General features: G+C 45.0%; 1 protein-coding gene across 4 annotated transcripts; it reads right to left on the bottom strand.

The window, feature by feature from the left end:
• Positions 1-9,464: 9,464 nt before the first annotated feature.
• Positions 9,465-52,089, bottom strand: LOC126525111 (techylectin-5A-like). 4 transcript variants are annotated; one of them, XM_055067541.2, is made up of 7 exons: positions 30,932-31,016; positions 29,970-30,078; positions 18,852-19,058; positions 17,361-17,503; positions 16,646-16,751; positions 11,568-11,735; positions 9,465-9,830 (listed from the first exon to the last, which is right to left on the bottom strand). In XM_055067541.2, the coding sequence occupies exons 1-7, from the start codon at positions 30,941-30,943 to the stop codon at positions 9,520-9,522; spliced, it is 1,056 nt and encodes a 351-aa protein (XP_054923516.2). In that variant the 5' UTR covers positions 30,944-31,016; the 3' UTR covers positions 9,465-9,519. The 4 variants fall into 4 exon arrangements, with proteins under 4 accessions (XP_054923516.2, XP_050029127.2, XP_072143420.1 ...); XM_072287320.1 differs by having other exon boundaries at positions 9,690-9,830; positions 11,516-11,735; positions 30,932-31,038; XM_050173170.3 differs by lacking the exons at positions 29,970-30,078; positions 30,932-31,016 and adding an exon at positions 51,970-52,089.
• Positions 52,090-67,282: the final 15,193 nt, after the last annotated feature.

Here is a 67,282-nt window from a genome sequence, read left to right as displayed (position 1 = left end):
ATATATATATATGTGTGTGTGTGTGTGTGTGTGTGTGCTTTACACCTGTCGATCAGCTCAGACAGGGCACCGCGAAGTACAGAGTGACAGTACAAAGTAATCGTTGCCATGCTTATGTTGAACGGCCGCGAGATGCTCACTCGAACAAAGCAGGGGTTACTCGCAGCGAAATTTATTGCCCTGCTGCCTACATTACCGCCAGCAGAAGCAATACTGTTCTGCTGAAATTCATAAACAGTATCTGTTAGTGAGCAATACACGTAGCGCGTTTTGTTGATGAACAATTTGTTGTACCCGAGATGATACAATTGACTTCCCAAAGGACTTCCCAAATTCAATTAAATCGTTTCTAGTTATTTTAGCTGCCCGACAGAAGTCTTCTTCAAGGGATATCCCGGATCCTTTCAGTTTCTTTATTTGTGTTAGTAATTTTCCGTTACTTTACATTTTATTTACGACAAATAATTACGATACAACTTGGTAAAACTCGACATAGCGCGTTGGAGGCTACTGAAGACTTTCTATCAAACACAGGGCTTGAACTCTCCCACGCTAAATCAGAGCTACTGTTATACCGCCAGTCCAGACAAGGGGTCTGAAACCTGGCGTCTCTGGAAACTCTGCCGATAGAAATTCGAGCTAAATATGGGCATCCCATACCGAGGATGGACTCGGTCAAGTTTCTAAGTCTCCTCATGGATGCCAAGGGCTGTAAGTCGACGGCCCTCAACAGGCCCACTGGACAGGCTAGTAATGTCCGAAGACTTATAGCCCGCGTCTCAAATCGATGAGGCGGTCTCAAAGAGGACAATTTGCTCACAGCTTATCAGGCTCACAGGCTAATTTGCTCACAGCTTATCTACATCGCGCTATACCTTAATTGGGGTAAAGCGGAAAAGGTCAAGCTCGACACCCTAATCAGAACCGGCCTCAAGCTCGTGCTCGGCCTTCCGCATTCCACTAGCACTGAGAAGCTGCTGGAGCTAGAACTCCTTAACACCATCGATGAGCTAATAGAAGCTCACACTGTGGCTCAAATAATGAGACTTTCATGCACAAAGCCAGGGATCAAGATTTTAGAAGAAGCGGGAATCCAACCCAGACATGAACCGGCGACCAAAGTTAGCTTCACCCGGGAAACCAGAACTCGCATCATTGTTGACCCCGTCCCCCGAACATCTACCCAGTGCATAACGAGGGTAGAAGATTTGCGAGAGCCAAGTCCATACTTAAAATGATCAATCAACAGAAACTAGATGCCCTCTTTGTTGATTCTGCCAGCTATGACAGTGGGGATAAAGACGCTGTTTCGGTGGTATACGCGGGGGGCAACCTGGTCCACGCAGCCTCTGTTTATACGAAATTTGCCCATGTAGCGGAGGAAGCGTCGATCGCTCTGGCTTTTCACAGCTCGAAAGTTCCTCTTATTGTCTTGTCGGACTCGCGCACGTTGGTTAGATCCTTCTCGTCCGCCCTCGTTTCTGAACAGGCGAACAGCATTCTGATTAAAGCACTTTAAAGGGCTAAGGAGAGCATCCAAGGAGGATACCAGATGTCGTGGTTCCCAGCCCATCTAGATAGCTCAATTAACGCGCTTGGATGTAATCCTAATGAGCAGGCCCACAGAAGAGCGCGCGATTTCACGCGATCAAGTGCTACATAATTTGAAATGTCCAGTTCGATATCGTCATGGGATAAATGAAAAAAAAAAAACATTAAACTTATAAGCTCCTTACTCTGATGTACAGTCTCAATTCCTGCCTAGCTTCTAAGTTGTAATACCGACTGCTCTCTACGGTGCGGGTTAATATTAATCCAGATGCCTTGTTGTCAATTTTCTCATATCTGGTTATACTTCGCTCTGTGCACGGCTGCTACACTGGGTTTGCGTACTTCAGGGGATGTATTCTGCGACGGTCACTTTTGGCAATAATATCGCCTTGGCCACGCCTTTATCATCGGCGTGCACTGATTAGCTGGCTGAGCAAAAGCGGATGAGTAGATTGGCGGGTTCAGCACTATGGCATCCGATTTTGCTCAACCAGCAAATCAGTGCGCGCCTAGTCGACACTGTCACAGTTTGTATTTTTCGCAGAATACGTTCCCATCAGCGACACCACAGGTGTTTTGTAATCCAGCAATTTGACCGTTGGTGTTGCATCACTTCGTTTTTGTCGTAGCATTGACGCTTATGTTCGCAACCTATTACAAATATATTCAAAATGCCGTGTCCAGTGTAGGCAGTCAGTAACTTGGAGGACAATCTAATTATATTCAAATACAGAGTTTCGGGCTTCCTCGTTGTATGTCATAACAAAATGTGTCTGGTTTTTCCTCGACGCTGGCATGAAAAGTGTACTTGTAGATTGTAGATTGGAGATGTACTGGTAGTACTTGTACATTCATTTGCGAGTTTTTGCACCAATATCCTGTGATGTTTATTTCCCACCATGTCTAAGTGCTAATTAAGCTCTTTCTGGTCAACCATGCCCGGACTATAGTGTGAATATCTATAGAAGCAAACAAAGAATACTTATCTGCAGTAAAAGTTCATTTCTGGCTCAGCATTTGTATGTGCTCGTGTTGCTGTATCGTTTTCGTTGGACTGTATTTGCCCAATCATGAAATAGCAACTAGCCAATCTATCCGTCCTTTGTGTAAATCAGCGACATCGCGGAACGTTTGTTTGGAACAGACATGTGCGCTCTCATAAGATGGCGCCTATCGTCACGCCAGCGTTGCGACCGCCAGGGCTGCAGGTCAGCGAGTGACGTGAGGTGATGTGTTTCGTTTGGCGCATGACACCATACGTGGTCTGTCAGCCAGCGAATATTTCCTGCAATTGGTAGTGCCTGAAAAAACGGTAGGAATTCTCATAATATTCAAACATCTTCTTATCGCTATCCGTCCAAATATTAGCGCAAACTTACACGTATTCAATAGCTTAGCTTATTAATGGCCACATAAGAACAACTGTCAATGCGCGTATGAGAACTGAGTACGAAGTAAGACACCTGCCCCTCCCCCCCCCCCCCCCACCTGGCGGGCAGAACACTCTTGTTTAATGCAGCTCAGCCTATATGTATTGCGCTTTTCTCCGACTACGTGAGTTGGGTTCATATAGGGATGTCACTAGCCAAGGAAGCAACCAAGTTGAATGTCTCCGTGTTTGTGGTGACAGTTTTCCGAACTTTCGTCATGTGTGAAATCTTGACGTGTTATCGTAACGAAAGCGTATCTCCATGATGTATTGATTCTTCCACGAACACACAGCCGCACACTCGCTAGCAGTGCTTCAAACGGGGTTTAAGAATGTAGTCAGCCGTACGCAAGAGGTTGCGGTGAACTTCAGCGGTTTCATGAGCACTATCATGTTGACTTCCAATGGCAGATCACGAGCGCTCGGCCGGATCACGAACGGAGCTAGTCGTTCCTACTGAGATAGCTCTTGTCAATTTTGCGAATGGAATGCGTGAGCGGGGGCACTTAGCACAGGGAAATAAAGTGAGCGGGTGCTAGGCTAGGGGCCGATCGGGTAGGCCTCATCATCATCACCACCGTCATCTGGATCATCCCGGCATTGCATGGGTTTGATTTTATTCCGAGTCGCGATAACCATCACTAGACTTGTGAGTCGGATCTGTCACTATCCAGGAGCAGGAGCAAAAACGCACGGCGCGACGTAGCGTCCATGTTTTTCATCTCGTCTATAGCTGCCCTCGACCGAAAACAGGCGACCGCGACAGGAAGCAGAGGCGGGTGAAGGAAATACGCCACGCGAACTTCCTGTCAAATCTGCCGATTCTGGCAGAGCAAATATCTTTTCTCCGCAGAGTGATCCGGAATCGGAGGCTGGTCCCAATCTGTCATTGGAACACACAACCCACGCTCTCATTCTGCAATTGGAATAGGATTGGTCCATACAGAGCAGGAAATCTTGACCTGGATCTACCATTGGAATTCAACATTTGATTTATGTACCACCGTCAGTTCTACTGGCTCTGAACCATTCATATCTTCAAGATTTCTTAAGTCTTACAAACAAAAAACAATGACAGACATTGCTAGAGTACCGAAATTATCTGGAAAGCTTCTAGTGTGATGTGGGGCTCTTTTCAGAAAATTTTGAAAGCGGCTTTCAGCACGGGACGAGTTGTCGCAATGGTTGCCAACCGCCTGCCCACAGAAGACAACAAAAAATTCCGCAGAGATCCGCACGATGAATGTTTACATTATAACCACCAATGTAGAGAAACATCAACTTGTCACCGTTGTCATTATGTGTGAGGCTGTATGCAGCCGAGCTACTCTCTCGTTCTTCGCTCTGAGCCCGCTGCGCCATCTAGCCCGGCAGCGGGCATGTTGGAATATACATTAGATTAACTTTTGTGAATAAATATGACGGATTAGCTACAATTATTTCTTTTTTGTCACTGAAGAGCGGCACGTGGCTAGTGACTAGTTGGAGCCGAAAGGCGACCCTCTTCCGATTACACACAGTCAGTGACGCAATTAAAAGATGTTCAATGAAAAGCGGAACATATCAGGTGACATAACCGGTGACGAAGTAGACGTGCAACTAATTTTTTGGAAGAGTGGCGCGTAGGCGCATCCCCCGTTACTCAAGCTTGTGTTAAAGAGCTTATAGTGGGCCATCATAGCTAGGCAGACGATGACCAAGCTGCGCCATGCCATGCTCCCTGAGCATGTCACTCAAATAGAACACCCGGGCACGTATACACCCCCGCACTAGGCCCGTTGTCGCCTACATTGGGCGACGATTCCAATAAAGATGTGGGAAACAGCTCTCCTCACGCGGTCCCATAAGGTTTATTGAATAGCAGCACAGGCTAAGCTTCGCGTATATAGCGACTCTAATGGACACCAAGGATGTCCTCTGAAGCATCGCACGTATCTTTTTCATGTGCCCGGTGGTGCAACATTGGGTGAAATGTGTTAATTGAAGAGTGGCACATAAGCAGTGGCTCACACCCTGCAACACAAGTTGGAGTGAAGCGGGCTAACGCACACGCGACGAATAGGAAATCTCGCATACCGTGGGCCACATTGGTCCCGAGATTGGTCCATAAGTCCTAAGATACCATGTACTACACAATGATCAATATTAGCGGTAAATGGTTAGAAAAACAAACGGCGGACAGAGACAGACAGAAAGCGCATGATGCAGCCCAATAGTTTAAATAACATTAAAAAGAACGATTGTTCGCTTTGATCTGAGGACTTCAAGAAACACTATAAAGTAACTGTAACGTTCTTTTGAAGATTATTACGGGCAGCAAAAGATGGTGCTGTAGGTAGGACTAGGCCTATTTATCAGACCTAGCTGAGTGCCTTTTTTTAGAGCGCAGCCCCTAGGCTCGCATCCCCGCGTTGAGCGTCGGTCTCGGCGTCAGCGTAACCAGCTCAACGAACGAGCCCACCAAACCAATCGCAGCGAAGCAAGCGCGCCGTACGGTGGTGCTTACTCCCGAGAAGACCCGGAGAGTACGCGCCGCCGAAGCAGACGCTGAGCGCCACCGCTGAACACACATCCGTCCATTTATCCGACCACAAGGGTTTATTCATGACCATCAAAGACTGGGAGTGGAGTGTGCCTTCAAAAAAGAGTGTACGAGGAAAAAATGGTCTGCAACTTTACACGCGAATATAGTATAAAGAATATAGCGAATTCAAAACACTTAAAGAGGTGCGGTCAAATTTCGCCTTAGGCAGTGTGGTATTCGCTCTTGAACTTTTTTTCTTTATTTTTAAAGAGCAAAATGCAGTAAATCTAAGAGTTTGCACCACTGAACATGGGGAACAAATGTCGTACGGGACACTCAGCAGCAATAGTTTTTAGAAGGCCTAGAATTGCTTTAAATCGTAGGAGAAAAAGATCGGCTGTTGCATTCATTGCGACGCACATTATGTTCAAAGAAACTGGGTAATTTGGCTACGAAATTGTTATAGTCCACTTTTTTTCTTGTGACCTCTCTCGTACATGTACCGCAAAATAGATATTTGGTAAGCCTCCTACTCATTTGAGATAACACTGTGACTACAGTAAAAAACTCTTCGTCTACTGCTAAGTTTTCTTTCTGCCGAGACCATCTAATCTCCTTTCAGAATGTCATAGTAGAGGTTAAAGTAGATATCAAGTTTCATTATGAGCTCAAAATAGTTTTCTTCCAATTTCGCGTATTTCTATTTTCAGCTTGCCAACAAAGCGGTACGCACTGGTTTAGGAAAGGTCACATAATTTTCCCTTTCTGATCAATCCACAAAGTGCGTTTTTATCAGCTTTGGATATTACGTCGAGTTGCGCTTCTTCGGTCGGCCTTAAGTTTTTCGTCAGCAAATCTGCTTACATGCCAGTCGCCAATAGCTGGGGCTGGCGTAAACTCCGCAACACCCATTCGTCTTCATCTATCCGGAACCCCCCCCCCCCCCCCCACACTTCAACAATGCTCAACTCTAAAAATTCTGGGTCTGATGGTCCACGAGCCGGGAACTGGAACTGCTTGGCTCTCCAGCGCTAAAAAAAAATGGCAGTGGCTTAACTCAGCTGTGCCAGGATATACGTAGCGTAAAGGTACGGTTATGTTTGGTTAATTTTCGAGTCTTTTGCGCCGACGGGCAGTGGCTCGACTCTCCTTAACCTGCATTTCGAGCGCCCTGTATGAACTGTCTCTCCCGCGCATTTATACGCGCGGTGTGCCCTCCTCGCGCATGCGCAGTGCCGCGCGGCGCCGCAATCGTAAAGGCCCGTTGTCCGACGTTATCGGCGCGCGGGCGAGCGTCGTTAGACGCCGCGGGCATCGGAGCGCGTTGGCCTGGTTGGCCGCGTCTGGTTATGTTGGCGACGCCAGTGCGTCGAACCATCGGTCGAACTATAGGGGCTATTGTTCTCGCCAACGTGACGTAACGTGTGCGCGCGTTCACGCTGCGTAACACTATATTTTGGCCTTAAATGCAGCAGCGGACGCACACGGTGCCGGCGCGTCTGCGGAGCCTGCGAGGTCACACCTCTGGAATGCGCCGCAGTCGGCGGCGGCGAGGGCGACGCATGCGCAGTATGGCAGGCGCACAGGCACGCGAAGCTCGGCTCCAACCTGCGTATTGTAGCTTTAAGCTACAAAAGCAGGCGATTAAGACGTTGGGTCTGATTAGCCGTATTGCTCCTAAAACGGCTGGCGCCCGCTAATTTGTTCCGCGACAGATGGTCAAGGCGGTAGTGCAACAACACCTTGTTTATCAAGCCCAAATATAGGATTTGACGAGGGCACAATGGGATGATCGCCTTGAAGCTGTTAATCGCGAGGCTATGAGGGTCATCACTTGCCATCCCCGCATCACCCCCATCGTGGCTCTCGAAGAGAATGCACAGCTGAACGCACTAGATGAGCTGATGCAGCAGCGACGTGATGCTCGCAGGCTTAAGGTCAGCCTTTCACACGAAACGTGTGCTCCGAAGGCTTGCGCTTTCTGGTACTCCCTTCTACCACCTCCATCGTCAGTTCTTCCTCCCTGGAGTTTGGTACAGCTGAGCGATCACAAGCCAACTGATATACGTCGCCGGACATGAACTCACGCGGCGGCGTCGCTTCGTGACCGAATTATAGCTCAAGACGCCCGCCTGCTGCTTGGCTCTATCGTGCTTTACGTTGATGCAAACATTCAGGCCTGTGAAACGACCACTCCACTTTATTGACCTTGCGCACCTACCCTTGCTAAGACGTCCCTGTTTCAAATCCAAGAGCCTTCTTCCTCCTTTTGTGCTGACCTCCTTGCTGTTGGAGAAACGTTGCGCTCTGTGAGCGCCTTTCCCATGATCCCCACGGCCGGCATCATCATTCCCACTGATGCCCTCCAGGAGACGCGGCTTCTGCGACGCTTCAGTCGCAGCCCTGAATTATGTCAACAGATCCATCTTCTGGTGGCGCGAATCCCGCAGCCAATATCTATCGAGTGGATCCCACGCGACCTTCTGAGCTTCCGAAGCCGTGCGGATTCTGCAACCCGTCTAGCGACCTCTGCATCAGCACCGCCTCAGATCATTCACCTAGGTGATTCCACCCTCTTTTTAACAAGAAAGGAGCACATCCGGCGCCCCACACGTGCTCTCATATCTCAGTGTGTGGTAACCCTCTCCCGCGGTCTCACTCGTGCAGAGTATGTGGCGCTTCGGAGGATCCGGGTCGAGGTTGCCCTCGCTCCTGCCATGACTCGGAAGTAGCGGCACTTTCGCCGGTGATATCAACGACCAGGGTGTCCAGTCTGCAAGTCACGAAATGCTGAAGCCGATGCCCACCACCTGAGGCGGGTTTGCCCTGCATTGAAACAAACGAGGCTCCGGCACCTCGTAGCAGCGGGACTTTCGCCGCATAATCCTAGCGATTACACTGTGCGGACTCAGGGACCACATTATCGATCCCTCTTGGACTTCATTAGATACGCATATTTTTTATTCATTTATTCATCCTTATGTGCTCGCATGCCATACCCGTGTATGACCCGAGTAATTTACCTTCGAATTAAAAAGTGCGTTTTTGAAAATCGTGCTCAGGGCATAAAGTACCTAATTACAACAGAAGTGGAAAGTACAACGCGTTTGCTGTGAAAATAGCTCACACTAACAGGAAGGAACAGGGAACTCAGACAATCTGCGCTATGTCTTTCCACCGTTCTTGTCCAACTGAATTTTTGCTTAAATGAAATATATGTGCAAATAGTTGGATGGTAATGAGCGCATAACCGTGCTCGACATTTCTATCGCTTCCTGTCATGGCAGTTTCGCCAAAATGAGCTACGAGCCTCTTTCTCACGATCAGCCTAATGAGCTACTCATAATGTCTTGCATGTGTGGGTGCACAAAATGCATGAGAATACAGAAAAGAGGAACACTGTGGTAAGTGGTTCGCTAGTTTTATCGCAGGCAGCTTGTAGGCTCTGTGGAATAGCTGGGCTGTCAAAAATATCTGTAGCACATTGGCTTCACTTACCTAGAACAATGAAGAATGTGAGTGAGTTGACAAAGATCCATGTTTTTAAACTTTAGGCCTTAATACAGTGGACAACGTGGCTTTTTTTTTGCGTCCGTATGTAAAACCGCTACACCTCTCAATTTAAATATTTCTTTACCGACTCGTGGTCTAATCAGCCCATACCCGATCATGCGGCGCTACGCCACTCTTTCACAGAGGAAAGGGGACGTTTTAGTGTTAAAGGAAGTATCGCTTTCCAGAATTATTTTTGTGTAATCAGCGCTTTGATGGCACAGTAGGTATATCACAAAAATGCTATGTCCTTCGGCATGCAGCGGCCATTCCGAGAGGACTTGTTAACGTGGCTTACCAATAGGATTGCCTCTACTTGCTCAGTGAACAATTTATCGCAACCTTTCGAAGAACCACAAGCCAAAGTACATTTCTATATCTCCCGGAAGAATCACGCGAACGAACCTCGGCCACATTAAGGTATTTTATTTTTCTTTATTTCTTTGGCAATTTTGTTCCAACATTACGAAGATGGGAAAAATTGCAGCTCACTCTCCTTGCCCTGCATCAACCGAGCTGGCCTGATCATCATCACCATAGCGGGGAAGGAATAGTGGTACAAGCGGCCTTCGTGGTTTCGAACGCTCCAGTCGATGCCGTCGGCGTAGCTCTCGTGAAGGCCGTTGAGGTTGAGACCATTCGGGTTGCACGCGTGGCAGTTGCCGTACCACCATCCTCCTCGGTATGCTGCCGCGCAGTTGTTGTTGCCGGCATCGTTGTCACGGTCAAAGGTGGAGAATTTTTGACCATCGCTGTGCCTCATTGCGTCCCAGCCTGTGATGAAATGATGCCTTTAGGAACATTTATAGGAATTCACCGCGCAATCACAGAAAATATAATACGAAACAGGGCCAGTAACATACAAGAGAACATTACCTGTTCCTGATTGAAATTTACAAGTTGCACCTTCTGCATTTACGAACGATAACTCGCATCTGGTACATTAAGCGCGATTATTATTAAAGCCAAGCGTGGGCTGCAATTTCTTGGAAGTTTCTTATGTACTTCTCAATGTCTATACATCATTTGCCCTGATAGTGTTATATCAAATATCCTTTGGAGAAGTATAATGGTAACCAAAGGGATCGACTTTTTGTTTGTTAGAACAATATGCAGAGAATGCCAGGGAAAGCATAGCAGTGAACGACAGCTCCTGAGTTGTCGTACTACGCGAAGCGAGCGGACAAAACGGTAGCCGTCATATGTAGTTATAGCCGTGGGGAACACTGGAAAACACTCCAGAGGCTAATTTTGGGCAAATACACGAATACCCGAGTGTGATGGCGGAAGGACGACGGCCGCATTGACGTAATCGCAGAGCAGCACAGGCGTAATGCGAAAGATGCGAATTTGGCCTCCCAAGTTCGTCAAATTATATTTGGTCCACTTTCACCCTTTTATTTCCGCAGTTCAATTAAAACTATTCTCTATGTTTTTTTGTTTTTTTTTTACTTCATAGACTGATCAGTACATATGGTTCTAAGAATAGAAAACGGAGCCTGCCGCTCCCAGTTTTATTCCTGCTAAACTAACAATACAGAAGTCTTCACATTACAGGTGATTGTCATGTGAAGCTGCGTCACGGGAAGATAACGTGTTCCTGTCGCAAAACTATGTCCATAAGTCGGTCACAACATTCATGATATTGACGTTGAAATGAAAACACAGTAACTGTTCCAGTTTGGAGTAAATAGACAACAGCAAGGCTTCTGTTTCATCGTAGTTCACTTTCTTTATATGGAGATATGTTCCTAATTGTAAAAAATCAAACAACTGTTTTAGTCAATGGACATTAATGAGGTAACAAAGCTGTTTTTCGCGCTTCTGTGGCCTGCTCTTGCACAATTTTCCTAGTACACAAATATCACTTGCACTTTCGTTCATACTGATTAACTGATATACCTTTACATAGGAAAACAGTGGCTCAAAGGGCCTCCATTCATATCAGACTAGGACTTCAAAAAGAAAGTTACTTCTGCGCGGCAACTGCAGTTGTTCGTCTCTGAATCCTACCTTGTTTAACAAAATTTTAAATTTTTTAAATGAAGGTTTTAATGAAATATGTGTTTTTTCATTACCTAAAGAAAGAAAACGACCACATTCTTCGCTAAGTGTCCCCATTTGATATGGAGAGTGTAGACACTGAAATGAATGTGTCTCATGCGCGGTGTTTATGTGTAATAAACATCTTAATAAATATGTCACCTCACGCAAATCACCACCCAGAACTAATTTTTTTATATCAGGGCATGCAGCCGCTAGTAATGCGACGCGACAATGTTCAATCTTACAAATCTCAAATAATTTGGATCTTGTATATTCTATTGTACGCTTTCGTGATTACAACACTTCCCTTGTTTTTCGAGTTATTGTGCACATCCTGCAATTTAGTAAAGAGACAAGCGCGGGAGAGGTCAATCTTAGTCGGAACCACATTTCTCGGAGAATACAGGGCTTACACAGATGTCTGAAGTAGAAGCAGAAGAGACATATGCCACAATAAATACCAACCTTGTGGACCTATCAAGTCTCCCACTTTTAGCATGAACAAATTATCTTCATTCGCCACATGAAAATTGTTGTAGTAGATAAAGGCGCTGTCTTTTGTGGTGTTCATCAGCACTATGCGAAGAGTCACGTTTTCTTCGCCGGACGTCAGGGCGTGCAGTGCGTTGTTTCCTGCACAGAGATGGACGGGTGCAGTTCTCGTTATCTGTTGTAGCAGCCCTGGTGGTATATTCGAATACAAAGAGATGACGACATCATTGGAAGCACTGCCAGTTGAAATGAGTGCCCAAAGATGCCATAGAGCATGCAATCCATGTGCTTGTAGATAGATGAGTCCTTACCTGTGTGCTCGAGCGTGCTCGTTAATAGTATAAGCTGATTCGACATTACTTCCAAAAAGCGATAAATAAGCACATTGATTTGTCAATAAAACTATTTCAAAAACTAGAGCCTGAATATTTTGAAGCGCAATCAGGCTTGCTCCTGCTCCTCCAACATTCTGCCTAGCAGTACTTATGTTCTGTCCCATACGTGAGGTTTATATGTATAAATATTGGGCATCATGAAATTGGGGCATGGTAACTCTACTCACAGACATTTCTGTTTAAATCTCTCTGTATAAAAGTTTTGTCTTTTCATCACGTGAAGATACAGTTCAACGAAGAAACACAGCTTCCAGATAGAGAAATCGCGGATATCGAATAAAACTATTGCAGATTTGCAATGTTTTCGTTCTTGATGTTGAGTGATTTTGGAACCACCATCAGCAAAAAAAGAATGCTGAAGCGGAAATTTGCTATCTTAAGATAACAATTGGTGATGATCGCCTCTGAATTTGTTTGCACGTTTTATTTACACATCTGGCGTAAGAGTTAAATTCGCCTACAGAGCCGCCAACAAAGGTACTCGGCTGATCCTTTTCTGACATTGTTGCGCTTTTTCAGTCGGCTTCATGCTCAGCCAAGTATATCCGGCAGGTTTTTCTTAAATGTGTTGCATGGCGGGAATAACGTTGCATGAAGGAAAGTAATAGTCATCAGCAAGTCCCGGCCGTGAATATAAAAAGAAATTATGCTCTTATAACGAAAGGCGAAGAAGATTAGCAAGCGGCATGGGCAGCACCTTTTTGATGATAATATGCACAAGCTTTTAACGCTGCGCACCCTTCTTAGCCAAAGCATAGAAAAAGCAAGGCTTGTATCCCAGTCTTACTACGAATCGATTTCTCTCTTTGGACCCGTCAGCATTTTGGCGGCATTTCGCTCGTAGTAGAAAAACCGTGCCCCGCCTTTGCATTACTGGTCAAACAGTGTGTCAGAAGTTATCATTTGAAGAACAATTTTTAAGGACTTTTTCTGACCACTGTTAGCAGATAAAAAGGATGAGAAGTGCACTTATGTACCCTGAATGCTATTTTGCTAAGCGGTGAATTTAACAAAACAGAAGAAGGTGTTCTATCGCTAAACATTATTACCAACAAATAAGCTGGCGTTGATGGCATATCGAACACATTCCCTGTCCTGTAGGGCAAATGGTGCTCTAAATTCTTGTGCACAATTAATAATAAGACTTTATACCTACCTGTGTTGCCCAATGAATCGACATTTCGAAAGAATATTCGAATGCATAACGTAGGAGGCGCATCATAGCTTTAATCTTACAGACCCATCTAAAGTTCTTGCCCGCATTAGCGTTAAACATGTAACCACTTTTCTAGAGTCTCACGGTTTTTTAGACTCCAGGCCGCACGGCTTTCTCAAAGGGCTTTCTGCCACTATTTCAACATTAGAAGCTCTTCATGACTTTACGGCGACTGTTTCGGATGAGGAAGAGAAAGTAATATTATTTCTTAGATTTGGAGAAAGCGCTTGACGGCATATTACGAACAAAACTACGGTTAAACCAACAATCTAACATAAAAAATAATTTTAGATTCAATTATGCCTTTCTTCAAGACAAGAAAATGCAGACATAGGTAATACATATTGACGCTCAAAACCAGCGGTATCTTGAATTTCTCAAGCACGTGTATGGGAACACTATATTTTCTTAATTTTTATAATATATTGGGCAGGAAGATCCGGTTAAAATAAAAGTATTTACTTTGGACTGCCTTCTATATCAACAAATCCGTACACTCATGGTGCCGTGGTAAGAAAAATGAAAATCAATGCGTGGCTGTTGCAATGACTGTGACGAGGGAACGACATCGCTTGTATTATCAGTATTCAGTAGGTGGGCAAATTTTAGATTTGGTGGCAGGATACCAATCCTTGGGCGTAGTTACCAGCTCGGACCGAAAGTGGAACGAGCACCTGTCGCTCGTAGGAAAGAAAGCCATGCAGAAGCTTGGTCTCCTGAGGCGATGTTTCCGGAATTCACCGCGTCAGGCGAACGAGCAAACTTACTAAACTGTTGTCTGCCCTATTGTGAAGTACGCATTGTTCGTTACGGACAAACGTAGTCCATGTAACACGAAGACTTTAGAAAAAAATGAAAGAAAGGCGATAACATTTGTGCTTAATTCTTTTAGTCGGTAGGCATCACCGAGTGCGATGCTGGAAATAGCAGAATTAAATACCTTACAGAAAAAGAACATATAAAGAGCGAATAAATTATGTGTATCCCATTTCACATAAAGTGCTAGGCATAAATAACAAAACCTACACTGAGCCTCTCACATGTCGATCTATCTACTCCAGCCCTGCTTGACAGCTTACACAGTACCACTCCGAAACTGACGCGTGTAGACAGTCACTCTTTCCTCGAGCTATTACGAGATCGAATCCACTGCCAGCCATGGCGGTTGCCTGTGGCATTTTAGATCTTAGAGATTTAGTACCTCTGGGTACTCTATAGGTCAGTATAAAATTCTTCCGCTTAATTTACTATATCTTCGAGATTGCTGATGATATTACCCTGCCTATCTCTCAGTGCATACATCTTGGCTTGTCCTATGCCAAGTTTTCGTGTCACTGACTTCAGGTTGCGTCCATTTTACCGGCTTCTTCAGTTTTTCTGACGTTATATTTTGAATATCATTTATTTTCGCCTTAATGATCAGTTTTGACAGTTCCGCGTATTCTATCTGACGTCTTGGGTTGGACACTTACATTCTTTGTCGTTTCTTAATTAGGTCCTTAATTACTTGGGAGACCTTGCCTACTGGTTGCGTTCGCGCCTTGCCTCCCGCTTCAGTTGCTGCCTCTGAACCCAGTCTAGTTACGGTTTCATTAATTATATCTATGTCATTTTCATCTCTCTGTTCTAAGGCTGCTTATTTGTTTGCAAGTACCAGCCTGAATTTGTCTTCTTTTACGTTTACTGCCTCTAGGTTGACCTGTTTCTTCTTGACCAATTTTAGTCTTTCTCTCTTCAAATTGAGGTGAATCTTAGCGCTCACTAACCTACGGTGACTGCCCTTTACCCTGCATAACACTTCTACTTCCTGCACTATGCTGGGATCAGCAGAAATTATGAAATCAATTTCATTTCTCGTTTCACCATTAAGGCTTTTCCCGATCCACTTTTGGTAGCTACGCTTCCTGGAAAAGGTGTTCATTATTCAAAGCTTATTCCTTTCTGCGAATGCTACCAGCATCTCTCCTCTAGCGTTCCTAGAATCAATGCCGTAGTTGCCAATTGCTTGTTCACCAGCCTGCTTTTCCCCCACTTTCGCATTGAAGTTGCCCATTACTACAGTATACTGAGTTTATATTTTTCTCATCGCTAATACAACATCTTCATAAAACTGATCTACTTCATAATCATCGTAAGTGGATGCTGGAGCGGGGGCTTGTACTACAAGACATATATGCCTTTTATTAAGTTTGATTACGACTACTGCTACCCTCTCACTAATGGCGTAAAATTCGTGATTGTTGTCAGCTGGGTCCATATGGATTAGGAGTCCTACCGCGTATTGCTATTTAACTGGGGGATCTCTATAGCAGAGGACATGTCCGTTATTCAGAAATGTATAAGCCTCACCAGTTATTCTAATCTAACTTAGACCGATGATATCCCAAACAGTGTCTACTAGCTCCTGAAATAGCCCTCTTAACCTAGCCTGTTCGCTGTTAAAGGTGGACAGGGTCAGTTTCCATTGTCGGCGTGTTGGTCGAGTGCTCCGCAGCTGTTGGGACTGGCTGCCATAGGTTAATTGCAGGAATCATTCCGGAGGTAGTGGCCCAATAATGCACCAGGGAGGCCAGTTCCTGTTCTGGTGAGGGACTGTCTTTTGTGAAGCTCAGTGAGCCTTGCTAATTTGCTTGTACCTGGACTAGTAGAGCCCCACTCGCTCTCGGCAACTTTTCCAGTTGTCAGGCGTCACTCTAAGGCTGCAGATGTTCCGCCATATATGCGTGTGCGTGTGTGTGTGCGTTTGTGTGTTTGTGTGTGTGTGTGTGCATACATAATCACCAACATACCTGGCGAGAAACCGTCAACCCATCAGAAAACAGTGAAGTCGCATAAAAAGCCCGATAACTTTAACGGAGCATAAATTATGACGGGACTGCCTAAGTTTTAAATGTGTTTCTTGCATATAAGGTTCGTCCTTTTTGCTGACCATGTAAGTTCCCGTACCATGAATATGGCAGTCGCTGAGGATGTGCGACATTAGCCCTGTACTATTTATTGTACCACTAATAGACCGCTATCAGTACAGCTTACCGTCAATGCCAGACATGATCTCCGACACGTGGCTTTCATGAGAAGGTTATGGCATGTGATTATGAAGATTGCTAATATGAAAAAAAAATCTGTTTTTTTCATTTTTAGTAGTAGAGATAGCACCTGTGTGAAATATTTAAAAAAAGCAGGTATCGAAAGAGTAGGCACCACAACTGAAGGTAGCTGACCGTAAATTTCTTACATAAAACCTCAGCCTGCCTACGCATCAAGAATAGATGGCGGCTGTCCTGGTGCAATAATGTAAATATATGCCTTGTATATGGACAAGATAGGGAACATCGGCCTATGGTATTTGGGTTGCCATTTGGAACTTCCGTCTTACACACAATTGTTGGTTCAAACGTTCCTCATTTTGTTTTAATTGTACATGGGCACAGCCAACTTACCAATCCAGTACTCCTCACTAGCTCTCCCGAAGCCTTGCGCATATTCTGTCCAATTCCGGTAGAAGTGGAAAACCCTGTTTCCGTACTGTCCGCGTGTTTGGATTACCTGTAAAAAAATATGACAGCACTGAAAAACAAATAACAGAGTAAGCGTTGACTGCGCTGGTTCACGGAAGTGGATACAAGGTACTTGGAGTACTTGGAGCTTGAAAATCTACTGTTCCGCCCTGTGTTTAGCTAAAGATAAATACATCACTCATGACCTACCATTTCTTTTCAAATCTAATCCCATGAAGTTCCGGCAATTTTAGTGTAGTCCTTATCTGGGTGTAGCCCAGTTAAGGACTACACTAAAATCGGTTGACATACATGACCGCGGCGGTGCATGTAATTTATTATGTATGCAGCTGAAACAACTTCACTGGTAATTCCTCCTTATACGAATGTTGTGGCCCCACAAATTTTTCACGGCACTTATGTTATAAATTATTCCGTGATGTCCGTATGCTGGTATTCTAAAGTGCAGCCAGAAAATAGCAGATGAGCCGAGGCAATCTGCCCTACCGCTTTCTTTTTGCTTATTTTACTTTCAGTGCTCCAATTCGCCACATAATACGTCACAACTTTCTTCATAGTTCTTCGGCAGTTCGGCATTTAGTATATGACTTTTCAACGCTACATAAAAATAACGCATAGCAAGAGAAAGCGTTCTCACCGTCCAGCCTCCGCCATCACTTGTGAGGTCACAGTAGACGTTCTGTCCTGATTCAGCAGCTGCCTCGTGGTATATTGTGTACACGCCATTTTTTCGCTGACCAGCTCGTAATAGATCGCTGCACTGCCGAGGGCGCCATCTTGCTGCGAAAAAAATATCTCTTTATTCTCTGCATTCTGCAGATATCCCGAAGACTTGGAAGAAGTTATCAGTATAAGCAAATAGTAAGGCAAAAATTAAAACGCATGCGAAGTAACGGTGCCCCGCTTTGTGCTTGCATAATAAAGAAGCTCCTGGTCGTATTTCCATCTAGTAATGCTGTACTTCGGAACAAAACATTTACCGAAGGTTGGGATACTCCCTAATGCGAAATGTGAGTGCAGCTCCGCACGTGTTTTCATCTCGCGATATGTTGGCTGGCACGGACAAGCTGTCTCCTGAGTTATGTGTGGCACGACTACATCGCTTGTCGGGTGATCGCGCGAGGCAGATCATGGTTGACGCGCGGTCGCGATGCACAGCAGCCGCCGCAGGTGTGCCTCCGCTGAAGCAGTGCTGTTACGCGTGATTCTCTGGCGCCATCTCGCACCCATCGTCACCGCAAAGCCCGTCTTGCACGGCACTTCGCTTTTCGTCTCTCGCTTTCGCCATACTCTCCTGCTACGCTTCCCGTCTCGTAGTTCCGCTGCACCCTCATCCTCCGCTTTCCTTCTCGCGCTCTCTTAGCTATCGCCGTGTTCGATCACCAGCTGCACACCGCGGTCACTCTTTCATTCTTTGCTGTGCTTGTTGTGTCGGTTACGAGGGGCGCCGAGGCACGCCGACGAACTCAGACGCTCGTCGCAGGAACCGGCGTCTCAGAGCAGCACTGTAAAAAGGAAACAGTGTTCATTTCCTTTGGTAAAGCTCTGCACTTGCATTGAGTTCTTGCGAAGCTTACGAAAAAGAAACGATGACTTTAACTTTGGCACGCGGCATAGCGACACGCAAAAGTGCAGCAACATTGCTCAATGGTCGCACACCCGGCATCATTCATCGCGCGTTGCATTTAACACGTGCGCTCCCGCCTTGAACGCTGAGTTGGCCATGCTTTATTGTGGCCATGTATTGATAATTTCTCAAGAAAAACTCTAATGGTTCTGATGTGAACGAAAAGTGATCCTGCTCTACGGACACTCCAGGCCTCGATCTGTTTCTACGAAAATAACATTTAAATCAGTATATGGATAGCAGCGAGCTTCACAACGCATAGCTTAGATTGCAGGAAACACCTTAGAGCAGGATACATGTCAAAATTCTAATAGAAAGTTACTTGCGTTTCAAAGAAACTGCAGAAATGTGGCCGCTGCCGCGAGTAATAACTGGATAACGCTAACCTAGCTCATTCACGAACGCCATTTTCATTATCAGAGAGACATAGAGCCAATAAAACCGGTAAATTTGATTTAATATCTGGACATCAAGGCAGGTATACTGGAATACTGCGCTCACCTCTAATAGATCGTAGTAAATTCTCCAGCTGTCGTACTTTTTCCGCTGCCTCGACGATATGGTTCTCTGGCCCATCTAGGTTGGTGGGTGACGGAGGTTGGGGTGACGCAGCCGCTTCCTCAGGGTGCACGGCGACGACCGAGGTGGTTAGGATGACACAGAAAATGATAAATTGGCCTGCCATTTTAACGCCCCACCAACTTGACACTGAAAGAAAAGGCGCTGTTTGCATGCCGTTTTGACGAGGTTCATAACGGCTTAGTGTGACAATTTGTCCTATGAATATCAGTTTACCTGACGTGGAGGCTTCTTTCTGAGAACTGCCGCACTAGTCATGTTTTGCGGCACATTAGTTCTGCATGAGTAGTTAAGTTGAAAGCTTGTATATAGACTGCTTTTTACGTTTAGTTAATGGAGCTGATCGCGGATATTCATATACGCTTTTCGAGGTCGCGTCCAATGGGGGTTTGGCATTCTCCGTGAGAGGCTTCCATGTGAAGCATTTACATCTCTGCCCGACAGCACAACCCCTGGCTTTTAATAAAACATACTAAGGTAAAAAACACAACCTGCCTGTTTCAGAACTCAGAAAGAACAGAAGGGCGTAAGGACAGAAGGACGCAAGGACAAAACTTGCTTGTATTCGGTGTTGAGAGGCCTCGGCGGTGTGAACACTTTTCGCCGTTTAGTGCCAGATAGTCTCTATCAAAAGCAAGGGCAGCAGTGTGCCTTTAAAGAAAGCTTAATCCTGTATGATGGTATAGTATGTTTCTGAGAGAACAGGCGAGTGGGCTGAGAGAAGGCATGTGACCATTTTACTCGCTTGGGTTTTTATACATTTGCGCATATAACTTACATTTGTTACATTTACGCCGAGGGAAAAAAGAATGAAGATACTCCAGTGGATTTGTCTAAGTTTGTGTAAGCGTGCCGCCAATTTCGCTTCACCCAATCCTAAATTGAATTTGCCCCACCCCCAAATTTAGGTGGGGCCACACACAAGCTTCAGTTGGCCCACCCCAAAACCAAGATTGAGCACGTCCAAATGTTAGCTTGACCGCGCCCTAATTTAAAGTTGATCCACCTCCAAATTTCGTCTGGCCCACCCCCAGATTTCAAGTTGGCCCACCCCCAAATTTCAAGAGGGTCACCCCCAAATTTAATTTGGTCCATCGTCAAATTTTATGTAGCTTACCCCCAAATTTGAGTTGGTCCACTTTCAAATTTAAGTTGGCCCACCGCCAATTTACAGTTCGGCCCATCCCCAAATTTCGGTCGACACACGTTAAAATTTCAAGTAGGCTACCGGCAAAATTACCTTCACCCGTGTCTGAATTTCAAGTTGGCTCACCCAACATTTCAAGTTGGCCCATCCCCAAATTTCAAGTCGGCTCACCCCCAAATATAAAGCTGGCTCATGCCCCAAATTTAGGCGGGGCCACCTCGAAATTTCAAGTCTACCTAAACCGAAATTCAATGGAACTACCCCAAATTCCAGTTGGCCAAATCGTAATATGAGTTTCTCCATGCATCCCATCTCTTGTGATCATAGGACGCAGGTTGCTTTTTAAGCTACACTTGCAGCTTTTCTTCCCTGTCTCCCCGAATCGTTCGGAAATAAATAGATGTTCATATTGATGTCTTGTATGGAGCCCTATTCTCTTTTTAATTTATTCTTTTGGTTTAAATTGTTTTTTGTCGCTTATAAGGCTACAAATAATCATTTACACTATTATAACGACTAAATATCATAACTTCGCAAATTACATATTTTTGTTCAGAAATATAAGGCATTACACTACTCGCGGGACGGCGCTGTAGTACTCGCCAATAAATTCTTGCGCATTGAAAAATCAAACGCCTATCACTGTAGGCCTCCCTGCATCGTAGAGAAGCTTAGAGTGTAGACATCGCAACACTGGCGAGGCTAGTATACATTCCAGTAAGGGCGTCATTAGCATGGTGCGCAAGAACGTGTAATCTCGCTTATGTCCGAGGTTTGCTACACAGCACACACCACTGGATACAAAATACATTCCGGTAAAATTATTTTTACATAGTGCAATTGAACTACGGCTTAGGAAGCGAGAGAGGGCATGCAGAAACTTGTCACTAGGCTTACCATTCAATCATTCCTTCAGTTGTTAACTTATTACTTCTGAATGTCGTCCTTATAGCAGTCGTTCGTGCTATTGCGCTGATATAAGGCGTAGTTATGCGCATGTACACTTTGCATCACGTATACTTCTGGAAACCAAAATATGTGGTTCCCAGGGTCCCCGCAAAAAAAAAAAAAAAGCTGGCTGCCTTTCATTTCATTTCTTTTATTACATTTATTTCATCTTCAATTACCGAATACATTAACTACTGGGGGACTCGTTAAGGAATTGAAATCGATTGTTATAACAAAAAAAAAACGCAAAAATCGGAAACACACGGAGAACAAGAGAACGAGATTTTATAGTAAGCGAAAAAAGTCTTACGGTAGACAGCAATAGCAAGATGAAAACAGTATAATTATGCAGTTATAAACGCAATAAACTCCGCAAATAAACAGAATACGCTGTACGTAACTTGTGCTCAATACGCTAAGCACCTATGTTTAACGGGTGTTAGGAAGATGATCTTGAAGCTTTGCTCGAAATGTTTTGCGGTTAGTGCATGAGAAATGGTGTCGGGTGGTTTCTTCCCGAGTATATTAGCCTAGAGGAAGAAAGCGAAAATAAACACTAATATGTGGCCATCAATACCTGAAATGGCATGGCTATGACACACGCGTGAGGACGTCTGGTGCGGCGTATTTAGGAGTACGCGTCTTGATCTCAGGTGGTAGTAGAAGGAATGTAGAACAGCAGTACACGAGTTGGTGTCGCAAGACTTTAGGGTCGGGAGTGAGGGCGTCCATTTTAACTCGGTGATGCTGATTTTTGGCGATTAGTCCGAGGCAATAAAGCAAGCGGTGCGATTTTGAACATTTCTAAGTTTTAGTTAAATAAGCCGGTAATGGATGTAAAATGCAGCAAGCATGCTCAAATTCCTGTCTCACGTACGTCTGATTGGATAGTCTTTAATTATCAAATGTATCGGGTCTTAAGGTGTGTTGCAGGCAGTCTAGTGTAAGTAACAATTATGCTTAAACGGTTTTAATCTGTCTGACCCAAGCAAGCTAGGGCGTGACATGCAGGCTGAGGTAATTTTACGAAGCGATGTTGCTGATGAGTAATGGATCTATACCGTACACGTGGCTGATAGTGGTCTGTTTTGTGGTGAGTGACATTAATTTCCATTTAACGAGACATAGAGGCTAATGCTGCTTTTTTCACCATGTTGCGATAGTGTTAATATCTTCTTGAAACGTGATACAATCATGTGATGTGTGAATTGTCTTGTAACTGACGCTGTCATTTGCAAACGCCATCAGCATGGTTTTCATGTTGATGGACATGTGCTTGATCTAGACTAAGAATGAAAGAAGTGATAGGCAGGCACCTTGAGGGACACCTAAAATTACTCTGGTGAGAAAAGAATGCTGATTATTGGCCGCGGTAAACTGTATTCTTTCTTTGAGGAAATGCTCAATCCAGTTCACCAATGCACCTGTAGATCCAAGTGATCTTGGTTTTAGAAGGAGGTGGTCAAGTGATACGCGGTCGTGAAACTTAAAGAAATCTAGAAGCATAGCTTTACTGAGATTTGCGTCCCTGTGAAATAATATTGTGCAGGTGAATTCTGCAAGATTCGCCTCGCATGACAGATGTGTCCGAAATCCGTGTTGATGAGCGTAAAAATAGTTTGTGTTTCGAGATAGGTCACGACATTGGTTTATATGATGTGTTATGAAAGTTTTGAAGGGATGCTTTTAAGTGATACGAGACAACAGTTAGCTGCGACGGGCTTATTGTCTGCTTTGCATAAGGCGGTTTTTTATGCCTCATTGGTTTATGCCTCATCACGGTGCATCATCGGTTTCTGGTGATCGTTTGAAAACAAAACATAACATTTGACTCGACAGTGTTAGTGGTCTTTTAGTTCTTTTTAGTACATTGCCGTTGGCGTGGTCGCAACCAGCCGATGTTGGTAATTTAAGAGATTCGTTTAGGTGAGGTATTTGCTCAGCATTGGCTCCAACGTCGGGCATTTTTGCTTGAGATACAATAGGCAAGGCGTCTGTATCTGGTAAAAACTGTATTGAGGTGGTGATTGAGTGTTCTTGCACACTCATCATCATAACTGGGCCTAGTTTGGTTAGGTGCATACCGTGTGGAGAAGATGCACCCGAATTTCTTGAGATTATATTTCGGTATTGTTAGTAAATAGGACAAAAAATTCTTATCTGAGTAAGGTTTTTGACATAATCTATCACACTGAAGTCTAATTTTATTAGTACTGCGGAGATGAATTGGTTCGTCATGCCAATTAAGCAGGTCTTGAATAGCTCCCAGTTTCTGTTTGCCGAGCGGTGGAGGTAAGAAGAATTGAAGTGTTCCAGAAAACCCACCAGGTTGTTGTTGTTGTTGATAAGGTTAAGTCACCTCCGTTATAGTAATTAATCAGTTTTTCTTTAGGTGATCGTTTATTTTCAGAGACAAAGCTGTGGCGGTGTGCATAACCTCGTTATAGCTAAGACAAGGTAGGAAAATTACGGCTTTAATATCATCTGCGCGGAACGTAATAAGTCTATGGTGTGGTCGCCTGTCGTTGCGCAAGTTATGAAATACCTTTTTTTTTATTTAGATTGAGCATACAATGAAGGAATGCTTTAGATTTCTTAGACGGCAGCTCCGACCCTACTGTTAGTAGTGACCGCCTTATATGAGGGTAATTGAAATATCTGATAAGGAACACAGGTGTATTAGGCAATCTATATTATATGGCGCTTTTAGCATGGAACCAAATGTTAGAGAAGAGAGACTTGCAATCGGGGAGGCTTGCAACAGGGGCCCAAAACAAGAATCCTCTGCAGAGTTGTGCACGGGAACCCACGTTAGCTCAAGGTTTGCCCCACGACCGATGAGTGAAAATAATAGCGTGTTCTTAACCGCGATAAGTACTCCTCCTCATCGTTGTTCAATACGGTCGCGGTGGTGAAGCTTCAAACAAAGAGGAGAGATTTCATTGTTTGTAATATCTCCTTTTATGCACGTTTCTGTAAGCAAGATGATGTTGGTGTTAACGTCAACCCTGAGACTCTGAAGTTGATCACGTTTTGGAAATATTCTACGCGTGACCGCAAAGGTAATATTAAAAGGCTGATACTAATCTTGCGCGTGTGTTGGTAGAAATTTTGTTATGCCTGACACACTGTCACTTATCAGGATGTGTGGTGCTTTCGGATGATCCGGACATGCTTTAAACAAAATTTCAACAATGTTTCCCAGCGTCGCTATCGGGATCGTATTAAGCGCATTTATTGCCCATGTGGATCTTATCGACTTTCAACCTGTACGCACATGGTTGCGGTCGTGTAAACTGAGCAACCTTGACCAAGTATTGCGTGTTGCAGGAGTAATATCATTGCTTGTCACGACACCAGTATATTTCAGTTTACGTTCCCATTTCAATGCGTTTTCGTTCATTTTGAAATTGCTGAATTTCATAATTATTGGTCATTTGCTTGTAGCAAATATCCACACTGTGAGCGTGAACAATGCCGTCAGAATCTAGCCTTATGTGTAGAGTTTGTTGGGACACATAAGTATCATTCAGCGCTCGAATTCTTGCCACGCTTCTCCTTCGGAGTTCTGTATTTCTGGGAACCAAAGCTTAGTCCGGCTCATACGGTTAATGATATTGATAGTCGATAATAATAATAATATATGGGGTTTTACGTGCCAAAACCACTTTCTGATTATGAGGCACGCCGTAGTGGGGGATTCCGGAAATTTTGACCACCTGGGGTTCTTTAACGTGCACCTAAATCTAAGTACACGGGTGTTTTCGCATTTCGCCCCCATCGAAATGCGGCCGCCGTGGCCGGGATTCGATCCCGCGACCTCGTGCTCAGCAGCCTAACACCATAGCCACTGAGCAGATATTGATAGTCGCAACTTGCAAAGCTGTGACCTGGCGCTTGATGGGTTCCGCCTGGGTTTGAACTTGAGCACTTCATTTAGTTCATTCGTAATTCGTACTAGAAAGTTGGAATTGCCGTGCGCACTGGTTAGTTTGCAAAGTCAAAATTCAAAAGCAGTCCTTCGTTCTAGCGTAAATTGATAGGTGCGGGAGAAAATCGGATTTCTTGCGGAATACGTCGCGCTTTTCGCGATGTTTTGTATTTCATCCAGTTGGGGAATTTAAATATTTATAAGCCCTTAACTAAGACTAATGGAATATTTTTTTCAGTTGATATTGACAAGATTCCAATGAGACAGCCTTAGAGAATCGTATGACCATAAATTAAGATGTTTCCAGCTAGGCAAACATGGTGTCTTCATTTTGGGGCGCTGTGCGAGAAAACCGGCGTATTATGAAAAAATACCATGTGAGTGCGCGCGCAAGCGCACAGAATACCTGCGCTGTAAAACAATCTCAGAGGGAAAAGAGGCTGTTCATCTATGGCTCGCCGCTAGGGCAGCACGTTTCAGAAGCGCAGCTCTTAAGGGCCAACTGCAACAAAGTATCAATTGGGCTAAATTGGCTACATATGACTTACGTATGCTAGCGTAAGTAACTTTGGCAAAGCCGCAATTTTGGTAATTGCCTAATTTTGTTTGTAGCCGCTAATAAATAGGGCATATGCAAACGACGCGTGCACATAGCGGCAAAGCGGTAGCGATGCGGATATGGCGAAGAATGTAAGAAACGTGCGCAACTACAGTTGCATACGGTTCGCAAGTCTCAGTTGCGCCTATGCCGCCAGGTGAATTGCTCTCTCATCGTTTGCGAGTTGGCGGGCGCCTCTCTCAGCTTGCGTTCTCCCTATTGCGCTCGTGATTTGAACAGAGAGGAAGGCCCAATACATCTTACCTGTCCCAGCTTTCTGAGCGAAAGCGTGCACCGTGGCGCATCAGCTGAGTACGACGCTGATAAGCCAACGCGCACAAAGCATGTAAACTACAGTTGACGAAGCTGCACAAGCTACATTTCAACAGCATAGCCACTTACCCATCAATATTTCCTTGCAAAACGCTTTCTCGGGGCGACTATAAGTGCTATATGCCGCGATGGCACACGAAATCCCAAAGGTAACGTTCAAAGGTAAATTGTAATCAAGGGCGATATTCTCTAGCGATGATTTCCGGTAGTTCATCATCTTCAAGGCATTTCGTGCGTCTCTGCATCGTACCCGTCGAAGTGGACGATCGAAATACTTTCTGATACAGCGCCAGAAACGAGCAGGAACCGCATGCTGCATTTGTCATGATGGAGAACGCAATGCGGCAGCCAGAGTAAGAGCGGCGGCAAGCCATGTATGAATTCAAAGCCGCCAGAGCGAAATAGGCGAAGCGTTATCACAACTGGCCGTGAGCATGCCGTCAGTTTACACACCCTTAGCACCGAGCCCCTCTAGCGCGGCCAAGTGTTCCTGTATATGATCCCGCAGGGACCATATACAGGAACACTAGCGTGGCCATGCCAAGCCTCAGCTACTTATCATTTTGTAATACAGATGGCGATAGTTTGATCTGTCTGATCTGTCGATGAGTTTGGCGCTTCCAGCGTGCCAGGAAGTGGCCGGTGAAATCGGATAGGTCCTCGGATACTTAAAGTCGGAGACTCTAAGATTGCCAACATTTTACCCTGCGCTTTGAAGCTGACCGCAGCGGCGACAAGTTGTTGTCGCAGCGCTAGCGCACAAGTGCGCGGCGAGTTACCACTTCTTTGTCGAAGGCGCAAACGCAACACGCCCGGTTCAGTGAAACCAAACAGCATGCTGCGGTTCAGCCAGGCTAGCGCACGATGCACCCTGTTCCAGCTGGTCCGGCGTGCGATGGGACATGTTCCATGCACACGTCACGCTCCATCCACACTAGAGTTTAGAGCTTCCAATTTCCGCAAATGTAGCGTAACTGCGCCACGTGTGGATCGTATCCGCGTTATGCTGCACTATACCGCACCTTTAACTTGGCCACCCGGATGCGCTATTCTTCGAGCGGGGGCAGAACGCATCAAGTCCCTGCTTTTGAACGTAGACTAGAACTAGAGAAAACCGGCTGGCCTGCTTCGAATTAAAAGAACATCGCGGGCGCGCAACAGCGTTGTGAGAGCGCACGAAGCAGCTGACAAAGTATACTAACTCTGTGGCGAGCAGACGTACGTGTCTCCCGCACGTTCTGTTGGCTGACACACCGGGACGGAATACTATAAAATAAAAAAAGCAACTTTAGAGAAGGAAAACTGTACCTTACGCAGTGGCACGAAAATAAGCAGCGGCAGCGCATGGAACTTAAGTAGGTGGACGCCAGATGGCGCCGGTCAACCAGGAAGTGGAAGTGCGTTTCTTTTTAGAGGAAAATCCAATATGGCCGTTTCTCACCGGTACCGTACGCTGGTACTGGCCGTGCTTGCCCTGCCGACTATGCAGCATGCCTCAATGCCTTGGTTGCCGCGTAGCTGATACGTTCTAATTGCTAGGAGCAAAACAGCCTCTACTGACACCCATACAAACAAGCCACAAGTGAGTGAACAGAACGTGCGACTTTATTGGCAGATGACAAGCAGTGTACATTCTCCTGCAAGAGCGGAAATAAAACTTGCATGTCGAGATACGCTGAAATCATTGGCGCCAGCTCGTAAACAGCTCACCGTCGGCCTCACACATGGCAGTCTGGTAACGAGCGACAACCAGCGGCGCAAGCAGATTGGACAGAGTATCCCACCTGTTTGCAGCGACAGTCGCCGTTAAAGATGAGCAACTTGCATTGCAAAGGAACTGAGTGATGTAGACATCTGCTGCCGCAGCTAACACAGCGACATGGACTACCTGGCATTTTAGCGTTAAAACTCCTTTCTAACCTGCACGTTTCTTTTCTTTCAGGGGCCGCTAATGTGTGGCTCCCCTTTGGGGTCCCACTTTGTCTGAATATGGACGTCACTTTCGTGGGCATAACCTTCGGCAGCCACTTTTGCGGGCTTTCCACACACACGGCTATCAACTTCATACACTTCGAACTATGTAAACACGTATGCTGGTCTTCGTTCATGCCTAATCACGGGCCAGATAGGCCACAGGCAAAATTTGCCCATGGCTGCCGCAGGAAAGGGTGAATGGGGAGCACGAATAACGGTGTGCGTGAATTGGGAGTCTATGTCGCTGTGGAGATTGCAGGAGCAAATGCCTACTTCGAGAGACTACTTCCCAATGCAAGTGAACAGGCCGCCACATCCGAAAAGCATAACACGGCAACTGTAGTGAAGTGAGATAACAGCAAAATTAAACAGCAATCAATCACCGCATAGGTTTCAGACAATACATTAAACATTGGCTATGAACCATATGGCAATAGTGAGCCTTCACATGCACGGGTCTCTTCCGATACATTCAGCCGCCTACTTACAGGCATAGTGCTTGCCTTCGTCGCACGTGGTGGTCTGGTAACGAGCAACAACCAGCAGTGCAAACAAATTGGACAGAGCGTTGCACCTGTTTGAACCGACAGTTGCCGTTCATGAGCAACTTACATTGCGAAGCAGGGAGGTGACGCAGGCATCTGCTGCCACAACCAACACAGCGAGATGGACACCCGATATTTTAGCGTTAACTCCTTTCCAACCTGCATGTTTCTGTTCTTTCGGGGGCTGCTAACGCGTGGCTCGCACTTGGTACCCCATTTTGTCTAATATGGACAAATTGGTTCCGTGGGCATCATCTTCGGCAGCCACTTTTGCGAGCCATTGCACGCATGTGGCTAGCAACTTCATACACTTCGAACAATGTAAGCGCATATGCTGGTCTCCGTTCTCAGGAAATCATGGCCGAGGAAGGCCACAAGCACAATTTGCCCATGGCTTCAGCAGGAAAGAACGAACAGGGAGCTCCAGTTACGGTGCGTCTATACTGGGAGTCTATGTCGTTGTGCGGGCTGCAGGAACAAATTATTACCTCGAGAGACTGCTTACCAAGCAACTGACCAGGCCCCCATATCCTAGAAACGTAACACTGTGACCACAACCAAGTGGGGCAGCAAAAGGAGATTCCGCAATCAATCACTTCAGTGTAGCTTGCTCAAAAACCCGGGCTATCGAGTAAGAAGAGCAATCATCAACGAGACTAGGAACGTAGAAAATGAGAAAGATTGCATTCAAGAAGGAAGATACTCTGCTCTGCAAGCATTGAAGGCTAAACACATCAAGAAAAGTAAAATGGTGCATAGCACACGGTACGTAGGTGAATGCAAGACACATGCCGATGCGGCATCAGCTATTTCAGGAGAGGAAGTGCGCATGATAACACACACTAGAAGATACTGCTACAGATATGTTACGCTACTATACAGTGACTCGTATTAAGTATCAGCAAAGAATCGCTTGAACTTTATGTTTGGATGAGGATGAATGATCTCTAACGAGAATGGCCAATGAAAAAGCTTGCATTTATAGAAAAAAATTACACTTGGCATAAATGGGATTGACATGGCCAGGAAGCTGATTAAGGGCAAACTGACAGAACTCTTTGGCCAGCATCGTCCATGCTTGGTCAGAAGTTGCAGATGCATCTGAAAACGATGAATTTCTTGAAAGTCCTTTCTGAGTTAGCTGGATGACTCGGCCAAATGTCCGTGCTGGTGGAATGGTGGCTGAAGCTCCTTTCAGTCTTAACACAATCCTCTGCAGACTTGATTTCTCATCCGAATTCATCTGCATGCGCTTCTTTTGTCGTGGTGTAAAAGCCTTGCAAATTCGGCATTAGTCCCTTCCTGTTGGTGGAGATGGGAGCTCCTGTGATGACTAAGATGTGCTTGGCACAGGCTCTCTTGGAGCAGAACAGTGACACATGAGATACAACACAGATTCGCCAAACTCATGTAGTGTTTTCTTCTATGCTCGAACCAATTATACTGAACCATAAATATGAACAAAGGTTCATATCTGCTGCGAACAAATTATATGTATCTCAAGACTAGCAAGCCAGCACAGCATATACCAAGCATATTTATTTCTGAATCAGGTGTTGTTTACCTTGTAGTGGCAGCCAAAGTCCAAACAACGGCCTTGTAGCAGGCAGCAGCTTCTGTTTAGTGCATCGAGTGTGTTGCTTTATACTGGTGCCATCCTCATTATTGCATATCTAGAGCAGAAATTTTGACTGCATCAGAAATTGCAAAACCACAATTTCGGCAATATGAAAAGCTAAAAGGTGTGACATATATATATTAATTGTTCGCGACTACAGAACGCATGCAAATGTACACTGTTTGTTGTAGGGTGCTTAAGGAGCATGTCAAATAAATATATATACTGTCCACAAAATTGATGTCTGCCTACCTACAACGCATGCCAGCCTCTTAGGTATTATTATGATCACAAATGAGAACATTTGTGCACTCATTTACACTCTAGAAGCAATCGCACTACTGGTTCCACAAGCAAATGCATGAAAGTCATAAAGCTACTAGAACTGATGCATTATTTTTCTGCACCAACGTGATGCACCGTTGCACTGCTGCAAAAATAAATGCCCTACTGTAAACCAAACTGAAGAGCAAGAACATTTGGCACCAACAAGTAGGAAATATGGTGAATTATAATGCTTGCAGCTGTTTAATAAATTCAATTCGGCACTTTCACTTCAGTTTACCAAAGGGTTATTTGGTTTTGTGGACGAAAGAAGTGGCTGGCGGACTCGACAAAGAGTTATATATATATATATATATATATATTGACAAGGCTACTCAGCCACCTATGGCCACGGTTACAATAGGATGAAAAATGTGACGCGCGTTCCGCTATCGCTCGCTCTTTCTTTCGTGATACTATGTATAACGACGGCCTTGCAACTAAAGGTTCATTTAAGACACAGCAACCCAGGGTCCCGACTGCCCATATGTAATGCAGAATCTAGTTCATTAGCTTGTATCCGCTTGTTAGTTAGTGAGACGAATATTTTATAACAATTCAAGCAGAGGTGTTAAACGACTCACCGTCATCTTCATTGCCAGCCACAGGAAAATCCAGCTCCCGTTCCGATGCAGACGTGTTCCGTAAGGCTCACGGCCGAAGCCTAGCCTTCGGGCTTACATGTCCGCTTGTAAACACGCCACTTCACCACAAGTTAAACAAACGCGAGACATCGAAGCGCAGTAAACTAATTTTAGCAACAGAAGAAACCAGTCTAAGTGTACGAACGAATGAATCTGTCTCGCCGTGCACTCGATAATGCCGGTAAAAATTTTAAATCCAGGCCAGAGGTCACGTGGAAGATCAATGACGTTAAATGCTACTTACGTTTATAATGAAAAATAAAACCCATAAACTTACTAATAAATAATACAATATCAAATTAGAAATGATAACTTGGCTTTCTTTATTGTAATAAAATTTTTTCGATAATTGTAGGAGAAAGGTTGTAAGATAACATTGCGCTTATAACGACACCTCTAGCGGCACATATTGGAACTAACAAAGGCATTCCTAAGTGTTTCTACTATGCAGGTTTTATTAGCAGCTGCGCGCGGTTGACTTTTTCGCCCTCTGGGGCCATTTGTTGAACCTGAGAGTGTGCTACCCCTGGGAATACAATCAAGGACAGCAGACAGCGCGTGCTCTGGTTCTCCACATTCTTCACTGCACGTCACCTTTCTTTTCAGTTTCGGTATGAAAAACATCAATTCTCGAGCTCTTTGTGATAGATGGGCCTCTATTTTAAGCGTAATATTTGGCGCAGTGGCTATTGCATGTCTAAATTATCTTAATCTAGGCTTTTTACGCCGCCGAAAATTTTGTTGCAGTTCTCCTTTAATGCCTCGTTCTTGCGGTGAGCGTCTGCAGCGTCGGTGGCTTAACTGAGTGAACGAGCTCAATGGTGAAAGATGAAAGAGCGAACGCAGAGCGGAAGATGAAAGGCGCGAGCCGCGAACGGCGGAGACCAATGAGAGCGGTTCCTTCAGTCAGAGGCCCGCGGGAAACTGGTTTCATGCCGACACGCCCGACCAGTCGTTTCCTATTGTCTGCTCGAGCACCTTTCTTTTATATTTCTCTTTGAGCTCCCAAATAATATATGTCTGCTCGCGTCAGCTCTTGCTCGCGTTTGTTTGGTTTGGTTGGTTCGCTCTCGTTCGCGCTTGTTTCGATTGTCTTTGTTTGCGACTGTTTTGTAATTTTTTTACATGCGCGGCTCGAATTGCGGAGTACTTTTTGGAAGCCAAGAGGCACCTGCGATTATACTGGAACCTTTGATGAGTCATGTATAAAAGCCAACGCACTTGACCTCTGCTACATGTCTCCCTCAAACTCTTTGCCTCAATATACCGTGAAATGAAAACACGTATACAGCTGCGCTCAAATTTAGCATTAGGGAGTATCGTGATTGCAGCAGAATTTTTTCTTGATAATTATGCGCAATAATTTTCGCATTGTACAAAGAACACGCCTGCTCTTATCGTTGCCACATGACTCAGCAAAAGAATAAAACATTGACTTTCCCAGAGCCACTTTTTAAGGGCGCTATGGTGCTGTGCGCGAGGGTACGCATTTACTTCCTATATAACGTATTTCGCTTGCTTTCGCTTTTCGCGTATTAGATCTCCACTAAGCCAAAAATATCTCATTATCAGGTTTCATGCAATTATCCACAACTCTCTTATTTACGTATGTACAAATAAATCTACACACAATCAATTAGCTAATTATGTTATCTAACTTTTTTGATGTAAGCGACTAAAATATTGCTAGCGATCTTAAACTAGACTCTGAACAACAACCACGTAATTTTATTCGCCTATAATTATCCGCTTTTTTATAACGCTGTGACTAAGATACCTGAGTCACGCTGTATATGCCTGGTGTAATTGGGGACACAATTTGAAAATTTTCGGCTTTCTTGATTGGTTGTAGCTAAAGGCTGCACAATTAAACTTTTTCATAAGTGCGTTCGATGGATCCGGTAGATTTGATGTTAATACGATAGCAATAAGTGTCTCAAAGTGCAAAAAAGTGTGTATGTTTGAAGTGTAGGAAGGCTGTCACGTGGTAGAGGTAGCGAGGGGTTGGGAGGGTTTAGGAGATCACGCGTGTGTGTATTGTATATGTAGTTGCATATAGAAATATATAGTGTGACTGACGCAGGGTTGCTTGAGACCACCGTAGGTTGCTCTTTACTCTGAGGCAAGACACGTGTCGACTGAGTTCCTGAAAAGCATTTTGGATTGCGGTTAACGCGATGTGTCTGATCTGATACATCAAAGAATAGTAACGTAATGCTAGCGCATTTCTTTCGCAGTTACCGCTAAATCGCGATTAAATATTTTTTTTCGGAAGTGCATTTGACGTATGTGTCGTTTCCTCATATTTTACATTGGTAAGCGTCGTGCATAGGCACGTGAAGCACCTAAAAGAACGCTTGTGTCGTGTCAACGCTCCTGCTTTATAGGTTGCGGCACGCCACTCCTAGTGACATTGGCGTACCCATCAGTGCTGAAACAGCTACCACAACGAGTTTAACAACGTCGATGCCATATTTCACAGAAAGTAAAATGCATTCCACACCGTGCATTTCGACGTGCCACCGAGACGACGTGTTCTTCTTTCGAATTCAGCGACGATACAATTGCGCTATACGCTGTCGATTTGCTTGAGTGAATCGTGGAAGTGTGTCCGTGTTGCAACTGTTGTTCATACATGCCGCAATTAAGAACATCTCAACGCTGAATCTGCGATCGCGAAATTAACAGAAATATTACCCAACGCGATGCAACAAACTGCAATTCCTCACCGGACAGTTAGCTCTGCTGCACCCTCTCCGAGTCACCTTCAGTTTTTGTTGCCCAATATGCTCGGACACCCTTGTTATAGGGTTGGTCTTGTCACCCAAAAGCAGTTCAAATACAGCCAGTCTCGGCCGCTTAGCTCGCCGTCATCACATGCAATATGTCGTATTCTGCGAGATCATAAAGTAGTTTGCGTGCAGTAGTACCTGGAATTCAAGGAGAATCTGTGCCTGCTGGGCTAAGCGCTCGCTTTTCACACAAAAGGTACGTAAAGAAAACTAAAAGTGAATTGCTAAACCACCGCGATAAAAGTATGTTATTACGATACTATATTCATGGATTTCAGTAAAGGATTCGACAAAGTAGCCCGCAGCAAATTAATTTACAAATTAAGTTTTATACTTATAAACGATAAGCTATTATAATAGATACAAGCATACCTAACCAACCGTTTCCAATTCGTCAGGATAAACTAGACATTCTCCAACACCTTACCGGTTGCTTCTGGCGTTACCCAGGGATCCGTGCTGGGTCCCCTTTTATTCTTGCTTTATATAAATGACATTCGCAATAATCTATCTGTCAAAATTAAACTTTACCCGAATGACTGTATACTATATGACGAAATCGACTCACCCCAAGATAAATCAGGCTAAATATTGACGTTGACACAATAGTGGCATGGTGCCATCAATAGTGGCATGGTGCCATCAACTATGAAAAAACCGTCTTGATGAGAATAACCCTAAGGAAAAAGCACCTTCTCTTCCACTATTTTACCCAGGACACTTATATCTCCTAAGTATCACACTGTGAATAACTTGGCACACCCATATCTCACAATCTTTCCGGGTCAAAACATACTGACACTGTAATGACTAATTGTCTTCGGAAATTGTTCACCCTCAAACGGTCGCTAAAATTCTCTACACCAGCTGTCCGCCTCCGGGAATATAACACAATAGTTTGTCCTACTTTAGAATATGGAATAATCATTTGGGACCTCTACCCCCCAAAAAATTGTGAAAAATTTGAAAGAATTCAAGAGAAAGCTGTCCGATTTATGTACAATTCCTACGGTCGAACTTCTATAACAGATCTCCTTAAAATTAGTTGCTTCTCTTCGACTACAGAACAAAATCGTGTTTCCCGATTAAAATTCTTTTTTCAGCTAATAAACGGCCACTAATATATACATACCTTGCACATCTTAACACCTTCAACTGGTTATGCTATTCGTCATAAACACTCCTTAGCAGTAACCCCGTTAACACCACATAACAACTGCTTCAAATACTCTTATTTTACCAGAACAATAGCTGATTAGAATAAACTTCCTAATGAAGTGGTTACACTAAATTCTTTAACTCGTTTTCAGGCGCACCTGCATTCAAGGCTCAACAGCACATAGATTTGAAGCGGTACGAGCCTTCGAATATAAATATGAAGAAGCACTGGAACCTGGGTACAGGAGAAGAGGAGAATGAAGTTAGAATAAAGGTAGAGAAGATGGACGCCAGTTCCACAGCAATGTTTTACGTCTATTGCGTCCTTTAACTAGGAACGCTACATTATTTTGGCGCAGCCGAGAAACCCACTCCAACATGTGGGGGACATTTTTTCCTTGAGGAAACCTCCGCAGAGCAGATCATCTTTTCGAAATACCAAGCTCAAGATGGACCAGCGGTGAAACTACCTCGCGAACTGAACTCGGCAGAACTCGTGAACCTGGTTTTAGACGAGGCTTCCATGGACACTGCTGAACTACGTCGGAAGGGTGCTGTGAAAGTGAACTTGCATCTGGCGATCTTCGACGAATTAGTTCTTCAATCGATGAGTCGAAAGAAATATGGATCATGGTCTTCGACGGAGGAGGTGTGCCTCGTTTTGAAAGCTCTTCAGCTATAGCAAGAACACATTGCGTGCGCAACAAAACCAACTGGTGACATCGCTTATAAGCTCTATAAACGCTGAGAAGCCGGTGACTAAATTTGTAGAACCCGATGCGTTTTACCGCATGTCTTCAAGCCCAGAAAGTTGGCTTGAATTCTGTGAATATACCACTGGGAAGAACAACTGGCACTCACAAGATTACTAACATGCGTAGTTACTTAAGAGGTGTTCCGCGGAAATGGTGCGATCTGCACATTATTGAAGAACCTGGCAACTCTTGGAACCAGTGGAACAGAGCATTCTTGACGATATTCCGAAGCAACCAAGTGCCAAGATGGGACGCAGCGCTTAATTTCAAATTCTAGCAGGGCTTCCTCGTCGTGTATTTCTTTGGAAAACGCCTACTTTTAAAGCAGGCCAGGCCCATGCTTCCTTCTTCTGCCGTAGTTGCATTAATAATGCACGGACTGCACGTGGAAGTCCTGAAGCAAGTGCAAGTACGATCACCTAAAACTATGGACTGGCTCCTGGAGTGTCTTCAGGACATACCATCTACTTCAGAAGAAACTATAACCGCGAACTCAAGCAGTCGCTTCAGACGGGACGGCGTGGATTGGTCAAGCCGTAATCAGCGTAAACTGAGCCATCTTGCAGGCAGCACAGAGAAATTGGGTTGGCGCGCTCCCAGAGGTCGGGTGAATAACGTCGACAACGACCCTGTCCCCCTACTTTCGGACGCTCAAGAGTTTCAGACGACAAAAAACTAATAAACAAGGGTGATCAGTCCGACCCGATTACCACAGCTGAGACTGTTTATTTAGCTTGCTCTAGCCTACTTCAGATTCCTGTCAAAGTGGGAAACAGACATATAATGGCTTTGGTTGACAGCGGTGCTTCTGTGTCTCTAATAAATGGCCAGCTTGTAGATGCAAGTCACCTGCATAGTGGAAGAGTACTACGGGTGCAAGGTTAAGATGGAAAACCCGGCAAGGCATACTCAGTGGGCCTCAGTAACCATCGAGTTCCAAGGTCATGAAATAGAGAATGAATTACTGGTGATAGAGGGTATGACGCACGACTTTCAGCTATGCAGATCAGACATAAAGAAACTAAAAATCAACCTATGCTGGGACGATGCGGTTTTAGTGGAAGGACTATCAAGGGAAGAGACACAACAGGGTAGGAAAGATAACCTACTAGTTGTCAAGTGCGCGGAGGATATTGCAATGACCTACCCTGAACTGGTGTAGACAGGAAGCTATCCACAAGCGATGAAGCCACACAAGAGGCCTTTCGAACTAACTGACAAGACCACCATTCGAAAATTACCTTATAACACGTCAAGAGAGCGCAAGATATGGTTGAAAAATGGTTTGCAGGAGATGCTAGACACCGATATAATCCGACCTTCGGTGCTCCCCCTTAACAATTGCGCCGAAGGAAGATGGAACTTTCAGACTGTGCACATATTACAGGGCTCTCAATCGCCAGACAGAACTTATACCATTTACCATGCCGAAGATAGACACGATTATAGATGAGACAGGTGGTTGCTGAAATTTTGCACGTAATGTCTTGTGCAAAGGTTTGTTGCAGATCCCGCTAACCGAAGAAACAAAAATGTACACTGCGTTTATCACGCCCTTTGATCTGTACGAGTATAACCGGCTTCTTTTCGGCTGAAAAAACTCGCCAGCTTGGTTCCAGATGATTATGAACGAAGTCCTGAAGCCTTTCCTAGGTGTGTTTTGTAACGTGTATAGACGATATTATCGTCTACTCCAAAACAGAGGCTGAGCATCAGGAACACCTGTCTCAGGTATTAAATACCTTGAGCTTCGCGCACCTCAAGGTTGATATTAGGAAAAGTACAATATTTCAAAGAAAAGTGATGTTTCTTGGAATTTCAGACCTTTCATAAACGACATAAAAAACAAGGTGCCTCACGCGCAGAAAAAGTTGGATGAGTGGGAAGATGAATGTGGGAGTCTACCGTGATCTTGTGCACAGAATCTCTGATGACCCTATTCTACGCATACCAGATTTCACTTTACCCTTTGAGCTGAATACCGGCGCCTCACACTATGGAACAGGTGCGATCTTGTAATAGAAATGTCCAGAAGCATCCGGCCGAGAAAAGCGACACGTAGTAGGTTACTACAGCTACACTATCAAGCACTCTGAAGTCAACTACACCACGATTGAAAAGGAAGCTCTTGCAGTCCTTAAAGCAATTCAGTACTTCCGCACGTACCTAGAAGGTGCGGAGTTTACTTTGTTCACCGACCACCAGGCCCTCACTCATCTCTTGAATATGACCCATCCTAAGGGACGTATCGCCAGATGGGTGAACTACTTGCGGCAGTTCAATTTCACTATCTTCCACAGACCTGGACCCCTTTTGACTGATGCAGATGCATTCTGTAGACTGATGATAGGGGCCAACAAGGAACAATCGGAAGAAATCAATGAAGTAAAATTGGGGGAAGGCACTGAACAATTGAATTTTATGGAAGGTCGCTATCAAGACACGCCAACGCTGGTTTCCAGGGTGCTTTATTTGTACCGCGATAGCCCAGAATCTGGAGGACACGACGGATTTTGGCGCGCATACAACAAGCTAGTCAAAAGATTTACGCTGCCTCACGTGAAACAAGACGTCAATTAATACCTTCGTTCATGCCATATTTGTTAAGTCAGCAAAGGGAAATATAAGCAGCCTACGGACGCCATGATAATACCTTGCCACTAGAACGTGCCTTTTGAAGTTATAAACCTGGATTTCGCCGAGCTAAATAACAAACTAAGGAAAAGTGCGCAATACGCAAGCTGTTCTTCTGGCCATAGATGAATGAACCAGGATGGTCGTGGCACAGGCAGGGAAAGAAGATGCGAATAGTGCCAACGCCCTCCTCGAACGGGATATGTTTAGGACAACCAGGAATATCGTATGTGACAACGGGACAGCGTTCAAGAGTGAAAGACCAGTAAGATGGGGTAATACCTCAATATATCAATCAAATTCTGTGCGCCATACCATCCCGCGGCAAATGGGCTTGCAGAGCGTGCTATTCCAGATGTGAAACAATACATCAGGATGTACGATAGTTTCCCTGGCAGATGGAAATGCTCTTTAGAAGTAGCTGCAGACATCCCAATCACTCCTAAACCAGTGGATTGGGATGCAACCCACAGTTCGCTTCTTCAGGAGAAACCCCTATTCTTCCAGTGGATCGTGACCTGCGGCTGCTAGAAAATCTCAAAAGCGTCGAGGAGAAGAAAAAAAAATCGCAGAAGAAGACGCGCCGTAAACGAATGAAAAAGAAATTTTGACAACAGGTATTTCTCAAATATCCCTGACATTCAAGTCACCGACCTTGTTCTAGTTAGGAAATGCGTTAGAGAATCCAGGGGCAAATTTTATGATCCTTACTCTGTGACAAAAAGAGCCACTCAGAAAGGAATATTGAAGACTCTATGGTACATTGGTGAACGCGGCTCAGTTGAATGTGCTTCGATTGGAAACGTTTTCAAGTATTACCCTAGGAGGGGTTAGCGAAAGAACCCGGGAAGGGTGAAGCGGTATGAGCCTTCAAATAGAAGATGAAGAAGCACAGGAACCTGGGTACAGGAGAAGAGGAGAATGAAGTTAGAATAAAGGTAGACAAGATGGACGCCAGTTCCACAGCAATCATTTACGTCTATTGTGTCCTTTAACTCGTATCCCTACATTATTTGCTCCGTTTTCGTGCAATATGTCGTTCTGCCATGTTGAATTCAAGCATCGGCATGATTGCTTCAACTATATGTGTGAATGTACTTGTATGTTGCCACCCTGCTAAGATCTTGTAGAACATCGCAGTATGTATCTAAATATCAATTATATAAAACACCATTTTCCTGTCAAGTACAATGCTTGGCTTACTTTTCCAACAATCAATCAATACTGGTGATGTTGCCCACGATTGGCAAAACGCTCAAGTCCTTCCCGTCCATAAGTCTAGTGATCGAACAAAAGCATATAACTATCGTCCAATTTCTGTAACCAGTATCCCGTCTAAACTGTTGGAACATATCATAGTAACCAGTCTAATGAACTTCCTTGAATCCGTTAACCTCTTCTATTCATTGCAGCACGGTTTTAGAAAACGATTATGTTTGCGAAGCTCATCTCTCTGAATTAACCGATAAAATCTTGCAACACACGGATGATCACTAACAAATAGACGCCATTTTCTTAGACTTTTCGAAGGCCTTCGACCATGCCCCCTCCATCACCTACTTGCCAGATTATCTACTCTCGGAATCCCCCCATCGCTGACTACTTGTATCGAACATTTCTTAAAAGTACGCGTACAATACACATCCGCTAACGCTCATGACTCACACCTTTCTGATTTTACATCCGGTGTCCCCCAGGGAACAGGCTTATCCCCCTGTTATTTTTAATCTATATCGATGACCTGCCATCTAACACAAAAACCAGACTTTGACTTTTTGTTGACGACCGCGTCATCTAGAAAGCCATCTATAACCCTGGTGATTCCATGCTCAAGCTAAAGCTCAGATTCCAAGCTCAAGGAAAACAGCTGTGCCGACACTCCGGCTTCACACATCGGGGAAAGCAAAAATCTAAAAGAAAGGATCAGACAACACGAGAACGAGGTCAGAACATTCAGCGGTATACGTAGCCCCGTTACCGAACACTCTGAAGACGCCGGCCCCAACATTACTTTCCAGGAAACTCAAATCCTTTAAACAGAAACGAACTCGCGACAAAGACTACTACTGGAGTAACGGCACATTCAGATTAAGGGGGAAATATAAACCGCTTGTAGGCCTACCTATCCTCGGTGTATATCCATGGCCTTGGCGACATGACGAAAAGAAGAAAAGGACGCATAGACAGGTAGATTCCCGCTCGAGTTCACCAAGACCAAAACGTCGGCACTGCCCCGTAACCTCCACCCCACCGCCCGCCTCCCAAGGCACCACTCTCGCGGGCCCATCTCCCCCAGCACCGGTCAACCCAGGCGCCCAGCACCATGGCAGCCGTCTCAACCTTTTGTTCCCCCCCTTTCCCGTCTGTGAAGTGCCTCCCCAACTTCCCCTTCTTTCTTTACAAAACACCCTTTAAATGCTTCTCACCCCCCCCCCCCCCCTAAAGAACAACCCCCTGAAAAAGGAGCCGAATGAGCCCCGAAACGTCGGGCTAATAAAATTCAGTTAATTGCATGGAGTCAGTCTGAAAATCCTATTCTTATGGATAGTATGTTCTGTCAGGTTTTGCGTGATGAAGAGTTCCTCATACATTCCTTGCCCCCGGCCTATGTAGTCCTTTAAGGCTTCAACAAAAGAAATGAAAAAAATAAACAAATGAAATCATGTGCAAAAATACGTAAAGTTGGCGGTCAGCTTAATATTGTAAGCGCAGAAGCGTGTGCCCGTAGCTCGTTAGTGGAGTCTTAGTATCATCTTCGGTTTCTACACAATACAGGTATACAGGTATAAAGGTATATAGGTATACCCTGGTTCTGGTCTTCACGGCATCGTTCGTATTCTTCTTATTTTCTCTGACGGCTCTTTGTCTGACGTGGTTACCACCATTTCTTTTCGCCACTTGAGATCTGGCAGTATCCAAATGACAGCAAGCAGTGCTTCCTCGTTGTCGTGTGGTTGTGAGGACGGAGCGCTTGGTGTCGCCTTGCCGTTTTAGCTAAAAAGATCTAGGCCACATCAGGCAGACTCCCCTTGATATATATGTATATATGTATATACGCATATATGTATATACTTGAAACATTATAGACCGATCAGCTTACTGTCCGTTGCCTACAAAGTATTTACTAAGGTAATCGCAAATAGAATCAGGAACACCTTAGACTTCTGTCACCCAAAAGACCAGGCAGGATACCGTAAAGGCTACTCAACAATAGACCATATTCACACCATCAATCAGGTGATGGAGAAATGTGCGGAATATAACCAACCCTTATATATAGCTTTCATTGATTACGAGAAAGCGTTTGATTCAGTCGAAACCTCAGCAGTCATGGAGGCATTACGGAATCAGGGTGTAGACGAAGCGTATGTAAAAATACTGAAAGAGATCGATAGCGGCTCCACAGCCACCGTAGTCCACCATAAAGCAACCAACAAAATCCCAATAAAGAAAGGCGTCAGGGAGGGAGATGCAATCTCTCCAATGCTATTCACAGCGTGCTTACAGGATGTATTCAGAGACCTGGATTGGGAAGAATTGGGGATAAGAGTTAATGAAGAATGCCTTAGTAACTTGCGATTCGCTGATGATATTGCCTTGCTTAGTAACTCAGGGGACCAATTGCAATGCATGCTCACTGACCTGGAGAGGCAAAGCAGAAGGGTGGGTCTCAAAAATAATCTGCAGAAAAGTAGAATAATGTTTAACAGACTCGGAAGAGAACAGCAGTTTACGATAGGTAGCGAGGCACTCGAACTGGTAAGGGAATACATCTATTTAGGAGAGGTAGTGACCGCGGAACCGGATCATGAGACTGAAATAATCCGAAGAATGAGAATGGGTTGTGGTGCGTTTGGCAGGAATTCTCAGATCATGAACAGCATGTTGCCTTTATCCCTCAAGAGAAAAGTGTGTCATAACTATGTCTTACAAGTACTCCCCTACGGGGCAGAAACCTGGAGGCTTACGAAAAGGGTTCTGCATAAATTGAGGACGACGCAACGAGCTATGGAAAGAAGAATGATGGGTGTAACGTTAAGGGATAAGAAAAGAGCAGATTGGGTGAGGGAACAAACGCGAATTAATGCCATCTTAGTTGAAATCAAGAAAAAGAAATGGGCATGGACAGGACATGTAATGAGGCGGGAAGATTACCGATGGTCATTAAGGGTTACGGACTGGATTCCAAGGGAAGGGAAGCGTAGCAGGGGGCTGCAGAAAGTTAGGTGGGCGGATGAGATTAAGATGTTTGCGGGGAGAGTACTTTGCCCTGCAGTGGGCGTAACCTGGTTGATAATGATGATATATGTATATATGCATATATATTTATATATATATGTGTGTATATACTGCTGCGCGACCGGCCGCTCGAGTCACATTGCGTGTAAATGCGGGCTTCTTCACGCTCGCAAAAACACTTCTATGGAGCATGTGTTGAGCAACAGAATGCTGTAACGGGAGTTTCTACTGTTGCTGTACAATTTTATTATTGACAGTTTTCATCCAAATCAGATAATTGAGAAATAAATTAACACTAATTATCTAATCAGCGGAATGCAAAAAATAATCTGAGCATCTTCAAGCGATGACAAACAACATTACCTTGGTTCTCTCCAGCTACGTACCATTTGCATATGTTGAATCTAGCTCAAATTGTGAAACACCCCGTCTACTTCTTTGCAATTCGAATTATTTTACGCGGTTTCCTATATCAACGCCGTTGAAGGCCATAGGATGGGACATCACCAACGGTCATGTTAACTTGTCCGAACAGGCCATATACCGATTGTGGTAAGGCGTGAGATGAAGTAGAAAACAGCCGATACTGTAAAATTCTTATTTCTTCAGGTTTACATGCCGTCTATAGATTGGCAATAGACAAAAATCGTTAATCTGGGCTGTACGCTGCAACCAAGCGGAGGTACCGGATGATAATAAGGAGCTGCGTTTGATATAAGCCACTGAAGTTGTATACTGCTGAGATTGCTGTAGAGCCTATTTGTAGACTTTAGCATACACATAGTGTATACCTCCGCATTTGTTGACCACATGATATGATCTATGTAGTCGCTCTCGGCAATACCAAGACAGCCTTCATAGTTGTCATAGCATGACGTTTGCGGCAGTATAATAAAGAAAGCAAAACGCCGATCCAATTGTGATAATAAATGTTGTGAACGCCAACTTTAGCTGCAAGTGGATTTCAAAGAGGCATCACGCTAACAGCACACAGGCGCGTAATGTTTGTAGCTGACAACGCGGACTTTGGCTCGATGGACGGCCAAGATTTGCGCAGTCATGTTCGATCTGAGCAGTGCGGTCTTCCAGCGCGAGCGGAGGCTGACGGTAGAAGAGACAGAGGGGTTGGCATTGCCCGACTTCTTTGTTGAGTGCTGACATTCCCATAACATGTGATTAAGTGCGGCAACCTCGCCACACGATGTGCATATTTTTGTAGTGTACATGCCTGGATATATGGCGTGCATGAGTCTGGGGTTTTTGTAAGAATCTGTTTGTAATTGTCTGGAGTGTACTGCTTGCATCCTGTCTAACCTAGCGTGAGGAAATGGGTATCCGCGTCTTTGTAACTGGTAGTGCGTCGTGATGTCGCGGAACCTGGTCAAACGATCCTCCCACGCCCAGACGTTTGCAGTACTCCGCGCGGGCTCTTCCACCGATTATGCTCGGTGAGTGAGGCCTCGAGCAAAGTGGTGAGCCGCTTCGTTGGGGGTGCTCAATCCAGTGTGTGCCGGGTTCCATAGCAAGTGCCTTCGGTTATCGAAGTCGACCTCTCCCTGGTGTATGGGATGTCGCTGGAGTATGTAATACGCCTCTTGCGAGATGCGCCCATTTGCAAAATAGCGAATTGCCGTTTGCGAATCGCAGATCACGTATGTCGCTTTAGTTTGTGTGAGGGCCAGTGCTATGGCCGCTTCCTCTGCCGCTTCGGCATGTGCCTTGTTCACGGTGTCGCTCGTGAGGTGGTTGCCTCGGTGGCTAGTAACTGCCGCCACGAAAGTATTCCTGTCTCGATAACGGGCTGCGCTGGTGAAGACCGCCTCCTTGTTGTTGGAATAACTTTGGTTCATGTGTTGTGCCCTGGCTTTACATCTCCCCGTGGGATTTTGGGGGTGCATGTTGCGAGGCAATGGGAGTAGGTTTAATTGTTCGCCTATGGTTCTAGGAATTTCTACTTTGATGCCGTGCTGCGTGTGGTACGTGATGCCGAGCTTTTCGAGCATGTGTCTGCCCCGGCAGGTCTTGGATAGGCGCTTGAGTTGGGACACTTGTTGGGCCTCCACGAGTTCCTCGAGCGTATTGTGTAGGCCTAGTTCTAAAAGCTTGGTGGTGCTGACTCCGGGCGCAAGTCCCAACGCACATTTGTACGCCTTGCGTATGAGGGCGTTGAGCTTGTTTCTTTGCGCTACCGTGCAGTTGTGAAACGTTGCCGTGTACTTTATTTGAGAAATGACGAAGGCTTGTATGAGTCGTATAACGCTGCCTTCGTGCATGCCCGCGTGTTTGTTGGTGATGCGTGGAATTAGCTGCATCGCGATGGTGGCCTTTGCCGTTATCTTGCGAAGTGCTTCGCCATTGCCTCCCTCGTGTTTGATCACCATTCCTAATACCCGGATTTTATCTACCATCGGTATGTGTAGGCCGTTTGATGCCATTAATTCGATATCTTCCTTTTCCGGGGGGTTGTAGCCTTTAAGAGGGCGCCCATTTCTGACCGGTCTATATAGCAGCAGTTCGGATTTCTCGGCCGAGCAGGCAAGTCCCGTGCCCACGAGATTCACACATTGGATGGCGTGCTGTAAACGTTGCTCGATCGCTCTGTCACTGCGCGCTGTCGTCCAGATCGTAATATCATCCCCGTATAGCGTGTGATTCAGTCCTTCAGTTGTAAGCGATTGGTCGGGTAACCCCTGCAGGACGAGATTGAAGAGCATCGGCGAGATCACCGAGCCCTGCGGGGTGCCCGAGCTCCCGATGTTGATTTGATCTGACTCTAGTTGTCCCACTCGCATGCGAGTGGTTCTTCCCGTGAGGAAGTCTCGGACGTAGTTGTACGTTCGCAGTCCGAGATATAGCTTGCCTATTTGTCGCAATATGACATCGTGGCGAACATTACCGAAGGCCTTCTTCAGGTCCAGCCCGAGGATGGCTCTCGTCGAGCGCCCCGGATTGTCTATAATTTGATGTCTTAGTTGCAGAAGGGCGTCTTGCGTGGAGAGATGTCTTCTGAACCCACTCATGGTGTGTGGAAATAATTCCTTGTCCTCGAGGTAATCCGTGAGTCTATTGAGAAACGCGTGCTCCATCAACTTGCCCACGCTACACATGAGGGATATGTGGGGCAGGTTCTCCAGCTGTAGCTTCCTTCCGGGTTCCGGTATAAGTATCATCTTTGCTTGTTTCCATTGCTGGGGTAGCTTGCCGTGCGCCCAACACTCGTTAAGGTATTTTGTGAGTTTCTTGATGGATCCGTAATCGAGATTGCGTAGTGCCTTATTGGATATGCGATCGGGGCCAGGAGCCGACTTGGTGTTGAGTATCACGAGGGCCGCCTTGATTTCCACAACGGAGAATTCCGCGTCTAGGGTGGCGTTGCTTTCTCCCGAGTAGTGCGGATATATTTGCGGTGGCGTTTGGGATATGTAAAGGCGTTCCACGGCCCGTAGGAATTGTTGCTCCGTTCCCCCGTAAGCGTGTATGATTTTGTATATGCCTGGCATGTGTGTGGTCTTGGTGTTGGTGGGATCAATCAGGTACCGCAGTATTTGCCACGTGCAACGCGTGGTGAGTTGACCGTCCATCTGCGCACATTCTCTTCCCATTGTTGTTGTGGCAGGTTAAGCGCGTGTTTTTTTCTATTTCTTTGTTGAGTTGCGCTCTCCATTTACGTAGTCTCCTATTGTGTCTGTTGTTTCCATCGTTGCTGCAGGTGGGTTTTGGCTTCCCACATGTGCAGCAAGCGGAAGTCTATTGTCTCGAGCCCAGTTGTTGACGGGATCGTTTGCGTCACGCGCTCGATACCCCACCGCAGTTGGTCGGTCCATTTGTCTATGTCTTTGCTGTCTTCCACCTGTTGCTTGTCACGATGTTTGCGGAGCTGATTCCAGTTGATGATCTTCATTTGACGACCCGCATTGTGTTCCTGCGGGTCGTCTTCTGTTTCTATGGAAATAATGTACTGATCGCTTCCCAAGTCTTGCATGGTGTTTGTCCAAGTGACTTTGCGTGTGTTGCATGTAAAATAAGGTCCGGCGTCGTGTCAGTGACCAGCTCGAGTCCGGCGTATTGCGCCGTTGCCCATAGATGCGTGCCTTTGGGGTGATCGTACTTGTAACCCAACGCAGTGTGCACCGAGTAGAAGTCCCCCCCCCCCCCCCCACCCACCCACCCAATGAACAGCTGTTGCCTCTGGGCGATGTCGATTGTCCGTTTGAAGAGCACATGGAAGCGGTGCTGGCGGCATCGGGGACTGCTGTAGACGTTGAGTACGCAGATGCTGTTGCGTGCCTTGCGCGGTCTAATTAGTTCTACGAGGACGTTTTCAATGTCTCTGATTTTGGTGTCGTGTTCGGTAGCTGTGTGCGCTCGCTTGACCAGCGTAGTGACGTTTGGTTTGTCCGCCTTGCCTGTTATAGACTGGTACTCCGCGAGTTTGGCGGGACCGTTTGTTTCTCGCAGTACAATGACGTCTGGGCGTTCGGGGACCGTTTTAAGTTATTGATGTAAGTGCGCTCGTTCGTTTTGGTAGCTTCTGCAGTTCCACTGCGATATCGTGTGTTTTTGTTTCGATGGGTGTCGGGCCATGTTTATATTTGTTACATGTGTTGCGCCGCTTCCCTATGCGGTGGTACGATCGTGCTGTTGGCGGCTTCTAATTTGGACAGTCTGAGCGGAACGCTGTCCAAGCTGCGCTGGATGGTACGCGTGATGGACGCGACGATAGTTTCCTCGAGATTGCTTGAGCGAGTCTCCAGTGCATCCATTCGCGCGTCGCGTATCGCTGCGCGCGAGCGCTTGGGTCGTGTTGCCTCTGTAAGGGTGGGAGTGGGTCTCCGTTTAGTATCGGGATATTAAGGAAGACATTGCGGAATAACACAAAGCGCAACATATTGCTATTGTAAGCCCGAACAGACAGCCCAACGACAAAATCGTACAAGAATATATATTCGTAACATGATGGGGTATTTGTCTACCACAGCAAATTACCAGGAACGTCTCACCGCATCGTAATCGCAAGCAAGAAACTCCACAAAAACTACCCACAAGGAACTTATATCTTCCGGAAGCGTTTTGAAATTCTGTGACTACGTAATCGTTCAACAAATTTACTGGTCCCTATTTGTTTTTGGATTAAAGACATAATAAAAAGAAAAAGCAATAAAACTTAAACTCAAATTAATTTTTTCAACTCACTGTTAGCACTTTCTAATTTACACCGCATAAAGAATTTTCCAGTTCGATATTGCGGCGTCCTTTACCTAAGATGAGCGAATAAAGACTAGATTATGTTGGTTTGTTACTATTTGTTTTACACAATGACGTGCTTGAATAAATAGGTAATTCTTATATTTACTGAGAGAGTGAACTATTGATGAAGAGGAAATGAGGAAATTTTGGTAATTTGGCTTTATTGGATGCCATTATTTTACTTTCTATAATATAAACCTGGAAAGATAGCTTAAAGGGGCTCTGAACCACCTTTTATCGCAGTGGAGAAAGGCATTTGAAGTGAAAATATGCTATTTGGGAAATACTTTGCCCCAAAAAGTGCTTGAATGCACTCAGCAAACGCCGATGTATTGGCAAACACGGCTTCCACTGTGCTCCTGTTCCTCCTCCAATCCCTTTCACTGCGAAGGCAATAGTGCAGTGGGGCGTGCCCATAACGCTCTCCCTTCTAAATGTCACCGTGGCGCTCAGTTCCATTTTTATTTCAGATTACCGCAACTTCCGCCTTTGGTGCGTACGACGAGCGAAACATAAGCCGAACGCGGTTCTTCGCAGCGAGCCGCAGTGCGCTTAACCAGTGGACTCGTGGCGGCACCCCGCGGCGGCCGTGGTATCAGCGTTATGCAGCCGACCGCTGCTTTATGCCAGCTATCGACCAATAGCAGCCATCCAAGAGAATGACGAAACAGTGCGCTCAACGACGGAATAGTGCAGGAATAGTGCATCTAGAAGAGAGTGAGGTCAGGGGCTTCTGTTGAAGAGAGAGCGTCTGAGATGAAGGTGACTTCGCGATCCGCTTGCCAGCTCCACGCACCGCGTAGGACAGCAAAACTTTGCTCAGATGTCCAGAGGAGCGTATGCTACCCGTGGACTATGTTTTCTCGCCAACCAAGAAGGGTGGTTCAGAGGACCTTTTAGAAATCATGTAATGTTAAAGTGCTGGCAGGTGAATGTTACTCAGTAAATAGGCTTGACCCAAGCAATAGTACAATCGTACAGAAACTGAGGATGTTCTTCGCACGATAAATCGATGGTAGTAGTTTGGCAGTTTTGGCAGCATTGTGCTTTAGGTTTCGGTTTGTTTTTGATGGCAGGCAAGCCATTTTGCCTACCTAATGGAATACGTGAGAATGGTGGTGTCTTTTTCTACAAAGCTGTTAACCAGCAACGTAGATGCCGCAAATGTGCATTCTACACTGGCACCCCGCGCTATGAAAAAAAAAAAAAATGCTTCATGCATTTTCGTTGTACAAAACCTTTGCCACCCTCGATTCTAAGTGACCGGTATAAAGTTCTAATTGATTAGTTGAACCCGTGAACTGGGTTTAGTCCTTCTGAGCGCGCCTGCATTTCCCATCCAAGGAACCTGCCTACTTTTTGCAATTAATGCTGATTTAAATCTTGCCAAACATTATTGACATGTCCATCGATCACTTATATACTAGTCGATTATGTTTCGCTGAAGTTCATCGTTTTTCGTGCCCTGTAATTCGTTTCGTTTCTATTGAAACGCTGCAAACAAGGGAAAATTATGACAGGCCCACCTTTCTGCATGTATGACATGTTTTCATTACAAGGGTATTTCTGGAAAGTCTGCTGCTTATGATATGCAGGGGTTCGGTCACTGAGATCTCTGTTATATATAGCATAAAGCTTATTTACTATAGAACGGGAGAGTGCAGCTTTGCTTACGAAGAACAACTGCACCCTTTCGCTATTTCTTGCTCTCTCTCTCTCTCTATATATATATATATATATAGATATATATATATATATATATATATATATATATATATATATATATATATATATATATATATATATATATATATATATATATATATATATATATATATATATTTATATATGTATATATAGCGTAATTCTAGTTTATGAAGCTGAGCGGTCCTGGCATAATCTAGCGTTCCTCCGGTGTACTTATGCATATATTTTCTCTTCTTTTTTTAATTATAGGTTTTCACGTGTCAAAACCACTTTTTGATTATGAGGCACGCCGTAGTGAAGGACTCCAGAAATTTTGACCACCTGGGATTCTTTAACGTGCACCTAAATCTAAGTACCACGGGTGTTTTCGCATTTCGCCCCCATCGGAATGCAGTCACCGTGGCCGGGATTCGATCCCGCGACCTCGTACTCCGCAGCCTAACACCATAGCCACTCAACAACCACGGCGGGTATATTTTCTTTTTATTGCGCTGCACATTTTGGTACTGTCAACCATTGATGTAACATAAATTGCTGCGTAAGCGATCCCGCTCCTTTTGACAAAGCTGTGGAGCGAACCTAGCTCGTGTTCAAAAGCTGTGCCACATCTTTGTAGTCAGGTCAACAAGTGCGAACGTTATCGACATTCTGAACTCACAACTTGAAATTTACTGTATCTGCATGTTTTTATATTATAAGGATTGCTGCCCTTACATTATCTGTAGTTGCAATGTTCTCAATCTAGGTTTGTAGGGAAGCACCGGGTCACGAACGTCTAACATCTGCAATAGATATTGGAAGCTCACAAGCAGAAAAGTAGGCGCCCCCAACCAACTCGTCTCACTGTTTCCTGGTTACCATTTCACCGGGAACTTCACGTATGGAAAAGATGGTCACAGACTGCTGGAACAACAAGACACAATATGGAGAAGTAATGCACAGCACTACATAAAAACCGAAAATCCCGTTTTTTACGACCAGGGCCGTCTACAGGTAAATCATCTAAAGTGTTCCTCTGACTGCGCGTAAGAAACTACGGGCATTACAGATTAAGGCCACAAAAGTGCAAGATATTATGGAGGTGCCCTTTAAGAGGCATTTTGTTTGCAGTTCTCGCAAATTGAAACGAAAGTTACAGGCATTTTTATAGCTACAAAGGTATTAAGTTCAGGACACTGTTCATGTTTCGTTTAAAGCATACCTTCCAATATGCTTAGCGAATACGACATTGCGTCCTATGTTAACTAGGCTGCGATGTTGTAGCGATGCTTTTCGGTCGGTTCCATGCAACTCTTATCATCCGCTGTTCCCGGTCACCTGATTTTTTTGATAACGCGACCACTGACGATGGGCGAAAAGGAATGGAATCACGAAAGTAGTAGTTGCGAATGTATGCCTTTGCTTACGTCCTTGTTGGAACACGCAAAAAGATGATTTAAACGGGGAAAGTTGCGAAGAAACGCACAGTATTGAAAGGTCACATCATTATGATGGTAGCGAACGTCATCAATGTAGCGACGACTTTAATGGGAAGAAAGCGATGGTTTCAAGATGCTACTCGGCATAGCACGAGGTAGCATGACGGCACTAAACATGGTAGATGTTGACAAATCGAAAACTGTTCCGTCTGTCAATTGCTGGCAAAATTCTATACTACATTTTATGTCAACTAGAAATTCGGAATAAGCAAATGGCTGTGCAATGTGGACCATTCAATAAGTCTTAACTTTATACATAGGAAGGAGCCTCGAACATTTTTCTGAGCAGAATTTGGACAACAAGAATATGTCTTCGAAGTTCACATGCCAAAAATACGTTCGCCTCCTTTCATTTCAAGCGTTGTAGCGGCTGATTGTCGCTGCATTTATATGTGAGTTATAGTGGGTGTAATGTAAGAATTCATTTCGTTCGATTCTATACCTTCCCTATGGTCCATAGTCCACTGCTGGCCTATCACGGTGATAAATTTGTTTGAGCGCCATTAGGTTAGCTGACGACGGGGAAAATTGAATATAATTAAAATAAAACGGTTACGTTGGGGATCAAACGGTGTCCAAAGCCAGTGCTCTTGTGACCAGAAAGCATGTACAATAAAATATACGGTGCATTTCGCGCTTAAATGGAAATAATATCGGCTCTTAAAGAAGAATAGCCAAGTTCGATTAAGCCACTTTTAGAACATCGGTATGAACAGAGCTGGTTTCAACTTTATGAGTTTGAGTTCGAACACATTAAAGAAAACATTCATGCATTCAGCTGCTTGTAAGTGCGAGTCCGTGCGCTCGCCTAGCAGCGTTGATTTAACACCACTCTTATCTGAAACAAGAATTATCAGGTTATTGCTGCAACGAAATACACTGTTTTCAAGGCTGTATTAGCATAATAGTTTCTCGAGCGGACGGAATGCACATAAGGCTACGACTAAATAAGACGGAATTATTCTTACGTTAAGAAGATCGCTCAGTTTTCTTCCATTGAACTTGCATAGACCAAGCCAAAAGACTATTCTGAAGTCGACCTAAAGAGTGCTTCTATTCTATACCTTCGGATATATCCAACACAGAAAGAATGATTTGAGACAATGAACGAGCACCTGCACTAGCTATCAGTGCAGCACGCTCTCTGGTTGTCCCTAAGCCACTGTCTTTTGTCTTTATTCAGGCCTGTACATGCCGTGCACAGTCATACTAAATTCATGTTTTTGTAGAGAAGCTTTGTCTCACAGTGTGACCTTGTTCCTACCTCTAGGATTGTATCTCTCAATTTACGCAGCGTTACAGAAGTTTTTTCAATGTTATTTTAGTGCGGTTGAAAGTACCGTTGCTTCTATGCAAAAAAAGAACTCGTCTTGCTACGTGTATAGAAGGTGGGCTCGAAAAGAAAAATGCGCGGTACGTATAAGAAAAGACAGCCTTCAGCTTTAGAGTTTACCGGAAAAACAATAGAGCGAAGTATCCATTGCCTAGTGCCACAGTTCTACATGTATTGCATACAGTCCTGACCACGTGGAATTCTGCAGAACTAGTTCACTTACAACGTACCGATGTCGGGTTTGGTGCACCGTTTTTCCCAATGTTCTTGTTTGCGCGCAAAACGTCACTAAGTCTGAGGAAAAGAATAATTATTTCTTGTTCAGACACGTCTAGCTTTTTTTTAAGTAAGAGATATTTTTCAAGCTAATGGTAACTTACATATTGTGACTCTTCAAGAACACTTGCCGTCTGCGATAGCGGACTGCTGTAGCTGCGATGATGTAATGGCGCCCAGCAAGTCTGACCACACCAATGCTACATTTCCAAACCATTTGAAAACAATAAACGCTAAACTGCAGCAGCTACTACTCTTCATGTCACCAAATCCCCCCAAAAGGAACTTTGCTCACTTGCCTCATAGGCATCAGCAAAGACATGTCGGACCATGGTCGTGATGGCATCACTGTCGCTTTATCTGTGTTGTTCTTTCTTCGTCATCTTGCTCTCGGCATGCCGTCATCACCACACGCTCGTCATCCTACCACAGTCGTCACGCCGTTGTCGTCATGCCGTCGTTTTACCGTTGCCATCACTCGAGTAATGTCATCCTATTGTCGTCCTTGTCGTCAGAATGCATTCGTCGTGCCACTGATGTCATTCCTTCATCCTTCTATCGTAATCATGCAGTCGTCATTCAGTCGAGATTAAGCCACCGTTGGCATACCATCGTCGTCATGGCGTTGTGTTCCGACAGTCACTATCGTGTGCTCGTTGTCATACCGCCGTCGCCGTGCCGTCCTTGCCGTAGCATCGTCGTGTTTTCAATTTCGTCATCTGCTTGGTTCCGCATAATGTCATCGTCACGCAATCGTTGCCAAAAACTAGTCAAGACCCAATCGTTTTTATGCTGCCGTCGTCGTGTTTTCATCGTAATGCGAACGTCATCATTTAAGAATAGTCATCGCATTGCAATCATGTCGTTGGCGTCATACCGCCTTTGTCGTTCCATCCGCGTGATTCCTTCTTTGTCATTTTATAAGCATCGGAGTGTGGGCATCATAGAGTTTTAGTCATGCCGCCATACTCAAGCGTTACTATGGAATGCGAGTATCAGAGCAAAATTGGAGGATATCAGATTATGTCACATCAAACCGACGCAACGGAAATGTCAGAATGACAACCACACCTTTTAAACAAATTCGACTTAGGAAATACGGTGTGTCGCTGCTACATTGCTCAATTGCTAATCGCGTCACCATCGATAGCCATGGTGAGATGATATCTGTCATATTTTATAAGCATGATCTCCATCACAAAAGCATAAATAGTTGTTATGTTCGGGGAGCCGTCTTGCAAAGGGCCAACATATCTAATTATCACTTGGTAACCAACGAGGTGTTCTTTGAATCGCTTCTAGCAGCCAGCATATTTCTACTCCCTAAAGTTCATTACAGAAAAAGTAGTACATTAGATACAAAAACAAGAAAAATGCATATCTACTAATAAAAATATTCACCTATATATTTTGTCACTGATGGCTCCAGTAAACATTGAGCAATTTAGACATTCAATTCCATGGGTTTGCAAGTCATACCTAGTGGGACAAAATTCTCATGATGGCAGCGGTTTCGATATACGCATGCATATGTTGTGCGTCAAAATGCATCAAAGTTGCAGGTAAATTTAGGCTTCGTTTTCTCTGAAGGTCTTTTTTTAAGTACAATAGTGCTACTTGCGTTTGGTATTTGATTGTTTGAATGAGGCGCGTGGGCGCCATCACCCGAGAAAAGAAGAGGAAGAACGAACTGGGCTCGCGCTGTGAATCTAACCGGTCAGCGTTGCAACCACTATTTAAATATAACCTGCAAATAGTTGCTTGTCTTACTGACTCGTCCGTCGCATAACGTAATGGTGGAGGTGGAGCGTTCCTCGTCTTTGCCACGGAGCTCCGAAGCAGCCGCACGGTCATCTTCTCAGCGATGGCTTCCGATGGAACCACCCCGTCGCCACCTACACTTGCGTCGCCAACCACAACGTACGTTACGGTGGCTAGTATCTGTGATTCTGGGACATACGTCGACCACTGGCTCAGCATGTATGAGCGTGTTAGCCAAAGCAACCACTGGGACCCTACCACCATGCTTGCCAATGTGATCTTTTATCTGGACACGACACCACGTGTCTGGCTTCGCACCCATGAGATTGAGTTCTCCAGCTGGGACATTTTCAAAGAGCAGCTTTGCGACCTATTTGACGTCCCGTCAGCTCGCCAACAGGCTGCGCGCAAAGAGCTTGCCAGCCGCCGACCGAAACGTATGTCTCCGGCATACAAGAAATGCTCATGCTTTGCCGGAAGTTCGACGAGCACAGGACCGAGGTTGATAAGTTGGTCCATATACTAAAAGGAATCGCGGACGACACCTTCAATTTGCTCGTCTGTAACGACGGATCTACTGTCGACGTCTTCGTCAAAGAATGCCGCCGCTTCCAGGTAGCTAAAAGCCGCCATGTCATCCCACAATTTTCACGGCTCCCAAACACCCCTGCCACGTCCTCTTGCTCCGTTCTTACCGCCACACAACTATTTCAAGAGAACGTCACACGTAACGTTGGCCGTGAGATTGAAGCGGTGAGTCCGGCCCCCCTTCATCCACGACCATGCAAAGGAATGTTTTTAAAACACTGTGCTCTGTACTTTAAAAGGGTGGTGTGCATGGCACGTCTTATACGTGGCTCTGTTGTATGAAATGCTACATTGCTTGAAATCTCCACATCGAAATAGCCAAGGGATAAATAAAAAAAAATAACTTTAAACTTATCATCTCCATACTCTGATGCACAGACTGAATTCCCACCTAGCTTGTAAGATGTAATACTGACTGCTCTCTACGGGGCCGGTAACAATTAATTCAGGTGCCTTGTTGCAGATCTTCTCATATTTCGTGATATTTCTGTCTGTGTATGACTGCCGCACTGGGCTGTATTCTGGATGCCACACTGGATGTATTCTGGCTGCCACACTGGATGTATTCTGCAATGGTCACTTTGGCCGATACCATTGCAATGGCCACGCCTTCGTCATTGGCGCGCGCTGCTTAGCTGGTTGAGCAAAACGGATGACCTGATTGGCTGGTTTAGCACTATGGCATCAGATTTTGCTCAACCAGCCCATCAGCGAGCGCCTAGGCGACGCTGCCACCATAAGTAATTTCTCAGAATACGTTCCCAGCAGCGAAATCACAGGTGTTTTGTAGGCCACCAGTTTGACTGCCAGTGTTGCATCACTTCGTTTTCGTCGTAGCATTCAGGGTTACGTTTGCGACCTATTACAAATATATTCAAAATGCCGTGACCAGTTCAGGGAGTCAGTAACTTGGAGTACAACGTAATTATATTCAGATTCATACTTTTGGGCTCCCTGGTTGCATGTCAGAAAAAAATGCGTCTGGTTTTTCTGCGATGGTGGCATGAAAAGTGTACTAGTAGTGTTTACATTATTTGCCAGTTTTTGTTCCAATATCCTATCATGTGTATTTCCCCTCACATTCAAGTTCTAATTAAGCTTTTTCTGGTCACCATGCACGGACTATATTTTGGATATCTATAGAAGCAAACAAATAATATTTATCTACACAAAAAGGCCATTTGTGGCCCAGCATTTGCATGTGCCCTTGTTCCTGTGTCGTTTTAACTGCACTGTTGTTGCGCAATCATGAAATAGTAACTAGCGAAACTATCCTACCGTTCGGAAAATCAGCGACATCACGGAGCGTTTGTTTGGAACGAACAGGCGTGCTCTCCGCAGCTGGCGCCCATCGTCACGTCAGCGTTGTGAACGCCAGGTCAGCGAGTGACGTCAATTGATGTGTTTCTTTTGGCCAATGGTACCACGCATGTTGGGTCGGCCAGCGAATATTTCCTACAATTGGTACTGCCTGAAAAACCGGTATGAATTCTCGTAATATTTAAACATGTTCTTATCGCTATCCATCCAAATTTTAGTGCAAGCTTGCACATATTCAGTAGCTTAGCGTATCGATTACCACATAAGAACTACTACCCATGCGCGTATGAGAACTAAATACGAAGTAAAACATCCCTCCCTTCCCGCCTTGCAGGGAGAACACTCTTATTTAATGCAGCTCAGCCTATATGTATTGCGCTTTTCTCCCACTGCGTGGGTTGGGTTAACATACGCATGTCACCAGCCAAGGAAACAACAACGTAGAATGTCTCGCGTGTTTGTGGTCACAGTTGTCAAAAACTTTCCTCATGTGTGAAATCTGGACGTGTGTTGGTAACGACAACGTATCCCCTTGAGGTATTGATTCTTCCGCAAAAACACAACCCCAAACGCGCTACCACTGCTTCAAGAAGCGTTTAAGAATGTAGTCAACCGCGTGTGCAAGAGGTTTCGGTTAACGTCAGTGGTTTCATTAGCAATATAAGTGTTAGATTTAAGTGCCACCATCTGTTGTACTGGCTCTGAACCATTCATATTTTTGAGATTTTCTAGCAGTCTCACGACAAAAAAAAAAAAGAACAACGACAGTTATCACTACAGTATTGAAATTATCTGAGAAGCGTCTGCTATGATGTGAGACGCCTTACACAACATTTTGAAAGCCAGTTTCGGCACAGGACGCGTTGTCGCAAAAGTTACTCGCTGCCTGCCCGCAGAGGACAACGAAAAATTCTGCAGAGACCCATCGCACGATGAATGTCTACATTATAACAATTAACATTGAACCTATGTAGAGAAACACCACATTCTCGCCGCTAAATGGCATCATGTATAAGGCGTGTATGCAGCCGGGCTACTCTCTCGTTCTTCACTCGGAACAGATTGCTCTATCTAGCACGGCGGGGAACGTGTTTGAATATACATTTGCATTAACTTGTCTTGAATGGCGGCACGTAGCTAGGGATCGTAGTTGGCGCCGAAAGGCGAAACTTATCCCAGTTACAAACAGTCAGTAGCCCAAGTCGCCGTAACAGATATTCAATAAAAAAGCTGCACACATCAAGTGACCCATACGCGCTGTCCCAAGTTGACGTGCAACAAACTGTTTTTTTTTTTGAAAAGCGGCAAATAAGTTGAGGCACATACATGTTGATCGAAGTTGACTTGAAACCGGTTTTTCGAAGACTGGCGGGTAGACTGTGGCACATCCCCAGTTACTCGAGCTTGTGTTTAAGAGGTTATAGTGGGCCGTCATAGCGAAGCAGACGATGACCAAGCTGCGCAGTGGCATGCTCCCTGTGGTAAAGCCAGGCGCCACGCGAAGAGACCACCCGGGCACGTCTACATCACTGTAGTAGCCTCGTTGTCGCCTACATTGGGCGACGACTCCAATAAAGTTGTGGGAAACAGCTCTCCTCACGCGATCCCACAAGATTCATCGAAGAGCAGCGCAGACCCAGTTTCGCGTAAATAAAGCCTCAAATTGACACGAAGGATCTCCTTTGAAGCATCGAACCACATCTTCTTCACGTACCCAGTGGCCCAAGTTCGGGTGAAATAGGTAAATTGAAGAGTGGCACATACGCAGTGGCACATACCCAGTAACACAAGCTGGGTTGAAGCCGGCGAACTGATGAGGGACTATACGAAATATCACATACCATATGCCACATTGGTCCGTCGAGGACTTTCTTACCTGGTTCTCTCACTACAGCAACCCGATCTTTTAGATATTATACCATGTACTACGCAGCGAGCCATGTTAGCGGGAAATGGTTAGAAACACACACGGACGAACAGAGACCGACATAAAATGCGCGAAACAGCCTAAGAGTTTGAATGACATTAACAAGAACGCTTGTTTGATTTGATGTCAGGACTTGAAGAAAGACTATAAAGTAGCTCAATCGTTTGTTTGAGCATTATCACGAGCAACGAATCCTGGTACTGCATTTAGGACTCAGTCAGACCGTGCTCACTGTGTTTTTTTGTTTTCTTTAGGGCGCAGTGCCTGGGCTCCCATTCCTGCGTTGTGCGTCGGCCTCGGCGTCGGCGTAACAGGCAGAACGAACGAGCCCACCGAATCAACCACAGTGAAGCAAGCGGTGGTGATGATGATGATGATGAAGCCTCAGGTAATGGCACAAACCCACTGAGGGGGATAGGCCACGAATCAGGTGGTAATATGACTCAATACATAAAATAAAATAAATTGGGTAATAAATAAATAACTCGAAAAAAGAAAGGAAAACAAATAATCCAAGATATAAAATGCACTATGAATACATGAGATGAAGTATTGATCAATACTATGGTAAGCCTTGCGTTGATAGGAATGTTAAAAAAAAAAAAAAAAACGATATACTTAAACTTGAGTAAGTTAAATTATGAATAGTAATAGTAAGATTTGAACTGTGAATGTGTGCTTTTACTTTTTGAATTTCCTAAACTGCAGTAGAAATAAATCAATTCTTCAAACTAAAAACTATTAACAAGGCATTCTTTTTGTGCCCCATAGGAAATTATAAATGGGTAGGCAAACGTTCCTGTGGCTATATCCCAAAACTGTTGCTCCAAGGGAGAGTATAACAGTGCTGCTTAAAGGTAATCCTAAATTTTGAAGTGGAATTTCTAGACATAGTTTTCGATGATTAGAAAACCGCCGGCATGATAATAAAAAATGATCTATAGTTTCTGGTTCATTACAGAGGTAGCATAGAGGGGATACCGCCAGACCACATCTGTGCAAGTAAAAATTAAGTGGTGGAATACGGCAACGCAGCCTAGTTAATGAAACTTCAAATTTCCGGTTAGGACACCATTGCCGGTTCCAAGAATAATTTAAGTGTAAAAAATCTGAAGATTTTGCTAATGACAGAGCTTTTTTGTCCTCGCTCAAAGAAAATTTCCGATATCTGGCTGCAGTAATGTGCGCAGTAGCCGGCAGCACAAATAGCACAGGACCTACTAAAGAAGCTCTTGCTAAGGAATCGGCTTTTTCATTAACATGAATGTCTCGGTGGCCAAGGACCCATACTATATGCACTAAACTTAAGTGAGGTGGAGCTAATGAACAAAACGTGTTTCCGGTTGGCGATTTTGTAGACGCAGTAAGTGCGCTGCATACGGATAGAGAATCTGTGACGATAATAACTCTTGTAATATGAATGGGTAATTTCCGCAAGGCAAGAACTATTGCCAGAAGTTCGGCATGAAAAACTGATGTGTAATCTGGTAGGCGAAGTGAAAAAGAGCAATTGAGGGATGGTGAGTAGATACCCACACCTGCCTTCTCTTCACACGAAGAAGCATCGGTCGCAATTACGTTTATCTTGAAACGGGCCAAATAATCTTGCAAACGGTCATTCAAATATGTTGTGGGCAGAAATTTCGCATTGTGTGGAAAAATGTCTGCGAATTAAATTTTCAGTGACCCCGGAGACCTATGGAGCGGAATTATTTCTCTAAGGCGAACATTTAAAGGTGCTAATTGCGCTTGCACAAATACAACTTGCGGGGTATGGAACCGTGACCACGTGGTCTCAAAAAATGGACCTGGTTCACTAATAAATGCATATTGTCCACGTCGTAGCGAAGAATCATAAGCTCTTAAGTAGGTTTGAACCGTAAGCATGCGGAATCGTGTGTTAAGAGTAGGTAGGCGCGCTTCCTGGTATAATACATCATTAGCAACGAATTTAGGAAGACCTAAACATAGTCGAAGAGCTTCTCTTTCTAACAGAACAAGGGGCCTTAATTTATATTTTGCACTTCCGGAGAACAAAACACAACCAAATTCTAAAATCGGTCGTACATACATACGATAAATCATAATTAATGTGTCACTTCGCATACCAGAGCGTCGGTTACTGATTCTACGTAGTAAACCTACGGCTCGTGTCGCCTTCGTTCCAATATTTTTTATGTGAGAACGCCAGTTCAGTTTTCCGTCATATGTGATACCCAAGTATTTAAGCGACTCTACCTGAGGAATGATTCTCTGTTCATATACTAATGATAAGTGTAACGGCCTCGAAAGCGGAAAAACAAGGACCGCGCTTTTGTTTACGTTTAGTGACAGGTGCAGGTTGTGAAGCCACGTCTGTAGAGTACAGAGGTACGTTTGCAAAGACAGGTGAAGGGAATGGTGGTGCTCGGTTGTGGTTGGCATCTGGTGGAGCTTGCAGCGCCACCAGATGGCTCTTGCCTGCGCGCGTCCGCAGTCATGCAGGGTGAATTGGGTGTGGTTTTGTGACGATGGACATGTTTTTCGTCGGCTGTGCGGTGGCGACGAAATCATAAGTTTTTTTGTGCATTCTTGGAGCTTGCTTCTGTTTTTGATTTGCTGATTTTTTTAGCTTTAGATAATGATTGCGTAGTTTCCTTCTTTTATGTATTTCTTTTTTCGTATACGCGGTGGTGTTTCGTGTATTTTTCGTTTACCAGGATGGCCAGAGCGTCCATTCGCGCCACGTGCTTAAACAGGCGCAACCGGGTGGGCCGGCAAGATTTTATAGCCTTTAAATGGTAGTTTGGAAATCGCCAGGCTATTAGCTATTAGTGGTTGGAGTGTGTGTGCACTGGTATCAGGTATATTGCTTTGGTAGGGCAGTGAGAGCGTGACCACGTGGTTGAACACCTGCGAAAACAAGGCATAACTTAAATATGTGCAGCATTGATTGCTTTTAAAACATTCGTGGGAATCACTTTGCGCCATTTTAAGAATTTAGGTACTGTGTGTGGCGGTGTTTGCTAAAAGGCATGCGCTCTGCACTATTATAATATTTTAGCATTTGCATTCGAAAAAGACGTGCAATACATGGCAAGAAAGCCGGGAAAGCGTGCAGTGTGCGGTAAGTCTCTTAAGGCTGACGAGGGGACAGATGAGAATGGAGAGGGCATCCAGTCAATCGGCACACGCAGTCATACCGATGCTAGGCTGAAGGAAATGGAAGTTTTCCAGGATGAGCTTCTCAAACAGGTCGAAGAGCTCAAAATGTGCTAAATATGGAGCGTGAAGAGCGTGATGTACGTAAGGTAGCGCAAAAAGAGACTTCAAGCAGCCGAGGAAAAGCTGAACAGGGCCGCCATTCTGAACGAGAATAGTCGTGACAATGGAACGCCGTCCCTGCGACGTTAGAGGAGAGGAAGTGTCAGTAAAGCACGTGGAATGCGCGCAATGTGGGGAGGGGGTAACTGGAAAGAGCGGCACCTACCTTGAGGTCGCCAGACGAAAAAAAAGCAGGAGCGCAGGGGTCAATGCCCGTTCTCAAGTGCGAATCACGCGGAAAAGGAGAAAGGGAGGTAGGGACAGAAAAGAGAGAGTGAAATGGTGGCTATCACCGGTGACTCAAAGCCGGCTAGGAGCTCAGAGGCAATTCTGCAGAGTCTGAAAGGCGATAAAAGAGTGGCAGTAGGGGCATTTCTAGGGCGGACACTGGGTTCCGTTATGGAGCGAGCAAAAGCAAAGCTCGCAGAAAATGCCCATGTGCATAACCTTGTCATAGTAGTAGGTGGGCTAAAAGACGTCCTAAACAGAAAGGGGACAGCACTGGCCCAGCGCTTGGCGAATTGGGCGGACGACATGCGCTAGGTGTCCCCTCAGGTGCAGATAGTGGTGTGCACGTTGCCGGAGTTGTCTGTATGTGGCTGTCACATACAAAGAGCCGTAGTATCTGCAAATGAGGCGATATGGAAAATGAACCGAGAGAAATGTTTCGAGGTGGTCAAAGTCAACAGGGAAGCGAGAAGGTATGGTGGCTTTGAATGAGACGGGATCCACTTCCATTACAAGCTTGGACGAGAAATGGGCTGGCGACTTGGCGGTCGCGCTGTTGTTTGGTTAGCAGGCCCACGGGTGCTCAGGAGGCTCTTGACACAGTCTTACGTAAACTTGATATCTCATCTAAATACTTCTGGATTGTCTTCTTTGTTCGTGGTGTAAGAGCCTTGGGAATTCGACTCCAGCCCCTTCCTGTTGGTGCAGATCCCCCGGGGGCTTTTGTGATGAGGGCCAAGATGTGCTTGGTGTAGACTTTGTTGGCGCAGAACAGTAACAAATGAGTTACAGCACATAATAGCCAAACTCATGTAGTGTTTTCTTTTATACTTGAACTAATTATGCTTAACTGTAAATATAAACTAACATCCATATCGTCTGCTACAAACACGTCAGACGTATCTCAAGACTAGCAAGTCAATAAAGCTAATATGAAGCATATTTATTTTTGAACCTGGTTTTGTTTACCTTGTAGGAGGAGCAAAAGTCCGCAGAATGACCTTGTTGTATCAGGCAGCAGCTTGTCTTTAGTGCGTGGAGTGTGTTGCTTTAGGCTGATGCCATCCTCTATACTGCATGTCTGGAACATAAATTCTGACTGCACCAGAAATTGAAAAAAAGAAACTGAATTTTGCAATACCTAATGCAAAAAGGTGTGATATATTACTGTAATAGTTTGTGACTGCAGAACACATGAATATGTGCACTCTTTATTCTAGGCTGCATAAGCAGCATGGTAATTAAATAACTATTGCTATTGTCCATAAAATTGACGCTTGCCTGACTACAATGTGTGTCAACAGCTTAAATATTATTAGGATCGCAAGTGAGAACATTCTTGCGCTCACTTATGCAGTAGCAGAGATCACATTGCTGGTTTCACAAGCAAATGCAGGAAAGGCATGAAGCTAGTAGAAATGATGTACTCTTTTTCTGCACGAACGTGCTGCACCGCTTCACTACTGCAAAAATAATTGCCCTTAGATAAACAAAATCGTACAGCAAGAACATTTGGAACCGACAGGTACGAAATATGGGTGAATTATTATGGGGGCAAGTGTTTAATACACTAAATTCTGTACTTTCACTTCCATTTAGGAAACGCGTTTATTCGGTTTTGTCGGCGAAAGAAGTTGCAGACGCATCGAAAAAAAATATAGTGATAAGGCTACACATTCACCCATGGCTGCGGCTACAACGAGATGAAAAATGTGGCGCGCGTTTCGATATCACTCTTTCTTTCATAATTCTGTCCGCCTAACGACGGCCTCGAAACTAAAGGTTTATTTCGGAAACAGCTACGGAGGGTCCTGACTGCGCATATTTAATGCAGTGTCTGGTTCGTTAACTTGTCTCCGCCTGTAAGATAATGAGACGTGTATTACATAACGATTCAGGCTGCGGTGTTAAACGACTCACTGTTATTGCCGTTGTCAGCCGCAACACAATCCAGCACCCATTACGATGCAGACGTGTTTCATATGGCTCACGAGTGAAACCTAGCTTTCGGGCTTGCATGTCCGCGTTAAAACACGTCACTGCACCCAAAGTTAAACAACGCGTGATATCAAAGCCCAATAAATGAGTTGTAGCAGTAAAGAACGAAGCAGCATAAGTGTACGAACGAATGAATCAGTGCCGCCGTGCACCCGAAAATACCGGTAAAAATTTTAAATCCAGGCCATAGGTCACGCGGAAGATCAATGACGCTGAACGTTATTATGCGTTCACAATGGCAAAAAGAAAGTAGAGTAAGTACCCAACAGTACAATGTATTATCAGGAATAATAATTTCGAACTCTTTATTATGTAATAAAGACGCTTCAATTAGCGTGGGAGAAAGTCATATCCAGCTTTCCTGGACACGTACCAACTAGCGCCCTAAGCGGTCCCGGCACGAAGCTAGCGCGTTTTCAATGGAACGAGCGGGTTTTTCGCGAATAACAAAAGCTGCAGGTCGATTATCAAAAAACGCAGGTGACAGACGTGTTCTGGAAGACAATCCACACGATCCAAATGCAGTGATCACTCTAAGGCACGTAAGAATTTTGTTCCCACAGCGGTTAAAGATTTAGCAATGGAAGCCTATGGAAACGACGAAAATTTGTACTCCATTTTCGAGGCAAGAACCGTGGCTGTGATTACACTACGGCTTCTATAGTAATACACAGTGCAGTGTATGTAGTCCGGAGACTCAGCTTTCGATTGATGCCTAGCTCGACTCTCCACACATGGCGTAACACTGTTCCCAAAACCGTTTTTTGTAACACTGTCGTGAAAATTCATGTGGTATCTATAAAAAGATGTTCGTACCACTGCGCGAACCCTCGGAAGCCGTGGCCGAGCGGTAGAATTGCGCGCACCTTTAGTCACGCTTCGCGCTGGCCGCGGTTCGATTCTCGCTTCGGACTTTTTTTTTAGCCGCACAGGACCTAGTTTTGTAGTCTCTCACTAGATGGCAGAAACACAAAACCCAGCATTTGCTTTCGGTTCTGGTTTTTCAGCGGCGCAGTTTTTTTTTATAGCCGCATAGGAGTTAGTTTTATAGTCTCCCACCAGATGGAAAAAACACAAAACTCATGGTTTGCTTTCGGTTCTGGTTTTCCAGTCGTTCTCTTGAAATATTATGTTTCTATTTTTCCTTCCAAAAACACAGCAATGCCGTGTTCATTTGTTAAGTCATCGCATTTATGAAGGTTTTATTCATTGGACATCATAACTAGAAGCTTGCGCAAAGCTTTGTGCTATGCAAAAAAAAAAAAAAAAAAAAATTCGTGCTTTGTAGCGTGGAACCTGGGAGAACAAAATGGCCATTTTTATTGCGTCCTTCTGGAAGGTGCGTTTTCTTCGACTTTCCCCTGTCCTTAATGGCACATACTCCGAGCGAATGAGGTCCACCTGGGTCACAATGGCCAGTGCCATTCCTATGCAACATTCGTGCGGAACAAAGTGCCTGCTAAGCTGAGTCGCTGCCCGAACGTTAATTATTTCTAAAGATTCATCCAATTAAGAAATGCACCAAATAGGAGAAGATGTGCAGCGTGTGGATTAATAGCTACTGGTGATGTGTTCCCCACAGCCAAGTGGTATGAATCCGTAGGTGTGGCCGTAAAAAAATAATTTGAATAAATGTCCCGTGCTGTGTCTGCCCCGGTCGCTCTACAGAGAAGCTAGCTTGGCTAGCCGTCAGTATTTAGGATCAACATATGGCGTCGCTCGTTCGGTGCAGTTGCTTTTAATGCGCAGCATTCTTTGGCGAGTACCCCAGCAATTTGGTAGCAAAATAGTGCAAAATCGTGTCTGTAACGCCAAAAAACTTGACGCATTTCCCATATGAATACATAGGTCTTTATAAAAAGGGGTGGGGTGGCCAACTTGAAATTGGAAGTGGCGTCAGCATAAATTTGGCCGTGATGCAGGGATTGGTCAAGTTGAATGTGGTAGTGATATGGGATTGGCCCAACATAAATATGTGGTGAAATGGTAGTGAGCCAAGCTGAATTTGAGGCTGATATGGGGGTGGCTCAACCTAAATTTGAGGTGATATAGGGGTGGGTAAGCCTAAGTTTGGGGGAATATGGGGGGTGGGCCATCCTGGATTTGGGGAGCATACGATGGTGGGAGAACCTAAATTTGGGAGGGATATAGGGGGTGGGCCACCCTAACCATGGGGCTGATATGGGGCTGGGCGAAGCTGAATCGGGGGTGATACGGGGGGGGGCTAACCTAAATATGGGAGTGATTTGCGGTGGGCCATCCTAAATTTGAGGTGATAGAGGGGTGGGCTAGGCTAAGTTTGGGGCTGATATGGGGGTGGGCGAACCTGGATCTGGGGATAATATGGGGGTGGGCCAACCTAAATTTGGGGCTGACATGGGGACAGGCTAACCTAACCATGGGGGTGATGCGCGGCTGGGCCAAGTTGAATTGGAGGGTGATATATGGGTGGACTAACCTTAGTTGGTGGGCGATTTGCGGTGGGCCATCCTAAATTTGAGGTGATCGGGGGGTGGGCCAGCGTTAGTTTGGGGCGGATATGGGGGTGGGCCAACCTCGAGTAGCAGGTGGTATTGGAGTGGGCCAACCTAAATTTGGTGGTGTTGTGGAGGCGGGCCAATCTGTATTTGGGGGTGATATGGGATTGGTCCTACCTAAATGTGGGAGCAATCTCGGGGTCGGCCAATCTGAATTTGGGGGCGATATGGGGGTGGGCCAACCTAAATTTTGGGGTGCGTCGGCTCGAAATTTGGAGAACGATTTATGGAAATTCGTCTGTGGACCAACTTGAAAATTAGGGGTGGCCCAATTCAAATTCGGGGTTGAGCCAACTTGAAGTTTAAGGCTGGGCAAAAAGAAAATCGGGCGTGGCCGACTTTAAACTTGAGGGTGGGCCAATATAAATTTGAGGGTGTGCCAACTTGAAATTTGGGGATGGGCCTACTTGATGTTTGGTATGGGCCAATTGAAAGTTGGGGGCCTGTTTACGAATAGTTAGACAACACCAATGGTGTTTCTGCATATTTTTCATCATCGCAAAGTACGTATATCAATAATTGTTACCTATATCCCTCAAGGTGAGCTACCACTCGATCGAGCCTTCCCAGCCCACTGAGCTAATGATGTCACGGGAGTGCTCTCATCGTAACGACTGCGACGTTCAATGTGGAGATCCAGAAAAACAAATCGCAGACCGAGCTAACCATTTTCACACCAATGACACCGCTAACACTACTCGCTCGTGCTAGACGCAACACAAGCTTACAACGATCATAATTCAACTTTCAATCACACCTAGTCGACACGTTCTCAGTGCAGAATTTCGTCAATCATCTGAATAGAAACCATGCTGGATGTTTTACTGTTATGTTGGGCCGTTTTTTCGAAAGCCTTCTCCCACAGAGACAATACATTTTTGAGATTGACGAGGCAAGCTAGTACATAACTCATACGAAGCAAACGTATAAAGGGTTATAGTGATTTCTCAAAAATATGTTAGGTAAATAACATTTCAGATAGTATTATTTCGACCGGGCATGACAACGAT

This window comes from Dermacentor andersoni, chromosome 3, assembly GCF_023375885.2.
Source record: "Dermacentor andersoni chromosome 3, qqDerAnde1_hic_scaffold, whole genome shotgun sequence".
Classification (NCBI taxonomy): Eukaryota; Metazoa; Arthropoda; class Arachnida; order Ixodida; family Ixodidae; genus Dermacentor; species Dermacentor andersoni.
This window is presented reverse-complemented; position numbering and strand designations above follow the sequence as displayed.

What these genes read in the sequence shown, in the direction of transcription:
- LOC126525111 (XM_055067541.2), bottom strand. An exon ending in ACTTTGGCTGCCACTACAAG is followed by an intron (nt 19,059 to 29,969) that starts GTAAACAACACC and finishes CTTTTCTTTCAG; the next exon opens with TGTCAAGTTGGTGGGGCGTT. An exon ending in TTTACTACGATCTATTAGAG is followed by an intron (nt 17,504 to 18,851) that starts GTGAGCGCAGTA and finishes TTTTTTTCGCAG; the next exon opens with CAAGATGGCGCCCTCGGCAG.